This window comes from Phoxinus phoxinus (assembly GCF_949152265.1).
Source record: "Phoxinus phoxinus genome assembly, chromosome: 8".
Lineage (NCBI taxonomy): Eukaryota > Metazoa > Chordata > Actinopteri > Cypriniformes > Leuciscidae > Phoxinus > Phoxinus phoxinus.
The window spans coordinates 26776282-26848370 of record NC_136883.1 but is presented as its reverse complement, the minus strand read 5'-3'; the positions used below and the strand labels follow the sequence as shown (position 1 = coordinate 26848370).

At 36.6% G+C, this 72089-nt stretch overlaps 4 protein-coding genes across 6 annotated transcripts in view; 2 read left to right on the top strand and 2 right to left on the bottom strand.

Moving 5' to 3' along the window:
* The window catches only part of gan (gigaxonin), a 10151-nt gene extending 3230 nt beyond the window's left edge, over positions 1-6921 (top strand). Inside the window, exons 6-12 of the mRNA XM_079621221.1 lie at positions 1-88; positions 921-1033; positions 2667-2819; positions 2905-3041; positions 4570-4704; positions 4841-4950; positions 5990-6921. The exon at positions 1-88 is cut by the window's left edge and continues 34 nt beyond it. Of these exons, the coding sequence (XP_079477347.1) occupies positions 1-88; positions 921-1033; positions 2667-2819; positions 2905-3041; positions 4570-4704; positions 4841-4950; positions 5990-6171 (918 nt within the window). The 3' untranslated portion in view covers positions 6172-6921. The remainder of the gene's footprint in view (positions 89-920; positions 1034-2666; positions 2820-2904; positions 3042-4569; positions 4705-4840; positions 4951-5989) is intronic.
* An 8836-nt stretch (positions 6922-15757) lies between these two features.
* On the top strand, positions 15758-44230 carry cmip (c-Maf inducing protein). Its single transcript, XM_079621108.1, has 21 exons — positions 15758-16613; positions 26639-26764; positions 26851-26901; positions 27776-27937; positions 29320-29361; positions 29656-29718; positions 30568-30648; positions 30742-30845; positions 31605-31709; positions 32566-32940; positions 34781-34846; positions 36618-36644; positions 37330-37378; positions 38106-38213; positions 38315-38431; positions 39844-39984; positions 40255-40302; positions 40425-40571; positions 41641-41746; positions 42428-42498; positions 43144-44230. The coding sequence occupies exons 1-21, from the start codon at positions 16290-16292 to the stop codon at positions 43195-43197; spliced, it is 2367 nt and encodes a 788-aa protein (XP_079477234.1). The 5' UTR covers positions 15758-16289; the 3' UTR covers positions 43198-44230.
* Positions 44231-45004: 774 nt separating this feature from the next.
* On the bottom strand, positions 45005-66018 carry LOC307003039 (1-phosphatidylinositol 4,5-bisphosphate phosphodiesterase gamma-2). Of its 2 annotated transcripts, XM_079621106.1 has the most exons (31): positions 65934-66018; positions 65635-65823; positions 64908-65081; positions 57633-57726; positions 57402-57446; positions 57227-57311; positions 56943-57026; positions 56691-56734; positions 56494-56566; positions 56032-56133; positions 55814-55932; positions 55630-55715; positions 54497-54614; positions 54232-54400; positions 54045-54080; positions 53756-53827; positions 53574-53660; positions 53263-53435; positions 52618-52824; positions 52374-52493; positions 52100-52277; positions 51971-52009; positions 50512-50578; positions 50147-50304; positions 49876-49966; positions 49452-49676; positions 48168-48292; positions 47709-47829; positions 47455-47625; positions 46925-47007; positions 45005-46265 (listed from the first exon to the last, which is right to left on the bottom strand). In XM_079621106.1, the coding sequence occupies exons 2-31, from the start codon at positions 65813-65815 to the stop codon at positions 46260-46262; spliced, it is 3333 nt and encodes a 1110-aa protein (XP_079477232.1). In that variant the 5' UTR covers positions 65816-65823; positions 65934-66018; the 3' UTR covers positions 45005-46259. The 2 variants fall into 2 exon arrangements, with proteins under 2 accessions (XP_079477232.1, XP_079477233.1); XM_079621107.1 differs by lacking the exons at positions 57402-57446; positions 57633-57726; positions 64908-65081; positions 65635-65823; positions 65934-66018 and adding an exon at positions 57500-57590.
* Positions 66019-70510: 4492 nt separating this feature from the next.
* Positions 70511-72089, bottom strand: part of plcg2 (phospholipase C, gamma 2) — a 22987-nt gene continuing 21408 nt past the window's right edge. For both annotated transcript variants that reach the window (XM_079620339.1, XM_079620340.1), the window contains exons 32-33: positions 71708-71871; positions 70511-71616 (exon numbers count right to left, since the gene is read on the bottom strand). In XM_079620339.1, coding sequence (XP_079476465.1) covers positions 71568-71616; positions 71708-71871 — 213 coding nt within the window. In that variant the 3' untranslated portion in view covers positions 70511-71567. The remainder of the gene's footprint in view (positions 71617-71707; positions 71872-72089) is intronic.

Sequence of the window (72089 nt, the reverse complement as noted above, 5' to 3'; positions counted from 1 at the left end):
TGTCCACTTTATGACCGAAACAGGCAGCTCTGGATTGACCTGAAGCCAATGAATGAGAGGCGAATTGGTCACGGGGTTGTGTCAGCAGGTTTGTACTAGCTCAGCGTTGTGTGGGAATAGAGCTTACACTCTCATTATTAAAATGATTTAGTTTTAGTTATTTGAACTCTCATGATTATGAATAATGACACAATTGTAAACAAAATATTCCTGTGATCTATACTACTATTTAAAAGTTTGGGGTCAGTGGTACGTTTTTTATTTATTTGTTTATTTATTTATTTTTAAATAAATGGATACTTTTATTCAGCAGGGGTGCATTAAATTGACCAAAAGTGACAGTAAAGACATTTATATTGATTCAAAATATTTCAATTTTATTGCTGTTTTGTTTTACTTTCTGTTCATCAGAAAAATGCGTCACTGTTTGCACAAAAATATTAAGCAGCACAAACTGGTTCAAAATTTATAATAATAAGAAATGTTTTGAATGACTTTTGAAGGATCGTGTGACACTATAGACTGCTGGAAATTCAGCTTTGAAATCACAGGTTTTTACTGTAAAAATTAAAAGCAGTCTTGGTCAGCATAAGTCTTTTCAGTCATTAATACAGATGAAATAAACCCCATAGCTTAAATGTTCCTGATTCCGTCTGCTGTTTGTTGTAGCATACAGCATACAGTGGAAAAGATGTAGAACGCCCTTGTGTCTTGTGTTTAATGCATCCACAGCAATATAAATCCATCATATGCTCTCCTTAGCATTTTCCAAAAAATAAAACTGTAAATGGTATTAGACTTCATATTACTGACTTGTTGCGCAGAGTTCATCCCGAGGATTATTATGCTTCTATTACTTACATATATAATCACTGTTAGTACTTATATATAATTAACTGATAGTCTGCCTGTCCAAACAGAGGGGTTCCTGTTTGCAGTAGGAGGAATGGATGAGAATAAAACTGTCTTGAGCAGTGGAGAGAAATATGACCCAGAGACCAACAGCTGGACCCAAATCCCACCAATGATGCAGGTATTCCTCTTAGAGATATGCTCCATTATTGACTAGTTGGTGGGTTGTCTGAACGCCTAGTTAAGTAGTCTGTCTTAAAACCCTGTATTAGGCTCATTTAGAGTGTGTTCTTCAAAAAAGGTACGGGGCACAACATAATTAAACAATGTCTTAAGACATGTTTTTACTATTTACATACTTACATTTCTGAATGAATTACTTATCCTATGAAGCATTTTGAATTATGTAAGTGATTAAAAAAACAAAGGGCAATGAAAAAGCAAAGGCATTGCTTGTGATGTTCCTCATTTGCTAATCGCTGTGGATAACAGTGTCTGGTAAATGGGGAAATTTGAATGGCAATGCTACTGTTGGACTAACCAGCATAGTTTATTTCAGATATTTCAAGATAATTATTCAATTTAAATAAAGAAACCTGTTTACTGATTTCAACTGGTTGAAAATGCTCTATATAATATAATCACATCTTGAAACATTCACCAATGCTTAATTTTTCTCTATATTCTAATAATTTGTTATAAACGTATATTCTTTACTTCGATGACCTCATTGTTTCTGCCTTAAATGAATGCATTGTTTAAATTAACACATTGAAAGATAATTGTGTGATTTGTATATACATAATATATAACATGCATTTTTTTTGTAAAGCTGCTTTGAAACGATATGTATTGCGCTATACAAATAAATGTGAATTCAGGGTTCCTACTCCGTTTGGAAAAGTACGGAATGTGATTTGAGTAATTTCCAGGTCTGGGAAAGTATGGGGGAAAAATGTGATAAATATTTGCGTTTCCAGACTATTGACCCTATTCAGCTTTCTAAAATGCCTAAAAATAAATGTTGGCCTATCACACAGGCTTAAAAATATACATTTCTCTATTTGAAGAATTGATTTTAGTCTATGCTGGTTTCAGTTGATGAATAAACAAAACTTTGTAGCGCCATCCAGTAAATCGCAATTATAAAAAACAAAGTCTCAGCTTTCAAACGAAGTAAACAGTTGAGAAAGAAAGAGCATGTGTAACAGTATAATGGATGCGTGCGTCAGGTCTTAAAGTGACAGCAGCCTAATATATCTGCTGCCAAATTATGAAATAATGTTTTAAATATCTATACGGCCGTTTTTCCCCCATGGTATCGATGTCAAAATTGTGGCCAGTAAAAATGTTGAGTGGTTATAACTTTGGAAAACAACTACAACCTGTAATAATATGGTAATGTCCCTGTATAGTATATAGAATTCGTTCGAATTGATTGTCGAACATGACTGACTGTTCGTCGAACATGAAACCACATTTACAGTATGAAAGTCATGCGTCAGAGGTGAATATATGCAGTTCTAAAGCTTTTTAGGTTTCCTCTCATCATGCAAGCTCATGTTATCACTTTGAGAAAACAATGAAAAAACAGAGAAAACACTGTACTATTTATCTTAAAAAATGCTGTGTGAACTATTTATGTTAAATATGGTCTAAAAATAGTTTGGAAGGAGATATGGAAATTTGAGGTATGGAATTTTGAAATGGAAAATGTGTAGGAACCCTGTGAATTGAAAGATCTTTATGATGCCGTTCTTACAAGGAACCACTAGGTGTCAGAATTGTAATATTGTATTTTCTTGTCTGCCCAGGCCAGACAGCACTTTGCCATGGCGGAGCTGGATGGGATGATCTATGTTTTGGGTGGAGAGAACGAGGACACTGAGGTCCTTCTCACGATGGAGGTGTTTGACCCCCATTGTAACACCTGGAAAACACAACCAAACATGACCACAGTGCGCAAGGTGAGGTTTAGCTAATTCTTTTATGGCACAAATCCACACACTGCAATACTCATGTTTCTCATACTTTTGCCTCTCTATTCCGCAGTTTGGTAGCTGTGCCACCATGAAAAAGAGATTGTACGTGATGGGCGGCGGATCGTACGGGAAGATTTATGACTCTGTGGAGTGCTACGACCCCAAAACCCAACAGTGGACAACAGTCTGCCCTCTTAAGGAGAGGAGGTAATGTGTACACAAGGATGTTTACTATTATCTATCAGAAAGTGCTTTCCAAAGCAACTTACAAACACTTGCTTATTAGTCTGTTCATGTAGTATGGCAATAATTGTATTCATGATCAACAGGTTAACACGATAAAGTCACAATGAAATCAAAATGAACCGTTTTTTATGGAATATTGCCACATTTATTATAATATAAATGTATACAATATCAAAATTAGCAGTTTTTGGAACTTGATTAAATCAATTCTTTATAATGAGGGGAACTTTTTGTGTAAGGGTCTGTATTTTGATATAACAGCAAGTGTTTCACTGTGCCCTAGCAATTTGTTACAAAACATTATTTCAACTGTAAAAGAGGGTGATGTCATTTTATTGAAAAGCAGAAACAGCAGAAATATCATTCAGCATAACTTGGCCCCATGCATTCAATATGCACAAATACTGAATGCTCAATGAATGCAGGATGCTTTGTAGATGTGAATTTAGAGAATGTGTTTCCCATCCTGTGAATGACGCAGAGAACTGTCATAAGTTAAACAGATTACATTTTAAAAGGCAAAGGCAGCACATCTTCATAAGGGTCTAACAACTATGAAAACTGAGAGACGCCCTACGATCGGTGATGTCTTACAGATGTGCCTTTAGTACAATAGTAGTCAAGGGACCTATCAGTCTAACCCATATAACTGGGAACACTTGATCACCATCTGGAGAAACATAAATAGTCATTTTTCTTGGTGTTCTTGTCTTGTTTGGAGTATAATTTTGTCCATAGCTCTGTTCTCTGTTACACAACCTAATGGGTGCCTTCTAAGGCAGCATCCGAACCGTCACGAAACCTCATAAGTAACTGATTTGGGACTCTGCATTGGCAGTATCTCTGCATGGAGCACTTGGCAAAGAACACTTGATTTCAATAGAGCTTGATTTTATCTTGTCGCTATTGGGAACCCATTGGGGTCAGTAAGATATTTACATTTTTTAAAGAAACTTTTATTCTGGAGGGATGCATTAAACTGATCAAAAGTAACAGTAAAGACATCTGCAATTTTACAACAACAACAAACATTTTTCATATACCGGTAATACTGTTCTTTTGAGCTTACCATTCATCAAAGAATCCTGAAAAAATCACTGTTTCCTCAATAATATTAAGCAGCACAACTGTTTTCAACAGTGTTAATAACGAGGAATGTTTTTTGAATACCGAATCAGCATATTTGAATGATTTCTGAAGGATCATGTGACACCGAAGACTGGATGAATGACAGCTGAAAATGTAGCTTTCACAAGAATACATTTTATTATGGAATATCTTACAATAGAAAATAGTTATTTTATTTCTGTTTTTACTGTATTTTGGCCAAATAAATGCAGCCTTTGTGAGCATTTTGCACTAAGCTTTATTCTTAGCACAAGGTATCTTTTACGTGTCTTTGCTAATTGACAGTGTGATTTGTACACTATTCTTTGTTGAGAACATGTCTGCTGAAAATTGCAGTAATTATAAACTTGGTTTTCCTCAGATTTGGGGCAGTAGCATGTGGCATTGGACAAGAGCTCTACGTTTTCGGTGGCGTGCGGAACAGAGACGCCGACAATCCTGAGTCCAGTCAGATGACCATCTGCAAGTCTGAGTTCTTCCATGATGAGCTAAAAAGGTGAGCTCTTCAATGCAACACTCATACAGAGCAGGACAAATATGTATTGTAAAAAAAAAAAAAAAAAGCTATATACAAATAAATATGCAAATGAAAGGAAATGTGTATGCTCATGCGTGTCCTCCCTTGCCCTCAGGTGGGTGCTCTTAGATGACCAAAACCTCTGCATACAAGCCACATCATCTTTTGTGTATGGAGCCGTTCCCATTGGTGCCAGTATATATGTGGTTGGAGAACTTGACACTGGTAAGCTGATAAGGACTTATAATCGCACTTTATCCTCGGAACGTCGTTTTTTATTCAGATATCTTCAAATTCAGTCCTTGAGAAGGTCAAAAAATGGTGATGTGATAACTTCTTCATTCAAGCTACAACCACTGCATATTTTAACTTTTTAACATTTCAAAGGCCAAAAATCAGTAAGCACAAGCTACTTTGAAAAGTTACAAGCAACTAATGTATTATACGTTGGTAAATTAAGTCAAGCTAACCAGTAGTTATTCACACAAAACTATTAATGTTATTAAGAAGGCATGATTTTTTAAATCAGGCTTATTAGAGTTAAAACTAAAACCATGAAGAAAAAAACATTGAAATAAACTTTTTTTATTTCAGCGAGTTGCCAAGGAAACATTTTTCCTTTTCATTTAGTTTAACTACATTTTAAATTTTCATTAATTTTCATTTTCATTTAGTTTATTCACTAAAATAACTAAAACTAAAACCAAAATAAAATTAATTAAAAAACATTATGATATAGTCAAAAAACTATATAGGTATGTAAAAAAAAAAACATTAATAAAAATTATTTTAAAATATTAATATAACCTATAATAGTATCTCAATTATACTAAAACAACACTGATTTAAATGACGAATTATGTATCAGAAGAATCAGACCAGTTTTTATTTCTCTCAATGATAATCAAATGATAATGATAATGAGTCAATGATAATCAAAAACACACTTTATTCAACAATTACAACAAATCACAGTATTTAAACTTTTAAAATTAAATAGTTTTATTATAAAACAATAGTATTTAAAAAAAAAACATTATAATAATATAACAATGTATTACAATACAAAGTGCCACTTGTTTGATTTCTGGGAATACTACTGAATGATGAATCAAATTGAATCTTTTTATAACCAGGGTATTGATATCAACTGCTTAAATTGAACAGATTTGCTCAAATGAGCCACATTTTGCTATTGTACTTGCTTGTTCAGTTATTATGCTCCAAATAACTAAAACTAAAACTAGCAATATTTTGTTTGCAGGCACCAATTTTGACTATGTCCGGGAGTTCCGCAGAAGTACGGGTACCTGGCACTCCACCAGACCCCTCATGCCCTCTGATCTGAGTAAGATCAGCTGTGCCGCCCTGCGCATCGCCAACTGTAAGCTGTTCCGCCTGCAGCTCTATCAGGGACAGTTCCAGATCCGGGTTCCAGCCACATAAGCAACCGGCATCCTCCCCACTGACTGTGTGTCACTCCCCCGTGATCTGCTGGTTTGGAGGAAAGACGATGCAGGGGATTGTTGGATTACATTGGCTACTGATGAGGTTTGGTTATAATGTGATAAAGCTTGAATTAATTGTCCTGTTGTTTTTTTTTTGTTTTTTATTCCTTTTCTTAGAGGATAAGTTATACATCCTTTTTGGTCCTTTTTTTACATGACTCCCAATCACTGGAAATGTTGTTACATTAGACGGGACCTGCTCACTATTTTACCTGCTTCATTTGAATAGTTTACGATTATGTGTTTTACCTGGCAGTTGTTGTAGCTTGTTATTTGACGCTAACGTTTTTGAACATTGGTGAAGGAGGTCAAAATTGCCTATTTTATACCGTCTTAAATGTGGGTTCAGTAAGGGAACAAATCAAGAACTAACCAAGGCTAGTGGTATGTTAGTATCAAGCACAATTATGTTGCTACTGTAAGTGTCTGTGCAGCTACTGTACAATCATGTGTTAGATTATTCAAACAATATGAGTCTTAATATTAGACCTTTCAGGGTGATTAATCTCATTCTTTTGCTGTTAGATTAATATCGAATTTTAAATTTGCCTTTGTGCATATATTTATCATTTTTAAACTGTGTATACATATACACTGTACACACACAATAATATTTAAAAAAAACTATAAAAAATAATTGACCATGTATGTATGTATATATATACACTGTACACACACAATAATATTTAAAAAAAAACTATAAAAAATAATTGACTATGTATGTATATATATATATATATATATATATATATACATACATACAGGTGAAACTTGAAAAATTTGAATATCGTGCAAAAACTAATTTATTTCAGTAATTCAACTTTAAAGGTCAAACTAATATATTATATAGACTCATTACATGCAAAGTGAGATATTTCAAGCCTTTATTTGTTATAATTTTGATGATTATTATGGCTTACAGCTATCAAAAAATGTTCACGATATTCTAGTTTTGAATTTGGGGTTTTCATAAACTGTAAGCCATAATCATCAAAATTATAACATTATATATATATATATATATATATATATATATATATATATATATATATATATATATATATATATATATACATATATACAGGTGAAACTCTGACAAAAATTAATACCATGCACAAGTTCATTTATTTAAGTAATTCAACTTAAAAGGTGAAACTAATATATTATATAGACTCACTACATGCAAAGTGAGATATTTCAAGCCTTTCTTTGTTATAATTTTGATGATTATGGCTTACAGCTATGAAAACATTTTCACAATATTCCAATTTTGAATTTTGGGTTTTCATAAACTGTAAGCCATAATTTTAAAATTATAACAAATAAAGGCTTGAAATATCTCACTTTGCATGTAGTGAGTCTATATAATATATTAGTTTCACCTTTTAAGTTGAATTACTTAAATAAATGAACTTTTGCACGATATTCAAATTTTCCGAGTTTCATCTGCATATCCGCCTGCATACGTCTGAGTAAGTATTGCGTTTGCAGAAGTATTGTTACGTATACGTAAGCATTGTTGTTGAACTTCACTGATTAGTGAATTTAATGTTAAATTAGTTCAACGAATGCCGTTAAACATTTAATTAGTCCCAAAAGTTAGCCTTCGTTAATATGCAAATTAAGACGTGTTTTCTGATCGGAGGTTCCTGGACAAGAATATCACAAGTTTACATTTTAGACTAGTTCATATGCGGTTTATTGTCGAAGTAAAACCCGAAGGTGGTGGATCTTTGCCTTTTTATGTGTGATGGTCTTCCTGTCTACTGATCAAATTTTGCCATTGGTCTTGTATCCAGGGACTCGAAACACCACAGCATGTCAGAAATAGATGCAAGTTGCTGGTCTCACCCTTATGTGGCGAGATGTATTTTGTGAATGACCTCTGAACTGGCTTTCCTGTCAGTGTGGATGGTTTTGGCATCTGGTGACCCCATTTGTTCTGTGCATGATTCAGCTGCTCCTGTCTGTTCTAATTGAAGGGACGAACATTGCATATTCACCACCATAGAAATGCACACCAATAGCAGGAATAAATACCAGACTCTCACACACTAGACTCTAACATTTGTCCACATTTATGAGAAAGAGGAATATAGACGAAAGAAGATATTTACAGGAGTTGTGTTGTCTGCACCAATGTGGTCACCGGTCACTAGATTGAAGATGTTCACTGACCAACAATGTTTGTGTACGTTGTTCTTTCTGTATCATCACAAAAAGCGCGGTTGTTATTGACAACTAATATAAAATTGTACTTGCAGAATGCAGAATATACCAACTATGCATGATATGTAATGTGTGTTCCTTGCCAAGATTTCACACACAATACATGCTCATGAAAACGGTCAACCCACTCACTTTACTATAAACATTGTCATGACTCCATTTGCACAAAACACTAAAACACTTGGTGTCTGCCAGAACGTTGTGATTAATAAAATGTTGCATAATGTTTATTCAAAGTGGTGTTCTGGTATAAAAGGGACATTTTCACTGTGGAATTTTCACACCTTTTTTTGTGATGTCAGGCTTAAATTTGTCTCTAAAATACAGTAATGTTGAAATCTGCCTCGTAATAAAATCTCTTGCAGAAGTCTGTGTTGTTTCTTTTATGTGTTTTTTAAAGCGCATGAAATGGAAGAGGGAATTTAATTATATCAAAAAAGTGATAGAAAAAAGTTTAGAAATTTTCATTCTCAAAACTAAAAATGTAAATAACTGAAAATGTAAATAATTAAAATTTTGCTTATAATATAATGCGCTTTTGTTTTAAATTAAATTGTGACATTTCATGATAATTAAACAATGCAAAAATCTTAAATATATTATATATATATAATATATATATAATCTCAGTATGTATACAAATATATACAATTGTAAATATATTTTATAAATAAACAGTATATATATATATATACACACATTTTTGCATTGTTAAATTATCATGAAATGTCACAATTTAATTTAAAACAAAAGCGCATATTATGCAAAAAAAAAATTACATTCAGTTATATAAAGTTCAGTTATTTAAATTGTTTGCATAATATGATGAATATTATGCTAAAATATTTATTTTGCATAATAAATCAAAAAAAAAAAATTTAATTATATTCCGTTATATAAAGCTCAGTTATTTACATTTTTTGTTTTGAAAATGAAAATATCTACAAAAAAATACATAAAATACATAAAAGTAAACCGTCTGGAGGCAGTATTGAGAATTTCTGAAAAATAAAGTTGAGCTAACTTAAAAAAATAAGACAACCTATCACATTCAACTTCTTAAGTTAACTCAACTAATTTGCAACAGTTAAAATCAACTTAAATACTTTTGTTCATCTAATGAGGACCAGGTAATCTTCTGAACTTCAAATTTCTTGTCAAGACAACTAAAAAAACAAGTCGAGCCAACTTTTCAAGTTAGCTTAACTAATTTGGTCCAGTTAAAATCAACTTAAAAACTTTTGTTCATCTAATGAGGTCAATCTAAGGTCTTTTTAACTTCAAACGTCAAAACAACCAAAGAATGTAGCAATTCAAGCAAGGGGAATGTGCTTATTTGGCATGAAAATAATGTCACAATGCCAATAGGCTTTTTTTGCATTAAAAAAAGTACATTTTATCATAATTTGATATTAGAAATGAAATAATAAAAAATACTATTCATAATATTATTTTTCTTTTGATTTTGAGTTAAAATGTTTGTCATTCACTCATAGCATGCTTTATGGCTTAAATGCAATGCACTGCTTTCACATCATCAGTTTGAACAGTAACATTCACATGTTTTTTCTACTTCTTCCTGTATTTAGTATTGATTCCTCTCAGTTATACAGATTAAAAATTAGCAAGAGGCATTCCATCTAGAAGGTGAATGTGACGGTTGGTATTTGAATGAGCATAGCACCCGTTCACTCAGTACACAAGTCATAATAACGTCTCGTAAAACTGAAACACGGCCGGGAATTTAGTCTCTTGTAAGCAAGTCTTGATTGTTGCATAACTCTGGTATGTTATCCAAGTGGATTTTTTTTAGTGGTGTAATGGGTGCCATCATAAGTTGTGTCTATGAGCATGTTTGGTCTCGTGTGTATGAATAAACATTACAGGCAGGCATTGGATTAACAGGATTACTGAAGATAAACAGGATGGGGTAAATTCACTCAAACTGGGCCGCTCACATGACAGGACTTAAATTTAACCAGAGGTCTTGTGACTGTGACACTGATGGGTAGCTAGTGCGGCCCAGACAGGCATGCTGGGTCTTGCTGGACATCCTAAAGTCCTTTGTGATCTCAGACTGCAAAATATATGAAAAAGGACAGGTGTCATAAAATCAACATTGAAGTTATGTGGCTTTTAGTCGGTTCTTGTTGTTAACTAACATCATTACAAAAATAAAAAAAATACTTGAAATAAAATAAATATTAACTGAAATAAAATAAGTTTACATTTTTTATATTTTATTTTATTTAAAGTAATGCATTTTTTAGTGATAAACTTAATAAAATGTACAAAACTCTAAAACGCACAATGAAATTACTATAAATGAAACCAAAATATAATTTAAAATAGTAACAAAAACAATAATAGTGTATCAATAATTGTATTTATTTAATATATTTATTTATTTATTTTATTTTATTTTTAGAAAACATTTTTGTTTACTATTATTTTTACAAGATTTTTTTATTATTATGACAGTTTAACACATCTCGCCCAATTCTTAATACTGTAATATTTCTCAAATGATCTTCTTTTGTGTTCCGCAGTAAGTCACATAATATTGAAACAACATGAGGGAGAGTAAATGATGACCGAATCTTCATTTTTGGGAGAACTATCTCTTTCATACTCGTTTAAAACCCATTTATCTCATGGCATTATTTATGAAATTGTAATTGCCGTATAAATGCATTCATACCACTTCTGAGCTGCAATAAACATCTGTCGATTTTTCAGAGATCTTTAGACAATTCATGCAGCTTTTGAAAAAGATCATGGCTGTTGAAGCCTAAAAGTTTGTGTAATAAATTATATGTTGAATCAAATAAAAATGTACATCTAAAGCTACTTTTTTGTTAAATACTTGTCTATTTAACACAATAATGACTTTATCTTTTGGGGGTAGTTTCTCAGCCAAATTTGATTTAATTTCATTAATTAATCTGCACATTATGTAAATTATTCAGATGAAAATGTTTAATCACTTGACAACCCCATTTCAAAAATAATTATTTTGATGATGTTTTTTTACCGTGCAATACAATATTACACCAACATATTTGAGGCGTGATTGTGGGGGAAATTTGCTTTGAAATGCATGTTACTTAATGGCTATAAAATAGATTTTGCATGAAGTGAAAGACTTTTAAAATCCACTACATATAGACTGAAAAAAAAGTTCCTTGCATACAAGAGGGGTTTCCTGTAAAGGCCACATCATCAAAGACACAAACAACCACAGACAGCTGTTTCACTTTCAGCTTAAGTTTACAGCATGTGACTGAGTGTTGCATATACTGAATGGTCCAAACAAGTGACTTTTTGAAATCCATTGGTCAGATAGAGGAATGCGAATGTGACGGAAATGGGCCAGATTATATTTGGGGTCCGTGCAAAACTCATTTAAAAGCAAGTCTGTAAGATTTATGATTTCCACATTCTGACACCTCTTATATCAACCCACCGTGTTCACTCGCATCATAAGCAAAAGACTTCCTCCTTTACATTTGTTTTGATTTGTGAATGACTTTGTATGATCTGTTCGGCCTGATTCACTTCCTCGTCGAGAGGCTGGTCAGGAGGTATTTGATTGTGGAAGTCAAGTGATGCAGTTTGCCTTTCTTACTCACCATTTTGGTTGCTTACACAGCACAACGTTATACCACATATTCCCAGCAGGGATGTGATGCCTTCATCCCAGTAACCGCGCATGGAACGAGTCAGGGCAGTGTGTGAATGTTTCCATCTTTCTCCTGGGATTAATCAGGCTGGTATCAGTCCTTGAGGTGGTGATCTCACTATTATCTGGTCTGACTCCACAGACCGTACACATTTCATATCAGCAGAACACACCGTGTGAGATATGACAGTCCCACCCTCTCCAAGTATGTCAATGGAGGGTGTTTTGTCCAAACCCGTTTGACTGTCCTAATTTCCATCTAAAAAGAATTTCTTAAGAATGTTCCATCCACGTTTAATAAAAGGGTGAAATTTGACTATGGAAAAGATTGACTAAGAAATTCCTAGGAAAGAATGTCGGTCTTGGACTGGCGTGGGTAAATTATGACGTATTGTGATCTATAATCGAATAATTTTTGTTTTATTGACATTAATGTACTGTATTTTATTTCAATAATGATTTTCTTTAATATTTTGTACTTCAGTCTGCTAAACAATATTCACATCTAAATTATGACTTTATTGGTATATAAAATATACTCATAATTCAAAGCAGCTTTACAGAAAATGCATGAGAGGTTATTATCAACTGTCTAAGTTATGTATCTCAAAATGTACAAATTACAGTTAGCTAAAAACTCATTTATACAATGTAATAATTTAAGGCAGAAACAATGAGCTCATTAAAGTAATGAATACTTGTTTGTATTTCAGACACAAATGGAGTAAAAGTATTTCAAATGCATTGACTCTGGACAGATTCACATAGCAAGTGCCACAAAAGAATGCCAAATTCCATACATTCAAAAAAATTAAATTCAAAATGCAAATTTTCTTTGGTCTAAAATAAAATAAAATAAAAATACTACAGGGTTAATAAGAAATGATTGCGCTAGAGCACTGTAGTGACAGAATGAGAGTGCAGATAAGAATCTCACTTCCCTTTAACTTGCTGATACAAAAGGTCGTTTCGTAATAAGTCAGTTTGCATCTGAGCACTGGTGCATTTTTTTAGTGTAGGATTTTACCACTTAAATTTGGAAGTGTATGAACAAACACTATCTCTGTTGGTTTTGGTCATCTGCTCCGCACTGCCTCGGCTCATTCTGATAAAATATGTTGTCACTAATGCGTTAGGAAAGATTACAAGCACAATAACAATGTTGTCAGAGGCGGGGGAGTGTTCGTTTTTTTTTTTTTTTTTTTTTGTGACTGAGTCTTTGTTTAGAGTACGGGTGGCCCCGCTTGCTTCGGCCTCCCAAGAAATCTTGTGCACTTAATGCGGAATGAGAGTGAGCGGTCAGAAGTAGTATCCCAGTTGAATAAATATCTAACTCAAATGACCAAATGTGGGCCTATTTATTTTCAGACATTGACTTTAAGTCAAACAAAAGTCGGACGGAGGGCTGTGAACTGCAACACAATGAGGGGGATTTTAAACTTTGTAATTTTGCATAGTGTCAAGCTCAATTACTTTCAATATTCTAAATTATGACACATTTTGTGAATTCTCTTCCAATCTTCTCCAGACCATCATATATGTTTTTTGTAATAGGTGTTGAGTATATAAGATAAAGGCAGATTTAAACCAAAAGTTTAAAATGTTTTTTAGTCAGGTCGGGGTATAAGTTGTCACGTATATTTTATGTTTACGTTTTATACAATTAAGTTTAACAAACTACAGTTTATGTTGGCAGAAACAATGCTTTTATTTTTTATTTTTTTTATTTTTTTATTTTATTTTAATAGTTTTATTTGTCCAGTTTAAACAAGACACCTGAAAGGCTATTTAAAAAGCATATAACAAAATTTTGAATACCAATATAGAAGATATTTTTCTAATTTCCAGAAGATGTATGGAATCAGCTTTCCTGTATATATTTGACGTCTTATTCTTTAAAACAATCAGACAAAAAAAAAAAATTAGGTAAAAAAATGTGGATTGCCTATCCCCCCCCAAATCAATTTTTTATTCAGTTGAACTGGTTATATATTACTAAAGCTTGTGAACCACTGGACAGATGGCTCATCTTCATCAACAAAGAAGCCTTACAGAATGAATGTGTACAGAAAATAACAGTATGACATAAACCCTGTGTCCTCTATGGCAAGCTGTTTTAATATTTATTATTTTACATTAAAGCTGCAGTTACTTTTTTGTGTTCAAAATTTACTAAATTTATAATATAAATAATAATAAGCGAGTACATCATAAATCTGTTTTCCAAACCGTATTTTGTCCTATCCTGAATAAATATGGTACACCTAATAAGGGTTTATATTCTGACTATACAGATTGGTACGGGTCGTACCGCTGCGGAATAGCCCAATACCTGTGTGACTCGCATATTTACACTCTAATAAATAATGGGTTATAAACAACCCAATTTGGGTAATTTTTGGAAATCCAGCATTGGATTTAAATGTTAAATGTTTCACCCAACATGAGCTGTCTTATTTAACTCTATTTTTGAACATTACTATATTGCTGGGTTAAAATTAACCTAAAATGTTATGGTTGGACATTAAAAATACATGCAAAATTACTACAGTAAGAACACAGGCAACTGTAATAATCAAAAGGAACATTTACTAATAAGCACGAACACCCAGGGACGGACAAAAAGAGTAAAAACAACGTGTACTGTACATGTATGTGTATGTTTGCCAAAACCATCAGACTGAGTGTACTGTGCAGCCAAGAAACAGGCATTTAGAGCCTGTAATAAACACCAAAAGTTGGGAATCAACTATTGTAGCGGTTTTACTCTCTCCGTTTATAAGCACTCCTCTCAAGTGTCATATTCCACCTTGTTCAGTTCCCTCTCATCAGTCCCCGCTCGAGTGAAAACACTCCAGTTTCAGAAGAACATCTTCCATGCAGTCAGTTTCAAAGGTCTCTCTCCTCTTCGATTAGATTTCTTCTTTTTTTGCCACATATATTTCTGTCATAAGCGCAGCGAGCACTGATATGCTCATTTTAGGAGCCGCTTTTTCAGTTTCAGTTCCCGCTCACCAGTCCAGTTTTAAACGAACACGTTCCTCGCTGCACATTTGTAGTTCTCGATCTCTGCTCTGACTAGTTTTCTTTTATTTTTCACTCATATTCCTGGTCGCAAACACGGATATGCAAAGTGGCATTTGGTCAAACCAATCCAGCTTCCTTACCCAACAGTCTTTGGGTTGAAAAAAATAACAGCGTTTTTAGAGTGTAGGCTACTATTCATATTCATTAGACAATCTGAAGATCCCCATAAAATTGCAAAGATTTGCAATTTGTTTACCAGCAACAAGGGTATAGTTTGTCACTTTTGGGGTAGTGAGCAGTAAGGAAATAAGTACTAACATACAATAAATAAAATAATTGAACAATTAACCAGGAGTTCTAGTAGGCCTATAGGCTATAGTTGAAATAGTAGGCTAGTGACATTGAAAAGGTTACCATTAATAATTGAATTGCAAACCAGTAATTAAAGTATTTGCAACGTAAAATCGATACTAGTTATAGATATAAGAAATCATTGTTAAAACGGTCTGCCATATCCCCCCTTTTCTTTTCTCCATTTTGCGCGAGAGAAGGGAAGTGCGCGCTCCCTATCAAACTGAAACGCGCATCCGTTCGCCTCCCCATTGACGTCACTCCGGTATCACATGAACGAGGCCGGACCAATCCACACACAGCCCTGTCGAAGCACTCGGTTCCTCCACCGAGATAGGGAGGAAAAAAGACAGAAAAGGGAACCATGACTCCGAGCATCTGAAGAACAAATAAAATACGGCGAATTGAACACATTGTGGATCTTGTACCTGGTTATTGTTTCACATTTGGTGCGGGGAGACTGGAATAATATGCAGTGGAGAGAAGCGGAATGGATACGGCAATGGCCCGAACATATTGAATAGCTTGCGTTGCGCAAAGGAAAGACATTATACTTTATCGAACCTTCCTCATCTTGACGGGCTTTAATGGCTTCAATCCTCGCCGTCACCGACCCTTGTCTTTTCCGTACCACTGTTGAGGTCGAATCACGGTGAATCGCGTGAGCCTCTATATGCCAAACACGGGAACGACCATTATTCGGCCTCGAAATCAAAAGACAGCCAGCTGATCTGATCCAACGCCGTCGATTTTCGCTGAGGGGGATCATGGATTTTAACGGGAGCGGTGGGGGAAATGAGCTGCACAACAATCAGTTTTACCCGTTCGAAGAGAGCAAGCCTCTGCTGGGGGAAATGTCCGCGCCGCAGCCGGAGGGGAATAATAATCACAAAGCGGGGCCCTGCAGCAAGAGGAGCCTTTTACACAGCAGCAGCGGTATGAGATACAAATTGCTCCAGGAGGGGGACATCCAGGTGTGCGTGGTCAAACATCCTCGGACCTTCCTCAGTAAGATCCTCACCTCCAAATTTTTACGGAGGTGGGAGCCACACCACCTCACCTTGACGGACAGCAGCCTGCTCTCTGCCACGGTAAGAACCTCTCTGCAGGACTTGCTTTTTAATGGCCATATTTTAAACCGTTTAATATTGTGCTCAAGATTGTATACATGTTCTACTCAAAATAACGTTATAGCTAAAGTGGTGAGTGCATAAAATATTGTACTAGCATAATGGTAATTCTGAGACCAGCAGTAAACAAAAATACAGTTTTATTGTAGGCTATGTAACGTTACAACAATACAAAACATTAATAAAAATAAAAATGTATTCTGTCAAATTAAATAGATGGGTTTGTTAGATTGTGTGCCCCCCTTATTTAAATATTGAAGATGTCTTTAAAAAAATTAAATTATATATATATTTTTGCATAGCCTACATTTTAATTTATGAATGACATGTAACTTACCCGGAACCAATATTACATTAACAAATAATTCCGTTTTAGCATATTATCCAACACCATGCCAAAAACAACATCGTTTCTAGAAAATGTAGTTCATTTAGGGAAACTTTTACTCGAATTAGTCAAACAAATCCTCGAAAAAATGTATTATTCAGCGGATGTATTTCGAAATATATCTGGAAACACCGTGACGTCATAATAACAACAACTTAGCAGCTTCCTCTTCGTTGTTTCTCATTTTCCGGGTTTATAATGTGATTTGTCATTTGATGGGGGTCATTCCATGACATGTGTGCCTATTTACCGGTAATTTGAAAATATGTTTTTGAAGTAAATATCTTTCGGAAAAGTAAGGTAGTTGCATTGCGCCACCTCCAGCTAAATCTAACATTTTTAAATATTAAAGATTAGGTCATACCACTATAAGGTGTTTTTAGAAATATAAGGTGTGTTTAGAATGAGAATTTCATCCACCTGATATTGCTATAGATGTTTTCAAATATCTGTTATGTACTGTTAAAAATCATACAAATAGATCAAAAGACACTTGCCTTTAAAGAGTCATGTCATGGGAAGAATGATGAAATGATGACAGTTTGTTTATTTTAGTAATTCTACATCATTTAATGTAGGGGTGTTTTGATGGTAACATGGTTGACGCACAACTTTTTATTTCCCTTCCAATCTGAATTCCCATGTTTTTTTATATCAAGGAGAAGGTGGCTTGGCTATAAAAACAAAACATTAAAAGTTGGTGGCAGCTATGCATTTTTAAAGTCATGCAAGTAATAATTTAATAAATAAGTTTGTCATTTCCAAATACCATGATCAGAGGCCAGTGTATTGGAGAATTAATCATGAATAAAGATAGTAGGTTTTCATATTTAAAGACCCATGGTAACCCAACCCCCCAACCCTCATGACTCTCTTCAGAATTACTTTCATCATGAAATTAACTTTATTACAATGTTTGTGGACCTTTGATTGAAAACCCTAACTAGAGGAGGGTTTTTTTATCTTCTTGAAGGATTTGGAGCTACTATGTCCTGTATGCAGTCATGAAGTTTTTTTTTTTAGGTCAGCAGAGTTACTAACATATGTGAGCCTTTTTCAGGTGCATGATCCTCATCTGCATCACATGAGCTGTACAGTTTTTTTCAGATAAATTGGTGTAGAGATGCCTAGATAGGCTATACAATTAAATGTTTCAGAATTGAATTATTGTCAGCGGAGATGATGAACTGAATGATGAATTGAGTATTTACAACATTTAGTCACATTTAGACCATGTATCCTGTTATTCTTGTTATTTTTCTTGCTAATGTTTGTTTGGTCTCTGCTGATTTTAAACCTCATGATCTGATGCTTAGATATTTGAAAACATAACTGCATACATCTTAATTGCTGCTCAAGAGGCCTGTCAATGGAAAAGTAGTGTCGCGGTCACAATGGATTTACCCACCTGGGAGATTTCTGGGAATCCACTCGATGGCAGTTACTTTTTTCTTTTCTTTTTTTAAAGCGAAAACATAAGAAATTGCGCAGTGATGTTAGGTTACATGTGGAGAGGACAGTAATTTTTTACCCTCTGCCATGTTTCAGATGAGTAAATCGTATCTCAGATGTGCCAATGAATGAAGTCTCGTAGAGTCTCTTAGTTCAGGACATCCTGACAGCCTGCTCATTGGAGCCATCATCAAATGGCTGATTCAATTACAGGTTTAAATTTTACAGCTATATTTCATCGTTCTGATATGATCAAATTAGCCGTTGACTTCTTCCTGAAATGAATGCTTCAGAATGAATTAGATTGCTTGTTTAACAACGGTCTGACTGTCGGATGAAGCTCAGCCGCTGACACTGAGAGGCCCTTGGGATTTCTGAGGCTAGCTGAGATTAACCCAAGCCAAACACAGACCGTATGTTTATGTTTGCCCATTTTGCAGAGATTCATGTCGTTTGAAAGTGTAAACAAAACAAAAAAAAGAGGAAAAAAAGTTAGGATACTTTTTGTACTTTGACAGTCCTGTCACTCAATATTGGTTTTCTCCTAGTTTCAAGGTCTCTAATAGATGTTTAGCTAGTGACCCGTGTTCAGTTGACCGTAGCTAATGGAGGTAGTTGTCTGTGGCTAATGTTCTCTTTTGGCAAAGACTAGCCTGTTTGTGATTCTAGTGTGCATCGAACCATTGTGCTTCAGAAAGGGGGTCAGTATATCTACAGAAAGGCCTTATTGTTGATGTTAAGCATATAAAATGTTCGATTTTGATGGTTTGGTTTCCTCACCTGGTGTTTATCCTGCACAAACCGTGCCAGGGTGTCATTTAGGGTTGAAATTACATTATCTCGCTCAGATGTTCTTCAAACATTTGACCTCGCTTGCCTCGTAGATGTAGCACATGACGCCCGTTTGATGATAAGTGCATTATTTTCCCTGAAGATGCCGACTTTTTCCCACTTTCTCGAGATCTCCTGTGTTTAGCTAAGACTAAACATTTGGCGTTTTGATAGCTCGTTTTCGATAAGCGTAGTCAGCTCTGTGGAAAATGATCTCACTAGGAGATATGAAAGATGTGACTCACCCCTGTCTCTAAGCTCTCGGAGTCTAAATCATATTTGCGTAGCAGCATGCCATTATAAATACTTCCTGTCACTCATTTGTTAAAAAAGACATCAAAAGCCCTACCTCTAAAGGCACATTTATGGCGATGCCCTCAAGCACACCATTTTGTTTGTGTGTAGCAGGGTATAGTTGCTGTTCAAGTTAGATCCTGTTAATTAGATGAAATACCAGATGAGACAACAGCCCGTATAGACCATAACACATCTTTTGAATAAACATTGCACAGCTAGGTGAGACTGTTTTTTTTAGTGCCATGTTTTGCCATTTTGGGATCGGGTTAGATGCTGAACACCTGGGTACAGTACATGCTATTCTGGTTGTCTTGGTTTAGCTTGAGGACATGTTAACAAACTCGCATCAAACCGCATTTTGAGCAAAGCTGATGACTAAAGCTGAACAAGTCTGGTTGTGATGAGTTCAGCTAAATATGACCAGGTCAGGGGAAATAAACAAGTTACACTTATAACAAACCATTTAAACGGTACTGTTGGGCTTTCTGCTGTAAACAAACAGAGCTATGGTGATGACTGGGCACATAAACTATTGTGGCTCTCTGAGATCCCCTCGGCTACCATCCAAATATGCTCTGTAATTGAGATGTAGCCTAGGAGCTGGCTTTGTTTTTGTAGCACAGAAAAGCCATTAGGAGGACATTTTCAAACACTGGCAGGGTTTATTGTTTTGCATGTACTGAGTTGTTTGTGTCTTGATATTGCAGACATTTTTCATTGTTGTTGCTGTAAGGATGGATGGATGGAACCAGTTGGTTGATGAAATATTTTGAAGATATTTGCATTTGAGAGCGCAAGACACATGCGGCTTTGTCTGTGGCCGTCCACATGATCAGCTTCGGGGCAGTTTGAAGGCATCTTGGAATAGGATTCCCAACATTTTTTTTAACGGTTTTTAGCTAACAGTGTCAAATTGGTGCAGTGAGTAGGCTACTTGAACAACTTTGATAAAGTTTTGCTTAATATACAAGTTTGGGGGTTGTAAAATGTTGGGAAATTTTTTTTTTCAAAGAGGTCTGTTTTGCTCCTCATATCTGCATTTATTTGAACAAAAATGTAGAAAAGAAAACCAGTTATATTGTTAAAAATATTATTACGATTTATTGCATCGTAATATATTTTACAATGTTGTTTATTTATTCCTGTGATGGCAAAGCTGAATTTTCAGTCTTATGATCCTTAAGAATTTATTCTAATATGCTGATTTGGTGCCCAGTATTTTTTTTTAAATGTTTTTATCAATGTTGAAAACAAGTGCTGCTTAATATTTGTGAATATTGATATTTATTTTTAATTTTTTTGGATTCTTTGATGAATAGAAAGTTCAAAAGAGCAACATTCAGTAAAAATAAAGAGCCTGCAAAAGGTTAGTTGTGTTTTTCTAGTTGTGTTTTTCATTAAGAATAATAATGAATGAACCCACCATTCAAGCAATAGCCCCCCCCCCCCCCCCCCCCCCCCCCGAATTGCCTCTAATTCGAAAGGGAAAGAAAAATGCGCACGTCCGCATGTGTCAGCAGAGCGAGTGTTTTAAGTTCATTCAGTTGAGCTTCACAATAAATTATATTTTTTCTTAATTAGAAAATGTAAAAAAAAAAAAAAAATGCAGTAAAGGGATAAACTCCGTCTCCCAGAACACCTCCCCCACCCCCGGTGATACCAGTATTACCGGTGTTGTCACACGTCGATTAACCGGTGGGAGAATTTCCTCACTGTCACATCCCTTGTCTGTTGTACTGCATGAAAACAAAATTTCACTCTGACTGCATTGGGTTTGTAGGTGTAGATCCAGCAGAGACCCTCAGAGTAAACAAAGGGTTTGGCTATTACTCATGTAGCTTGTATTGTAATTAGATGTATCATATGATATCAGTTCTGCCGATTAAGTGTGAGCTTTTTTATCTGCTCAGCTGCTGGTTGTTGAGGTTTTAAAACAGAACTGACGTTGCCACATCCGTAATGTAGACACTCGCCTTCAAGTTTCCTTTAGTCGCATAAACCATCTCAGATCATTAAATTTGTGGTTAGGCTGACGCATGAATGGATGACGGTATCCTAAAAATTCAGCCTATTCAGCCCACCAAAAAAAACTGGTTTGTTGTTCCTAGTACTCCCTAGATTGACGCATGGTGGAATTACAGCCAAAACTGGTTTAGAATAGATATTTCACCTTAACTTTATTTTGGCTATGCATTGCACTTTGCATACCACAGTCATTTGCATCATACTGAGAATTTCTGTGGACTAGATTTCGCAAGACACGTGTTTTTGTTTTTAACCATATGCAAGTCGAAGTGCCACATGTGCAGATCACATATCTGGATGCAAATGTGTGCGCTAGATTTACATTATGGCGTTAATTGAAGCCAGCTGTCTTTGGCATTTTAGTGTTGTAGAGCCCATAGGCATGCAGTCGTACCCGTCTGTACAGTAGCTGAGTTTCTCTTTTGCTTTTGGTGTTTTTAGATGCACAGGAACTAGAATAAGTAAACTTGTACGGTTGGCTTTACTGGTTGGAGACTTTCTTTTCTTTTTTCTTGGCTTGCATTGGCTTCCTTCTCCTGGCTTGCCATGGTTTGCTGTTAATATATCATGGGTGAAGAGTTTAACTGGAAGAAGCCATGTTTACTTTGGGAGAGAGCACATTGTCGCAGTTTTTACATGCCCATGCTGTAAAAAAAATGTCTATTTACACAAAATTTGCATGAGCACGTCGACCTTTTATGAGGGAAGTATTTTTTTTACTTGGACATCCATGTCCAATGTTTTTGTTGCATGCTATCCATGTTTTTGTTTGTTTGTATTGAATATTGATGATCATGAGAAATGCTTCTTGAGCACCCAATATTAGAATTAGGGGTGTAACGATACATTGTTGTATCGAGATATCGTTCGTGATATAAAAATGTGACTGTATCGTTGATGTAAACGATATGATTTGCGATTTAGTTAGGTTTATCCAAGGCTCAGCTTATTGTATTTATAAGGTAAAGCCTAACTCAGCCAAAAATGCTAATATTGTCATCATGTACCGTCATATCGTTTCAAACCTATAAGATTTACATTCAACTTCTGAACACAAATAGGGATATTTTTTATGAAACTTGAGCGATTTCTGTCCCTCCATAATAAAGTCCATTCCTCTAAAATGTAAAAGATCAAAATAATGTTAAGGCATGGTAAAAAAATAAATAAATTAGCAATCGAGTGGTCTAATCCAAAGTCTTCTGAAGAGACACGATGGCTCATATGATGAACAGATTTACAACGACGCACATACTGTAATAAACACAGAAGTTTAAATGCTTGCGTGATGTGTGAAAACAACATGAGAGTGAGTAAATGCAGAATTACAATTTTTAGCTAGATGAACTAGCCTAACCATTTTTTTTTGGTCCTGCCATGCTAAAATCCACAATATGGTGTGCCTAGCAACACATTTGGCCGTGACTGTAGTCACAACATAGCATGGTATATTGTATTACATATATACATTAGTGGTCAAGTCAACTATTATTGGTTTTTAAATGTCTGATGCTGATATCGATTACTAGAGAGCAAGATGGCCAAAATATATGTGATTAGCCTATAGGCTAATGCAATTTCATTAAAGACTTAGAGATGTTTTTTTGTATATATATATATTGAATATTGACTTCATAAATACATCATTAAATCCAATACAAATATTTGAATTTAGAAACTTTGCATCATCCATTGACCACACTCGGTAAATTAGATTTTGATATGAGTGAGCGCTAAGACGAAAGTTGTGCCGATAGACGATGGTATTGTGTATCGACAAAAGTCAGAGATAATCGCTGATGGTTAATACCTTTTGATGATATCAAGAGGATAATTGGCTTGTTTTCTCATTAATGTATTAAATGAATATTATTAAATTAATATTAGGACCTACAATTTATTTGCCTTCTCTAATTTCATAACGACATCACCACATAACCACACTTCTGACACCGATACGCGCATGAGGATTGAGGACTCCTCAAATAAAACGTTCTTAAAACCGCCTACAAAACTACATCCCACATCAAAATTGAATTGCGAGGTGATCTATTCACAAATTGTCAAGCGTGCTTGTTATAAAAGAGACACATCATTCTTATACAGTTGTTGTTTGTTGAAAACGGCATCGTAGTTCGTCAGCATTTTGTTTTTGTTTCCATAGCACATAAACAAAACATTTAATGACGCTAATAACAATTACAGATTATTCTAATAATATCACTAAAATTATATAGGCCTAATAACAGTCTTTAGGTCCGAACAAAGCATAAATCAGTCATATGTGAAAATCCAAAGCAGCTTCAAACACCAACTTGTCGGAAAAACTGTTTTCCTAACGGCTTAAGCATAAACCGATTGACACAGCTAGATTTTTGCCCCTTACCCCGATTCCTCCCGCCATGTAAACACATTAACCTTCTTCTTTTAGGCTTACTGAAGTGCTGCATATGCGCGTGATAGAGCGAGCTTTTCGCGGCAGCTATAGGAAGGAGGACATTTATCTCAAACGCAGACTCTTTCTTGACCCAAGATATTATAAAAATGTGTTCACATCTCGTGCAGAACTACAGTCAAAATGCTGCATCTGTAACTGCATGAGAGGATAGTGTGTTCGTAAGTTTCCCGCTGACATGTTGAAATACTCATCGGTTTTTAATGCTTTATTTAACGACACAACAGCAATAGGCCTAATAAATGGAATACTCTTGAGTCAGATACACAAAGGAAGTAATTAAACGAGTAAATAAAAAGAAACAAGTAAATAAAATAAGCAAATGAATGATCTAATAAGTAAACTATTGTTTCCCCCCCAACGCCCCGGGGACGATAATATTGTGTATCGCCGAACTAACAGGCTGACGATTGGACTATGGAGCATATCGCCCAACACTAGCATTTTAGTCTGCCATTATGAATAGTTATTTGCTGATACAATCATCTCAAATTGTCTGATTTGTCTGTCTATCGCAATATAGATATTACATTGGCCACTCAGCTCTTTATATCAATATCAGAAGCTGAGAAATGGGTGCTTTCGTTGTGCTTCCTCATGGTTTAGTAGGTGCAGCGCTGATGGGAGCTCTCCAAGATCAGTTTGTCAGTTATAGAGACGCCACCTGAACACACTGATGTTTTTCTCCACGTCGTTTTCCACCTGGATCTCCTTGGTAACAAAAAAAAAAAAACATATGTCTCTATTTCATCTCTTTGTTTCCATGGCAACATAGCAATGGTGAGAGGAGAGCTATTGAAGTCCTCCTTAAAGAAGAATTGCACCATGAAAAACTGGCTGAATGAGACGAAGGAAGAAGAATCAGAGGACTTCTTGGAACAGAGATGTGGAAAGGAGGACAGATAGTGAGAGAGAAATAGAGAGAGAGAGGGAGGAAAGGACAGTGACAAAGATAAGCAGATAGAACATCAAGCTCACCGCAAGTTGCCGTCACTTCGTCATACAGGATATTGTAGATATGACAGCCTTTTATGTGTATATATATGTAAAAACCCCTGTGGTGACTTATTTAACCTGATTTAATGAGAAACAAGTAGACTTCAGTAGTTTTCTGGGTTTCTGCCATCTCTGGCCACTTGTTTTGCTTCACGTGTTCCAACCAACACAAGCCTGCTAGCAGATATTTTGATTGATTTCTTGAAAAATGAGATCTCATTCAACAGATACTTATCACACCGACCCTTTAAAAGGAAGAGAAATCAACCCTCTTGAATCTGCAACGGAGGGAGCAGGACCTCCGTTGCAGAACAGCCAGTTGCTCTATCACCTAAGAGTGGGGGATGTAAATAAAAGACAGGCCTGTTTTATTCGGTTATACGGAGACAAACTGCCTGTTTTGTTTTTTTTGAGCGAGCGAGAGACGCAGAGAGAATGAGTCAAAGAAAGGAACAGCCTGTTTTCTCTGCTTGAACTGGGTGGCTGACACAAATACAGGAACTGTGGTTTGGTTTGAGTCTAGAGGGAGAGCAGCGCAAATAAAGCAATAGCCTGTTTGTGCAAAGAAGCCGAGGGAGGGCGGCGCTAATAACGGAAGAGCCTGTTGCCGGGCTGCAAAGAAGGGAGGGCGGCTAATAAAGGAAGAGCAGCAGTGTGCTATTGTAGAGGGAAAGAGATTGGGAACAGCCTGTTGACATTTGAGGTCATGTGATCACCAACACTTCAGTCAGGAGTGGAACTGAGAAATGAGCTGGCTTGTGTGTGACAAAAATTTCAAAAGAAGATCGTTAAGAAGGGGAAACTTAAGTTCTTTGTAAATGTGTAGCCCAAATGGAGAACCACAATGTATAAAGAGTTGTCCATAATCTGTTGTCCACAATATATGTCCACTGGGATAGATAAGAAGATGCAACATCAAATTTCTTCAAAGTTGCATGCTACTTCACAGGAAAAATCCCAATGCATCCAACTTTGAGCAGCCAAACTCCAAGCTCAAATAGTTTCAACTTGTATTTCTAAATGGATATTGTGTAAAATAATCATAACAAGTATGAAATGTGTATTCATTTCTGCCGTTTTGTGTTCTTCTCATTTGTGAGATTCCCAATGTTATTTTATACACAAATAAAACAAGAATGATAACCCTGCCATGCTGAAATCCATAATGCAGGCTGTGCATTGTGACTAGCAACACAAAACTCCAAGTTCAAACAATTTCAACTTCAACCAAGTTTGCTACTGACCTTTGAAACAATTTGAAACAATCATTGTGTGGGGGACGTTGCCTCAAATATTTCTACGTCAAGAGTTGTACAATGCAACTCCGAAGGTGTAGCGTGACATTCAAAGGGCAATCATCATATTATTCACTTTTGAAATTCTATGCAAAGTAATAAATAATACAACCACCCTTCCATGACGATATCTGTAGGGCTTTCTTTAAGGTGGTCAATGCGGTACGTCAAGTTCCCCCTGAGAGCTGTGAAAACCCTGAAGGTTTTCTGCAAATATGAACGTGTTTTCCTCTTCCTGTCTCTGTAGCCCACAGGATACATGGAGGCCCCTCTGTCTTACAGCACTATAGAGGACCTGCAGCTGTTGTCCTGGGACAATGCCCCCAAATACTGTGTCCAGCTAAGCTTCCCTGGAGGGACGGTCCTCCTGCAGGTATCTCCAGCCCCCTCACTGTTTCATCACACTCATGTTGCGATTACGCTCTGACTCATTTTGTGAATGTTTGTGTGCACTCACAGGCTGCTAACAGCTATCTGCGGGACCAGTGGTTTCACTCTATACAGTGGAAGGTAAGGTCACACGTCTAGGAAGGCTAGATTTGCAAAAAGCATTGGTGTAATGACATTTTGCATGGTCTTAGTGAGAGTATAAATTTATCGGAGTACGTATATGTGGGTGTTTCATCCACTACTTAATTACACATTCAGTACCTCAGTTGTGGCTTTAAATCCACTGTGAACAATTTTGCCCCGGTAAAGATTTAAGTTAATATTTGTCAGGTAATAAGAGCATGATTGATATGAAATATGAGGCGTGATATGTAAAGGAAACAACAAATATCACTTAGTCTTAGCAAGACAAAGATATATTTCCACACTTAATTGTTTTTGGAAGGAAAAAAATTAAATGGTAATAAACCATTTGAATATTATCGTGATTTTCCACTAAATGTTCTACTTTTGCTTCAATAATATATATATATATATACTGTGTGTGTGTGTGTGTGTGTGTGTGAGTGAATGTATGTTTACATTTTTCTTCTGCACCGCCACAAACATATTTTAAGATGTGGTGGAAATGTTCAAGACTTTAAAAAATGCATTTATTTCATTTGCTAGAGACATTTGGACATTGCTAGTAAGACAAATACTAGTAGACAAATTTAACTAGTAGTGAGAGTGCGAAAAGTGTGTTTTAAATTGTTGTTGAAAAAAACATCCATACACGAGGCCAATAAAATGGAACAAAATAAGAACTAAAATCTAAATCCCCAAACCTGACTATCACAGCTCATTTCTGAGTAAATTCACTACATACTTCACACTGTAATGTAGTACATAACCACTGTTGCATTATGGCGGTAAAATGTGTCCTGGTTTCATAACTGTTGGTCGCATTGTTAAAAGGCAGGTGTGTAATCTGGGTTATCTGATTTATATGCAGAAAAAGATCTACAAGTACCGCAAGGTTCTGAATAACCCGAGCCGCTGGGACGTGGTTCTGAAGGAGATCAGGGCCCTGGTGGACATGGCCCTCACCTCACCCCTGCAGGACGAATCCATTCATCAGGCACCACTGCACATTATCTCCACCCTGCTTGCTGAGGTACGTCACACACGTTTGCATGCCTGTCTAACTGCTAAGGTAAGAGTCATTATACATTTAGTTAGAATTGAGTGTTTCTCTTAAGCAAAGCTCTTTAATTGTGCTTGCTAAGGCATGCATCACTATTATTGCTTGCATGTCTGCCCAAAATGTTGATGTGTAACACGTCATGGATAATGATACTTCAAATAATCAAATAATGGACAAAACTAAACGGGCATCAAAACAGATTTATATTGACAGAGGTCCTCTTAATTCAAGTGACAAGTTAGCAACCCTGAACTCTAAAAAGAAAAACGTCCGTGCATTTGTTAGTCACTTTTCTTACTGAGGAGATCAGATTTGTCAGATTTGATTTTTGCTGAAATAAAATTGGATTTGTTTTATATTTTTGATGTACTGCGGTTTTTAATCTTTGATTTGTTATGTTTTAAATATTTTGGCTTGTGTATATGAAATTACAATTAAAAGAGAAAATTGCTAAATGAGAAATACCTTTCATGTGTACAATATTTAGTTGTTTTATACATGGTTATTTTCTATATATAATTTTACTAGAGTAGATTTTACTATTAGATTTAAAAAAAAAAACTGATACACTGTACTTTTGATAACAGATACATTATACTATAAATGTATGTGGGATCAGTGAGGTTTCTTTAAATAAATTAAAAATTTATTTCCGCAGGGACGCATTAAATTAATCAAAAGTGACAGTAAAGACATTTTCACAAATAAACATGCAAAAAAAAGAAAGAAAAAGATTTGACCGAGCCAACCACATGTAGGGAACGGAATACCATAAACTTATAAACTATAAGTGATTAGATAGCAACCCTGAAATAACTTTTTTGTGCATTTAAGAGTCCCTTTTCTGTTTGAGGACATCAGATTTGTCAAATGTTTGATCGTTCAGCCAGTTTCTCCTTAAAGTATAGCTGGCATCTTTCTTTTAGAACTCGATCATCTGTGAATTGAGGTGCTAGTTTCCACTCATTTTGAGTCTGCAGTATGTTTAGGTTAAGTTACCTTTGGTTGCCTCTTTTTTTCTTTCTTTTTTTTTTTACATTTGCAACACTACACAACTGCTCTCCTTTTCCTCGGAGTGTTTGCAGAAATTAAAACATTGGCTGCATCTGTACTTTGGTTTGCATATTAATAATTTTAACATCCACTATACCAAGCATTTAAACTGATTAGCATTAAACAAATGTTTTAAAAGTTCTAAAACTGGGTCAAAGGCTGAATCCCTGAATCACACAAGCTTTCCCAAGAAGGCATTAACAAATTAAAAATAGAGTTTGCTGGTTTTTGAGTCACGTAGCTGTAGCATCACTGGCCAGTGAGTTCTCAACAGTGCATTCATGTCATTTCCTTCCCAGAACACTAACCTCAGCGCTCAGGACCATGAGAACATCATTGTGGTGAGTGGGGCTGCTTCTTTACAAAGAAAATATGAAAAGACATTCACATAAGACTGTTAAACTCGATTGCTAACAAAGGCAGGGTTACGTGATGTGTCTTAAGGCTGAGTGAAACCTGCTCTAGAATAAAATTAATTTGAAAATGTAGTGTACTGCTATAGAAACAAGACATGCATGCACAGATGTGCTAGACTAGCCTCTGAAGGTTATGCGGTTTCTGAAAATGTGGATGAAAAGCAACAAGACTCTACATGTCTGTGGGGAAGGTGACTAATGGTTAGAATCTGTCTGTAGGCCATCGCACCCCTGCTGGAGAATAACCACCCTCCCCCCGACCTGTGTGAATTCTTCTGCAAGGTAAATGTGATGATTCTGGCTATTCTTCAGGGGAACAGATGAGTTTAGTATTGTAAACCTGAAATAGTATTTTATTTTTTAATCTTTCATTTTTTTACTGTTTAAAGTCTTTTGGCTTGTGTTTAATACATTTCAAATAAAAGAGAAAATGGTCATAAAGTGCCATTCATTTAGTTAAGTATTTAACCCACTAGGATTTAAAAAAAGGCATTATCAATATTTGTAACAAGATTTTTTTTTTTTTGGAAAGAAATGAATACTTAGCAAGAACACACAAAATGTATCAAAAGTGATGACCATAAATGACCATAAATACATTTGGAATGTTACAAAAATATTTTTCAAATAAATGCTGTTCTTTTGCACTTTTTATTCTGGAAAAAAGTAGCATGGTTTCCACAAAAATATTAAGCAGCACAACTGTTTTCAGCATTGATAGTAATAAGAAATGTTACTTGAGCAGCAAATTAGCATATTAGAATGATTTCTGAAGGATTGTGCGACACTGAAGACTGCTGAAAATTCAGCTTTGCCATCACAGAAATGTATTATTTTGTTAAAATAGTTTTAAAACAGTTACTTTGAAATTGTAATTTCACAATATTACTTTTTAGTGTATGTTTGATAAAGTAACTGCAGCCATCATCATTAAAGCTATAGAGAAATCATTTAATAATTTCAAAACCATATAAAAAACATTGTACGAACCCCAAACTTTAGTGGTATTATCGTCTGATATCAACACTTTACCAAGTTTTTTTTATTTTTATTAGGGGATTAATGATTCTGATGAATAAGAATAATATATGTATTAATCGAGATTGTTTTTTATTGTGTTCCTCTATGCAGCACTGTAGGGAGCGTCCTCGGTCGATGGTGGTGATTGAAGTGTTCACTCCTGTGGTTCAGAGAATCCTCAAACACAACATGGTGGGTGTGCGCACTACGCCAGATGTGCTCTCGAATTCACGCATCACCGCACCATCATTGACTGACTCTCCTGGTCTTTTCTTCTCGATCCAGGACTTTGGAAAATGCCCCAGACTCCGTCTCTTTACTCAGGAGTATATTTTGGCTCTGAATGAACTAAACGCTGGCATGGAAGTGGTCAAGAAGTTCATTCACAGGTGAGTGACATTCTCCCTCAACAACCCCCCCCCCCCCCCCTTTACACACATCACTTTTCCTGCAGGCTAGGGATGTGACGGTGAGGAAATTTTCCCACTGGTTAATCGACATGCTGGGGCGGCTATTGCTTGAATGGTTGGTTCATTATTATTCTTAATAAAAAACACAATTAACCCTTTGCAGGTTCCCTATCATCATTGGGTTTAAATCCACAATATTGCCAAATAGGTGCTTTTACTGCTGCTGATCTGTGCTGCGACTTTTTAATTTGAATTGTAGTGTCTGTTCTCTAACTGAACTAAATTATTTTTATTACTATGAAAAAATCTAATTGAAAGTGGGGGGTCAGTGCCGCTGTGGGAAAGTAATGTAACCAGTGTTGCGGCTGAACACCGGTAACACCGACTATCGCAGCAAGCCTATTGCAGGCAAAACTGTAGTTAAGACAACATGTGACCTTACCCGATGCAATCCGGCAAGCGATAAAAGCTTGGAATCTCGTTGCATCGCGCCTGGTTAGGACACAATGTTACCTCATCCTGACTCCCCCTCACTTACGTACAAAGAACAGGCCTTCATATGTACACAAACTGTAACGTCCTTTTATCTATCAGACTGTGTCATTTTAATGGTCTGTTTAGGACCAAGCCCTGCGCTTACTTCCTGCTACAGCTTTGTTTTCTTTTAGCTGTCATTTTGTGTGCGTTTGAACACAGGAGCTATGCTAACCTGACCTTTTCATACATGTATTATTACAGCATGCACGGTCCCACCGGACAGTGCCCTCATCCTCGGGTTCTCCCCAATCTCGTGGCGGTGTGCCTTGCTGCCATCTACTCTTGCTACGAAGAGTTCATCAACAGGTGCGTCTGATTCACTGGTTTTCCAACCCATGAGATGTGATGTGCCCCTGGGACCTGAGCTCAAAACATTTCTCTGAATCATAATTGCCGTCTCAACGGCACCCTATTGTATGAGCCGGTTCTTAAATCGTCTTAAAATACTCTCCAACTGCTTTTATTGGTCTGTGTCAAACAACAACGACATGGCTATAGTGACACTTTTGGTCTCAACTGTCCTGTTTGTGTCATCACTTTAAACCTCTGTGTCGCGGTGCACCCACCTGAGAGGAATAAGGAACTATTTTCAAAAGTTTCCATGATTCACAATTACTCAAGAGAGTGAGACATGTCAGAGCTCACTCCCCTGGCTTCCTTGCACTGCCCCATCTCTGTTTTATTTTGTTGCTATCGGTTCTCTCTTTCACTCTCCAATGGCCTTTCGACAAATTTCCGTAACTACTGTAAAGTTCATGGATATTTAAGGTGCACATTTACATGTTTTCATCCTGTTTCATTTGACAGAATCAGATGTCCAATAGTTACTTGTTAGTCAAATAAAGTCAAATACAGTGGCTGTATAGCAAATTAAACACCTGGTGTTTTGTGTAGGACTGCATGCAAATATGGCAATTTCCATGGAAAGAGCCCAAAACTCTATAATAATAATATTACATTTAAATGTATCAACTAATGGACAGTGAAAGGTGATTGACCTTTTGAAAATATTTTCTAGGTAGAATTAGAGGCTTCCTTCAGAAAAATGAAGACAATCTTACCAACCCCAAACTTTTTAACAGTAGTGTGTATATAATACAAATAATAGTTTAATTCATGGTAAGTGGCTTATGTCTGATCTTTTTCTTTCTCTTTCTGTTAGTCGGGACAACTCTCCCAGTCTGAAGGAAATCCGAAACGGTTGTCAGCAGCAAAGTGAGAGAAAACCGCCCATGCCTTTGCGGCTGCTGCGGCCCGAGCCGCCCACGCCACCCCTGACCACCACCCTGTCTCCACCCCCGGCCCTGCCCCTTTCACCGCCACCTTCCATCGTCAATTCCAGCGAGATCCTAGTAGAGCTGGAGCGCAACAACAACAACACCGCTAACACACTGCGCAAGGCCCCTGCAGAGGGCGACAGCGAGCCCAACCTGATCGACTGTCTACTGGTCAGCCCTGCGCTCAACGCCCTGTCCATTCAGCTGCCTGCCCACGCCGACAGAGTGCTGGGCTGTTTCGCCCTCATCCTCAAGATGCTGTAAGTATGCCGTCTCTGGATCTTTGTTCTATTATTCCGCTCTAATTATGCATGTTTCCGTCCAGTCTTCAGATGTTCCTCTAGGCAGTAATGGCTGTCAGACCTGCTCACATGGTAGAGGTAAATGCTGGCCTCATCACAGGACCTCAAATAAATAATGCTAAATTAATTTTATGCTAATTGATGAGCTTGCCGAAGTACATTCTAGTGGTAATTTAATGAAGTTAAACTACCATTTACTATCGATACAATAGGGAAAAACTGCCATGTAGATATTTTTACTACTATCTCATATTTGGCAGCTGGTATGTTGGGCTGATGTCACTTTAAAAACTGACGCACAGATTCATTATATTGTTACACATGCATTTCTCAACTCTGTACGTACCTTCATTTAAAACACAACTGATTGTGTTAACAAGGATACTCGCACACAGGCATTATGTCATTATTTTGTGTGTATTTGACTGTTTAAGCGTGAAAAAGTACTCTATTTAGATGTGCGCACTTTGACTGAAAATCTACGGGAATGAGTAAAATTATGCACAATCCCACACCGAAATTCAAGCCCTGTAACACCAACAATATTCATCCTGAACAAATTGAACGAGTGAGTGAGAGGAGGCGGGTTTGTGTGTAACTTACTCTCGGAGAGATGGGAGAGCAAGAAAGCGCAGCTGGTATCGTCTATCTATTCTGCGGAAAATGAGCATTGGAAGCGAACATCCCAGTGCTGCAAAAGCTTCTGAGAGCGCCGTTTAGATGAATCTGTAAATCTGTGCTCTGTGCTTTCCTCTTTAATAACAAAATAAACATGCAACAGAAATGACAGCGGTGAGAAACTATATTCTACTATAAAGCAGCTCTCTAGTATGTTCATGTTTTACTGGCATCTGACCTTGATGGACTGAACTGAAGAAAGGAACTGCAGAACATTTCTAAATTAAAGAGAGCGGAGCCTCAGCGCACAACTACCTATTGTGTAATTGCCACGAACCAATGGAGGTTCGAAAATCTTAACTAGGAGGAGTAAACTTTTCTGAAAAGTTTGGTTTGGAAAGCTTTTTCGAATTCGCGTAACAAATTCAAACCGAACGTCGTTTTGGCCTGATTTTATTAGAAATTGTCACATTGGCTTCACTTGAAGTATATCAGGACCTTAAACGTATGTGTTCCAAACGTGACTACATTTATTTTAACTAAATCTTTATTTAACTACCAAAAAGAAAAAACACATGCAGGGAAATGAATTGCTAAATATATACAGTTTTGATACAGTTGCCTGGTCAAAGTGATTTGCTACAACAAATTGTCCTAACCACCTAATTTTTTAAAATGGATTTGGCATCCCTGCGCTATTTGAGCAACAGAAAGAAATAAGCATTTTAGGAGAAAGAGTAAGTGCAATTCAACGCTTTATATTGTGCAACACTGCGGTTCGTTGGAATAATTAGCTTACAGAAAAACATACGCTATTTTAAAAACAGCTTGCACTGAAAAATGTAGTGTAGCAATGCTACTTTTAGTTAGTTACTCTTGAACACTGCTTATCGTCCCACATGGTGTATAAATGATCATTTCGGTATATGAAAAAGCAGACTCCACTATAATCACAGGGAGGAGTGATCATAAACCTGTCTGCTTATTTATAACAGATTCTTTAAACGGAATCCATTTTTAGCCTTTACCTCCTTTATCTGATCTTATTATGAACCATCCGGTTGCAGATCACAGCAGGGCCAAAGAGGTTTCAGCTTTTACTGGGCAATCTTACATAAGGTTCTTATTTTCTTCCTGCCTCTGAATCTCTAATTTCTCCTGTGGCCTTTTCTCTCTGCAGATCGGACTACGATGACTGGAGACCAGCACTGGCCAGCCTGCTTCAACCCATCCCCTTCCCGAAAGAGTAAGGCCATTTACTCCCTTCCCGTCCTGCTCACAGTTGCTTTCTTTGTAACTGGTTGTATGACGTCTGTTCTAACTCTTTAACTAGGGCCGCACTATTAGAAATTGAAATTGAATAGATAATACTGAAAACTATTATAGCTGCTGCGATTTAGCTCCACTCCCATCGCGTTTGTTTCGATTTAATGTAGAACTTGTTTTTTGCACACCATTGCAGTGGCGAATTGGATCAGAATTTGATTAAATTACTCTATAGACCTTATGCGCAAGAGAAACAAGTGCGCAGCCATCTTTAGAATATTGTCTTTGAACTTCCGTTTTGCGGTCGCTCTGTATATTTGTATGGCATTGCTGTCCAGGAGTAACTAGCTGGTGAAGTGGCTTTACGTAATGTAAAGTTAACGATAGTGATCATGAGGATTGTAATGTTTAAAGCAGATGTCTTAACAAATGTCAGTAGACCGGGAAGATTTTAAGTAGACCGTTCATTCATAAATGCAAGATCACTGTGAAAATACAGACAAAAGACAACGAGCGCAGCGCTGAAAAGGGGCGGGGCTACGTAAGGTCTATAGGTCCGCAGTAACAGCAACTAATGAGCACATTTTAGCCAGTCTGATCAACACAAAACGATGAAGAAAAGTTGAAAATTAAATGAAATTTGCTCGATTAGTGTATAATTGATTAACATTTTTAATAAGAATTTTGTTTTTATGCTCAAGTTTAAAATGCATATTACACTACTGTTCAAAAGTTTGGGGTCAGCATTTAAAAAAAAAAATTATTATTGTTTTATTTAACAAGGATGCATTAAATTGATCAAAAGCGACAGTAAAGACATTTTAAAATGTCATAAAAGATTTATATTTCCAATAAAATGTTTTATTATTTTCAGCTTTATAATCCTCAAAGAATCCTGAAAAGAAATTATCATGATTTCCACAAAAAGATCAAGCAGCACAACTATTTTCAACATTGATAATAATAAGAAATGCTTCTTGAGAATGATTTCTGACGGATCATGTGACACTGAAGACTGGAGTTAATGACTGCAGAATTCAGCTTTGCCATAGAAAACAGAAATAACAGAAATAAATGACAATTTAAAATAGAATTTTTAAATTGTAACAGTATGTCACAATATTGCTATTTTAACTATTTTTGATTAAATGAATGCAGCCTTGACTTCGTTCAAAAAACGTAAAAACGTCTTGACCCCAAAGTTTTGGATGGTAGTGTATATACAATATTAATTCATGTTTTGAATGTGTAGCCTACATAACGATACCAGGGGCTCTCTGTGTACGTGCGGTGGGCTGGTCTCTCGAGGAACGGCGTGCAGGGGAGAGTACTGACGTGGGCGAGCCGCAGCAGGGCTCTGCAGTGGGATTGTGGGTATTGGGTGAGGCGTTTCAGGTCCTTTGTGGCTCCTGTAATTGGCCCTGCAGGACAGAGCACATCATTACAGGTCTTCTGCAGAGCCCTGCAGTTGCCACAGGTGGGGGGCTCACCTGCGCTCGTACGCCACGCCGAGCTTTCAGCCTTCATTAGAAAATAACAGCATCCCAGAGCTCACATGCAAAACATTTGATGAAGTCCTCCCAGACACACATACACAACACTTTAGATGACTTGAAATTGTATCGTTGTGCGTGTTAAGGCAAGCACGCCTACATGTAGACTCAGAAAGCAACTTGTGTAATAATGTGGAATGACGACACCGTCTTTTTTCGTGTACCAATGTTTTTCTCTTTTTGCTCTCTCTTCTCCAGGGCCCTCGCACATGCCAAATTTACAAAGTAAGTGACATTGTGACATTATAAGTGACATTATCCTCCTCCTACTGTGTAACGAACTAGATGCTTAAATAAGGCTTTAAGATATGAAATGTCAGGGACTAGCAATCTGGTTTGTTAAAGGGATAGTTCACTCAAAAATGAAAACTTCCAAACCTGTATGACTTTTTTTCTTCCTTTGAACATATCAAAATATCTTCCGTAATGTTCCGCTGAAAAAAAGTCATACAGGTTTGGAATGACATGACATGAGGGCGAGTAAATGATGATGGAACACTCTTTCTTCCCTTTAGGGGTTTGAGTCATTATAATACTTAATGGGATAGTTTATACAAAAATTAAAATTCAGTCATCATTTTCTCACCCTTATTTCATTTTAAACCAGCATGACTTTCTTTTTTTTAAAGTGTCCTGGCCAGTCATGTTGAGTTTGTCGAAATCGAAACAACACAAGTGCACCATAAAAGAATCCTCAATAGCTCTTTTTAAAATCAACCCATAGTTATTATACATTTATGGTGCTTTTGTATCTTTTTGAAGCTTCCAGTCTTTTTTCATTATAATTGCATGGGAAAGAGCATCTATTGTTCAGAAAAAGTAATACGGGTTTGTTATAATTATTTTCGGGAATTTCTTAAGTCTACGTTTTTGTCATCTAACAGATCTGTTTTTGTTATTTTTGTAACAGAGAGCTGAAATATGTCATTCAGAGGTTTGCTGAAGATCCCAGACAAGAGGTGAGACAGGAAACTGTTGTTTGCAGAAAGGGTGTCGTTTAGTTTATAGTTTCAGTCGTATGCTTACATTGTAAAAAATAAATGTTGCTGCAATTAGTTATAACAACTTAAAATGTGTTGGGATGACTGATGTATCCAGTTTAATTAAACTAAACTAAAGTTAACTGCACTTTAAGTCAAGCACAAACATATTTTTTAAGTTAAAAAAACGGTCCCACTTTATATTAAGTGGCTTTAAATACTATGTACTTACATTGAAATTAATAATTTGAGACAATGGACTTATTGTGTAGATACATGTTTTTACATTGTACTTATATTTTTTAAATACCTGCATGTAATTACAGCTGTAATTAATGTATGTAATTACATTTGTAATTACACTGTTGACCCTTCCCTTACACCATAACCCACCCTTAAACTTAACCATACCAGCACACCTGTCCCTAACCTTACCCGTATCACACCGCAATAGCAGCAAAAGTGTTTTACAATAAAACATGAACACAATAAGTACATTGTACTTATTTTTCGATGTAAGTACATGGTACTTAAAGCCACTTAATATAAAGTGGGACCGAAAAAACACATGATTTCTTATTCTAATATTGAATTTTAAGTGGTGATAAATAATCGTAGTAATATTTTTTTTGCAGTGTACTTAACATTTCCACTATAGGCTTAGTAATGGTTTGTAAATGCATGTGTGTGTTTGTGTCTCTCACAGGTCCACTCCTGTTTGCTCAGCGTGCGCTCTGGTAAAGACGGGTGGTTCCAGCTCTACAGTCCAGGAGGCGTAGCTTGCGACGACGACGGAGAGTTGTTCGCTAGCATGGTATAAAAGTGTTTGTTTGCAATACGAGAGGTCTCATTTAGTTTAGTCTTTGTCCTGCCACTATATCTACTTTAATGGTTTGATGTTGTTCGTCCTCACAGGTCCACATCCTCATGGGCTCCTGCTACAAGACGAAGAAATTTCTACTGTCGCTGGCTGAAAATAAACTGGGACCCTGCATGCTCTTGGCCCTGCGGGGGAACCAGACCATGGTGGAGGTACAAATCACTAACTGTTGCTTTGAGATTAAATGTATTAAGATACACACCTGAATAACATTATTTTGGCATAATGAACGGTTCAACCCAAAGGCTCCTCAAAACAGTAGACTGCTAGCATCTAAGAACTAATTTGTGTTCGAAATCGATTGAATGAGTGCACTCGATAACGTCCACTATGGTTTCGGACTCCACTACAAATGGCTGTGCCCTATTTAAAGGTATAGGGCCTGATTTTGGACACAGTTTTGCTAGTCTCAGCCACAGCCTGTTCACTGACCGGTTTTATCTGATCGGCAAGCATTATGCAACTTCCTGAGAAACAGAGTTGTGTTTGCAAGGTACTAATGAATGCTTCTGAGGAAGAAATGACGACTAGGCTTAGTAAACAAGTGCAGAATTGTATATTCCGCTTTAAATAATCTATATTTTAATGCAGACAGAAATTCTAAGCATGTTTTTGCCCTTTTTTTTTCCTCCCTTTTTGCGTAAACTGTTGCAGGTTTTTTTTTTTTTTTTTTTTTTTTTTTTTACACAGCCATCTTTTGTTGTAGTATGATCAATTTCTGTTAAGCTCGCCCATAAACAACATGAAAAAAATAAAACGTTAGTTGATCACTTAAAGTTTTAAGTTGACAGTTCTAGACCAGAATAAACGGTAAAGTGGACCAGTTAGTCGACACTCTGATTACAATGTGGCCAACGATGTATCCAGGCAGTATTTGCTACAATGTGGCCAACGATGTATCCCTTTGTGTATTTGGCAATCCCAGAATGCATTGCAATGATTAAAAACTAATTTAAACGTCGGCTGATATTTTACCATTTCATCCGATATTTGTATGTTTTTGTGTTTATTAGAGTTTCCACTTGTTAGTTTAACATTGTTCCGATGCCAAATTCCTCTGGAATCAACGGCGAGCGATAGGGTGCGCTTTTGCAAATTTCCGCGAGTGAAATCCAGTTGTTTCAGTAGGAATCCACACAATTGGGAACTTTGCATGAGATTTTTTTGCGAAAGATTTCCCTGCGTGGATTTCGCAACTGGTTCACATAAATTTGTTGTGTGGCCCAACAAAGTGACTTCTGCGATTCATACATTGCTACGGTATTGACCGTAATCAAAATACCTTTTTGCCTGCAAAATTTTTCTGACGTTTTGCTAATGTGACTGCACCTTTAGACAAGTGTCACATTAGGAACAGTTTCTGCAGCACATGGTTTCTGGAAAGTGTCCGTTAAGGGTTGTTGCCCTCGAAAATGATCAAATCAGTTACCCAGGCAGGATTCACACAGAAACAGACCATCATAAGTTGACAGCAAGGCACTACATTATCTGTGAAGAGTTCAAGAAACTCCATAGAAACCTGCATGTAGGATAAAACATTCATCCCTGTGTTTGTGCCGTGCAGATCTTGTGTTTGATGCTGGAGTATAACATCATAGAGAACAAGGACACTCAGCTACAAATCATCTCCACCCTGGAGAGCACCCAGGTCGGTCTGCGCATGTACGAGCAGCTGTGCGACAGGCAGAGGGAGCTTAAAGAACTGGTGAGTGCACAAACCAATTTCACAAATCAACACCGAGATATTTTCACCGCCACGTGCAGATTTCGATAACACAGTGGCCCGGTCATTCTGCAGTCATTGCTGCCGTCACAGGCCGAGCTCTGACTGTTGGTTTAACGCAGTGCTCCCATTAACAGAAAGACAGAAGTGACCCATTTACAAACTTCCTACGTATACAGTGCTGACTCTCAAGTGCCACCTGTTGTTTGAACTGAAATCTGCAGAACTAGTCATATCTTTCTCTCTGTTTAGCAAAGAAAAGGAGGCCCTACTCGACTCACTCTGCCCTCTAAATCTACGGTGAGTGTGTGTAAATTATAATGTGTGTATGTGCTTGCATCCACGCTGTTGTTTTCTTAGTTAAACACGGTACCAAACATCCTTTCTCAAGGCTTTTTTCCCCTTCTTATTTTTTACTCTAGGATGCTGACTTGGCTCGCCTGCTGAGCTCCGGTTCCTTCGGCAATCTGGAGAACCTCAGCTTGGCGTTCACCAACGTCACCAGTGCCTGCGCCGAACAGCTCATCAAACTGCCATCCCTCAAACAGCTCAACCTGTGGTCCACCCAGGTCTCTGTTTACTTCTGCTCATTCCACAGTCCAACAGTTCCAGAGAATCTCCACTATTGTATTAACAGTCTAGCAAATGTGCTCTTGAACAAGGAGCTGTTTAGAATCGGGAAGCACTATCCCAATGCGTTGTAAATACAGTTCAGAAGTCTCTTATGCACACAAAGGCTACATTTATTTGTTCAAAAAAACAGTAAAAACTATTTCTGTGATGAAGCTGAATTTTCTGTAGCCATTAGTCCAGTCTTCTTCAGTCACATGATCCTTCAGAAATCATTCTAATATGTTGATTTGCTGCTGAAGAAACATTTCTTATTATTCTCAATGTTGAAAACAATTATGCTGCCTAATATTAATGTGGAAACTATGATACATTTTGGTCAGGATTCTTTAATGAATTGAAAGTTCAAAAGAACAGCATTACATTATAATTGTAATACTGGTATCAGGGCCAGATTTATGCATAGGGATTTTAGGCATGTCCAGGAGAAATAATAATTTTTTTAATTAATATTATTATCTCACTCTAATGCTAAAACACTGCAAGACAACTATTATCTAAATGAACACAATATAAAATATCGTTGCTGTCAGGCAGAAACCTTGTATCTCCATATTTCGTCCTTTTTTCATAAATCATTACAGTCACCTTTTACATCTGTCTGTGGGTTTTGCAAATATTTAACTAATGAAACAGTGTTGAACAGAGATGAAACCTCGTAACTCCATTGGCTCCTCAAACTGTTGGTAAAACATCATAACTCCTCCCCGCCTCTGTCGTGAATGAATTATCGCATTATCGAATGAATTATATATGTGTGTGTGTATATATATATATATATATATATATATTATATATATTGGGGCTGCCCAAATATTGTCACAATGTGAGGTAAATCCGGCCCTGACTGTTAGAATTATAATGTTACAAATTATTATGATCAGTATTATAATACTGTCACCTTTGTTCAATTTACTGTGTCCTTGTTGAATAAAAGTATATCTTTTTTTTGTTACTGTTCTCAAACATTTGACTTTTAATTGACTTGGTTTGTTTTCTCTTTTTCAGTTTGGAGATGCAGGGCTCCGTCTGCTCTCAGAGCATCTGGCCTGTCTGCAGGTTTTGAACTTGTGTGAGACTCCAGTCACGGACGCTGGCCTGCTCTCCCTCAGCTGTAAGAGCGCATTACACACATATTATATCCAGCTACCCACCAGCTAGTCCAAAAGGTGTCCAAAATCATCCAAAAATGAAAATCCTGTCATGATTTACTCGCCCTCATGTCATTCCAGACCAGTATGACTTATTTTCTTCTGTGGAAAAAATAAGAACACAATGTCCGAGCTTCTGTTTTTCATATATAGTTACAAAAAGTGGATGGTGATTTATACCGTCAAGCTCATAAAATGTGACTCATGCACTTTCTGAAACCACAGTCATTGTTCGCAGATAATTTTCCTCTCTGCCGTAGATCTGAAATGTCATTTCCTGTCGTGTTTTTAATTTTGCCAACGCGCACAAGAACCAGTGGGTTAGTACAAATGATATTTAATAGGAGATGATCATCAGCTTTTAAATTTCAGTCAGGTCCTTTTACTTTACCCAGCTTTTTGTATTTTGTTTTTGCGTAGACATATAAACTATCATCTATTTTTGTTGTATGGGTCCAAGCATCTGAGTAAATTACAGCATTTAATTTTTTTTGCCGAACTATCTATTTAACAAATGCAGTAAACAAAAACAAAAAATGTTTGATTGTAAAGAGCCTTTAGTGTGTGTCTGGACTCCTGACACATGTATGGTTTATATTAGTTAACATGTAGGACAACTAACTTATTTCAACTTTACCTTGCAGCCATGAAAAGCCTGTGCAGCCTGAATATGAACAGTACTAAACTCACTGCAGACACCTATGAGGACCTGAAGGTGAGAGGCTTGATGTCTTCTTTTAAAAACATACAATCTTACTGACCCTAAACTTTAATCAGTAGTGTTCATTTCCCCCAAAATCTAAATACTGTGATTCTGTGGTGCTTTTTTAAAACATCCATTTGTTTGAGCATTACAACCAGCACAAAACAGCAACTTTGACTTAATGTGAGTTCGGGGGTGTTGTTATCTGTTTGGTTGGCCAATAGCACATGGGGGAGTGTTCAGAAAACAAGTCTGAACAGTCTCTACTTTCCCAATTCCATTTGGTGACACTGATGGTGCATAAATTACACATTCACCTTTAAATCTTATCATGCAGCCAATTTTTTATTGCCTATGTGCACAATGTGATTTACACAAGTAAAACTTGTTCCTGGTTCAACAATAGATCAATCAATTGTACCCTTGACACTAAAATCAGAGAATGATGGGCCGATAGGAATTTTTTCCAGGAACGACAAAGCATGTTGAACCAGGAACATCCCAGACAGCAACATAGTGTCGGCCCAGATCAGGCCGTGTGGAATCCACCACTGTGTACCAGATGTGGGCCGGATCTGGGCCAACACTATGTTCCTGTCTGGGATGTCGCTTCAAGAATCTCAATATCTAAACCTCTCTCTCCGATCCTACCCACAGGCGAAACTACCCAATCTAAAGGAAGTGGACGTTCGCTACACAGAGGCGTGGTGAACACAATGCTCGAGGAGATTTATAGACACAGGAAATCGCTGACACATCATCCGGACACAACATAATCAAAAAAAGAGGACTGTATTTATAGGAACATCATTCAAACGACAAGGACCTTCTTATAATATCATAAACGTTTAAGAATCATCCAGTGTCTCATCCGAATCTGAGGACGCTCTTTGTGCGGCATCACAATGCAAGAATATGTCCCGTGACATCATCAGACAGCACAGAAACCTTTCTAGCGACATCGCCTGGGGACTTTTTCTCGTTCTCGCCTTTATCTCAAATCCCCTCAAAGGAACCATGTCCCTCGGTTTAACTTATAACTGGCGTCTCTTTTTTTGTCCCCATAGAAGACAGTTGATTTCTCCCTTTCTCCTTGAACCACCTGGAGCCAATTCCCCTGTGGTACCAGCGTCTGGTGAAGGCCTGAATATTCAGAGCCACATTCCAGTACAGTTTTGATATCACCTCCTTTGTGGAAAGCCAAATTCCACATGTGTTTTTTTTTCTTTTCTTCTTGTTACATGTGTGCTTGGTCCTGTCGGATCAAAATCCTTTTTGCATCCTCACAGAGATTTCTTGTGTATAATGTGTCTGTTAACAATGTTCACTTCTTGACATGTTCATCTCTATATCTCTATCGCTCTGAAAATCATTTTTTATCTTGAATAAGCATATTTTTCCATACACTGCTTTCATATGTGTGTTTGTAAAGAAAATCGACGTATCCCCATTTTTAATGCAAACATTTCAGGGGCTTCTCTCTCTCTCTTTCTCTCTCTCTAAAAAAAAAAGTTTTTGTTTGTCATTCTTTTCCTTTTTTTCTCTCTCCTTTTTTTAGCCACGTTGTACAGTGTAATTTTAATTTCACACCCATATTTAAGAGAACATCATCCAGGAAGTAGTCTGGGACTACTTGTATTTATGAGCCCCCTCCCCCCCTTCTGGTCCTTTTTTCTTTTATTAAGTACTTTTGTCAAACGTACTGAACCAAGATGGTGCCTAAAACATTTTCTGTAAAAGATTGCATCACCTAGCAACACTGAGGAAAGTCAGCTAAGTTGTACATAGAGACATTATGGACTTTTAAACAGATTAATAGGCTTTATTATTCTCTGTAAACTTTGCCTCTAGTGGTCAATAGGAGTCCACAAAGAGTGTCCTGCCACAACGGTTGACAATGTTCCTCATATTTATATCAAATCGAGCCAAGATTTGTGCGATGTTATGCAGTTTAACCTTTTTATATTTCATTTTCTCGCTTTGTTTTGATTAACGTCTCTGCGAACGTATAGTTTATGACCACTGTAATAAGTTACATACAATATCTTGACTTGTAGAGAAATGAGACAGATCTTGTAGTAAAAAAAAAAAATATCTCATGAAGACGGTCAGAAATAAAACAATCAATTTGCCGTCCTAACTCGAGTTTTTCATATGTTTACAAAGGTGTGTCTGTCTCCACTCCCACTTTAAACTATATCTAGATAGAGTCGCTGCCCCGTCCATGTGGCCGGTCTTGAAAGTAGCAGTTTTTGTAGGTCCTGCTTGGTGTGTGTGCGTTCGATTTCACACAGATGTAGATGCCGTCCAGAGGGGGGCGTTCAGTACTGGGCACCTGCCATCTTGCATACTGTATAATGTACATATGAGTGTATATAATTTCCCATTTCTCTTTCTCTCATGTTTTTGGGAGACTCTTTGTTGCCTTCACTTTTTGAGATGCGTGCGTGCATATGGTCACCTAATTTTGTTCCCCTCCCCGCCCCCAGGCCAAGTGTACTGTCATTGCGTTCAGGTCTTTTTTTTTTATTAGACTGTATGATATGTTTAATCCATTTTTGTTGCCTGTTTTGTTTAATTCTCTTTTTGCATGTTGCAATTTGATTTGAATATAAAGGGTAAAAGCACTAGCCCCCTTCAACCACTTACCATATGGATCAATACGTGTTTCTAAAAGTGAAAGATGGACAGAGTTTTCGTGCATGGAGTAAACCGATGGATTATATTGGGAATGTGTGTTAAGGTGCGTTCGTGAGTGGCTAGAAACTGTGCCATTCTGTACACTGCTGAAACTCAAGCCGTGGTAATGTGACTGACACTTTGTAATGGTCTTCAGTCCTAACAGTGGACCATTTCTCTCTGTGCAGGGAAGGATTAGGGGGGCTGGGTTTCCCCCAGCCTTCATTTTGTTAAAAAAGAAGCCATCTCTTTGAACTGATGGCTAATCTATTGGGGTGGAAATCCAGTTTATACTTCAGTCAACTGTTTCCTGATTCATTTGTAATATCCTGTGGAGCTCACTGTGCTATCTGTGTTTCCAATGTCTCCTTATCAACATATAATGTCTATTAATTTCAGCTTTTATTTTTCTTCTTTTCTTTGAAAAGCGCTTTTTGTAATGTTGAATTGAGACTGAGTCTTAATATGATGTGGCTGGGGTCCTCGCGGCTCCTGCAGCACAGGCGTGTACATACAGAATGAACTACATTATCCATGACTCCTGGAGTTTTTTGCAGATAGAACTGCTGCCCTTATTTCTTCTTCTGTGTTTTTCTGCTTCTATCTACAGCTGGGTTGCTGCTGCTGCTCTGTGGCTGTTGTAATGAGAACACACAACCTTCAACAGGAAAATAAGCCTAATATGTGAACCAGTTTCAATCAAAATAAACTGTCTGTGAATATGTTTCAAATAGAAAGCTTTCAAAGCTTTTTTTTATTGATGCATTTTACCTGTACATTCACTAGTTAAGCCATTAATGGGGGTTCACATATGCACCCGTTTTTTTTCCGTGATGTTATTTTGAGATGTAAGGATGCATTAGGGAGAAAAGGAAATTCTGTTAACGGGTATTATGAACCAGAGAACATGAGCATGTGAACAAATGTGCATATATATTTTATATATATATATATATACAGTTTATTTAGATCTTATTGTGTTTATCACAGCAGTTAAATGTATTTCTGCAATGAAGTCCACAGTCCATAGTGAGAGTCAAGTCCATATTTACATTGAGTGGTCGGCTAGGTCCTGGTGGTTAAGACTATTTACCTTACACCTGTTGACAAAAAAGATTTTTCATTACTGACTGGAACGAGGAAGTGGTAAAATTGTATGTTGAACTGGTGTTACTGCTTTTATATCAGCAGTCTCAAGTTTAAAGTGTTAGTTCATCCAAATATTAAAATGGTCATCATTTACTCACCCTCATGTCGTTCTAACCCTGCAAGACTTTCGTTTAGGTTTGGAACGACATGAGGGTGAGTAAATGATGATATTTTTGGATAAACTATACCTTTAATGTTCATTAATCTTAATGCCTTTATTAAATCCCAGGTGCTAGTAATACAGCTTATTCTAATATAATTCTCCTGAATACATTAACAGTACTGCTCACATTTACATGGTCTGCCCAGTCACCCTGCAGTAGTGCATTAAATATATTCCAGGTGTTATATAAATGATAGTAAAAGTAGTCAGAGCAACTTCTGCTTTATTTTCGAAGTCTTCGGATTTTCAAATACCTGCATTACACCGACACTGCCAGAAGGAAAAGTGCGTACGTCTGCTTGGACTCTGAGCACTTTTCCACGTCAAAGACCGTTTATAAATATGAACGTTGGATTTTAGCGTACGCACACCCTAAGATCAAATCTGTGCACGTTTTATAAATGAGGCCCTAAGAGAGAAAGATATCAGTTTGTGTGTGTTTCTCACCTCTAACTGATCTACATGCACCAGAAGAGATGCAAGCTTTAGGTTTTCATTAAACCCGTTCTTCAGTGGGACAGACCGATACCCTAATAAAAAGACAAAAATAGCAGAAGTGAAATGCAACAGCTCAGAAACCTTTGGAGACTGTAAATAAAGAGGCTCGATATTGAATCAATGCTCCTAATTCAGGGTTTCCCAAAACCACTGAAAACTTAATACGCATGCGCTTGACGTCACCATTTTCAAAAATTCACGGTTTACACGGAGACAATAATGATATTGCTATCAAAAACGTTCACTTTGAAACCCGCTTTCAAAAGTTGTGCTTTTTTTTTGCCATTTTCAGGCCCCCAAAATGCTGTTGTCGTGTAAAATGACAACCAAAAAGGCATTAAAAATGTTCAGTATTTAACTGAAAACAGTGTAGTGTAAGATAAATGCTTAAAATGCTTGAATTATATATATATATATATATATATACATATAGTCCGTTCACTAAAATAATAAATGGTGGCTCAAATGGGTGGATTTACCTGAGCGAATACCTCTGATAGGAAAAGTGGCATGTGCAAGAAACTTAGCATCAGAAAACGTGTCCTCCTTAAAAACCACAAAGCGCAGGAAGGCCAGGTCCGGCTCATCTACTTTAAAGCATTTTGGTGGATTCATTGGGCCCAGCCACACTGGATTTAGTCCATTATCCTCTGTGAAGGTACAGTACCAAAATTCAACAACACTAATCTAAAACAAGTCTCTCTCTCAATAACACTCTTTTCCACTTCCTTACTGAACATAGTAGTCTTGAAACTGTAGTCATCTACTTGACTTCCTGTGTGCGGCCACAGCTCAACCTGCACAAAAGGACTGATGACGTGCTCTAGATAGGGCAGATGCCTGGCTGCTATCACCTGAAGGGAACCAAAGAAAATGACATAAAGGTTAGCAAATGATGATGTCATTCCTATTCATTTAAAGAGATCATTCAACCAAAAATGAAAATTCTGTCAATAATTACTCGGCCTAATGTCGTTCCAAACCCATAAGACTTTCGCTCATCATCAAAACACAAATAAAGATATGATTGAAGATGAACGAAAGTCTGGGTTTGGAAGAACACGAGGGTGGTGAGTAACTGATGACAGAATTTTCATTTTTGTTGGAACTAGCCCTTTAACATTGCATGGTATCATCAGCCATCATTCTAGAACTCGATACAACTTCAAACTGAATCAACATGGTTATTTACTCTGATTCGGATGTTTTGTTTAGGAGGCTTCTTCTCGGTTGGATTTCGAATCCACTCTGGTTTAAGCACGTAACCTGTGCCTCCATTCAGACTGAAGAGAGCACTGTTCAGCTGCATGAACTTATCTGAAGAGAGACGCCATTAAGATTGATTAGACACATTTATAGAGACCGGTTCTGAAGTTTAACAATCATACAGCAGACATTAGTGTAGTAGACTCTTCTTCTAAGGTCAAGTACAGTCACGGTGGAGCAATAACTTCACAAGAATCTTACAGGAAATTCAAGATGTTTATAGCTAGCTGAATAATGAGTAATAATAGCACATGTGGTTAAGGGATAGCTCACCCAAAAATGAAAACCTACAGGTTTGGAACAACATGACGGTGAGTAAATGATGACAGTTTTCATTTTTGGGTGAACTATGCCTTTCATTCCTTCCAAACAGAATTGTTAACATAGCCCTCTATCGCCCCCTGGAGTACAGAGGTTTGTTACTCCCACATCAATGTATGAACATTGGAAAACTGTGCACGATTCAGTTGAATTACTTTTGTTACTTTCGTTGTTTTTGCATTTGTGGAGATCGAGGGCTTTTATACCCATTCACTTTCATTGTATCCAGCTTTTTTTTCAATGCGGATGTTCTGTGGGTGTGTGGAGACTTCCGATGCATTTGCAGCTAAATGACTTGGAAGAAACATCAAAATGATGTAGATGTTAAAATAATTTGCGCTACAAAATAATGTGTTTATGATTACGATAATAAATTAAAAATGATATAACAAGTAGCCGTTGGCAATATCAAGCAGCATAAGGGACTGTTTTTGTACAGCTAAAATAACTCGAAGCGGATGCAATGCAAGAACAAAATGTATCAAAAGTGACAGCAAAGACATTTATATTACAAAAATATATATATTTTAAATAAATTATGTGCTTTTGACCTTTCTATTCATCAAAATAATCCTGAAAAAAATATATCATAATAATTATAAAATATTAAGTAGCACATCTGATTTCAATATTGATAATAATAAGAAAGTTTTCTTCACCAACAAATCAGCATATTAGAATGATTTCTGAAGAATCATGTGACATTTAAAATTCAGCTTAGCCATCACATGAATTAATGGCATTTTAAAATATATTAAAATAGAAAACAGTTATTTTAATAATGTTTCACAATATTACTCTTTTTACAGTATTTTTGGTCAAATAAATGCAGCCTCTGCAAGCATAAGAGACTATTTTTCTTTCTCTCCCTCTGTCTTCTTTCACGTACCAGCAGTTTGGAAGTTGAGAGCCACCATTTGGCAGCCTAATTTCCATGAAGGACAAGGGTCAAAGTTGGAAGAATCAACTCGCACTCCAGAGGGATACACACGGGTGAGAGCTGTGCGGTTATACTCCAGAAGTATGCTGTCTGATTTCTCCACGCCAGTTTCATTCCCCTCTTTTGGAATCGTGTTATCCTTGACGGAGCAAACCTCTTTGTAGTTGTATTTTTCTAAGAGGCCATAAAAGTGCAGAATGGAATAATAAAATGAAATGAAATGTCCGGTTCATTTCTGGAATGTTTTAAATGTGGCCTTGAAATAGTTTTGCTGAATGTTGATGTGTTTGATACAGTTACAGGTGCTTTTCATTGTAGTTTGTTTCAGATTTTTTTCATGTTTCGTTCATGCAATGTTCTGGAAATCACATACCAAATGTACTCTTTTTGGTAGATTGACAGTACACCACCATGTCTGACATCTCAATAGCTATTTTGGTTTTGGACTCCATTTCTTCTATTCTCTATTTTGAGAAGGGAGATTTTGTCAGTGCACAGATATTCTATTATTCACAGGACTTATATGTAGAATATATGCAGAAAAATACAGTACCGGTACACTATATTTCAGAATCAAGCACAATAACAGAAATTGAATGCGAGTTTGTGTGGCATGATCTCTTGTGAAAGACAGATATACGAACCTTTTTCTCCAAACTCTGCTCTCTTTGGATGATGTTGAGAATCACCTGGTACCATTCGTCCACCTGCTCCGAGATCTCACACGTGAACTCGGTTTGCCTCAGATTTTCCTTGTTCATTAGGGTCACCACGAGGTGTCCCGCATGTTTGGCTTTGCGAACTGAGGAGAACCCATTAAAATCAAAAAGAAAGAGGCTTCATTTATATTTTGTTAACCATAAGGGGCTTTTTTCATAGGACATTGATTAATAAAAAATAATCTTTCTTAGAGTATCTGCTGAGAATTGGTGAGTTTTTTTATGCAGGTCACAACTAAGCAAAGTGTGTGTGTACAATCAATTTACACAGGTGACAAAGAAACTCTTACCAACATTACACTTCGAGATGTCCACCACACCTTTACATTGGACACCTAAGGGATTGTCTTCAGTGACCTGAAACAATCACTGAGCTCAATTCAAATATACAAATATTCATATACCGTACATACATTTGTATTTGAATACTTTTTTTTATAGATACTGTATATTTATAATATTTTATACAAGTATATAATATTAATTATATAAATTAATATTCATTACATAATAACTTTATTAAATAGATGAAATTAATTTTAATTAATTAATTATTTTTACTAAATGCATGTCAGATGCCTAATAATATTACAAATAATTGATTTAAATAATTGATTATGTATGTAAAGTTTCTTAAATAATATTATTTTACTCAAAATATTAATGTTAATAATAATAATAGAATATTTTTACATTTAACTGAGAAAAGTTTAAAAACATGAAAAAAAAGTTGTTTGCTCCCCAATTCTGCATTTATTTCCTCAACAATACAGTAAAAAGAGTAATAATGCGAAATATTATTACAAATTAAAACAGCTGTTTTCTATTTGAATATATATTTTAAATGTTATTTATTCCTGTGATGCAAAGCTGAATTCAGTGTCACATGAGCCTTCAGAAATCATTCTAATATGCTGATTTGGTGCTCAAAAAACATTTCTTATTTTTATTATTATCAATATTGAAAACAGTTGTGCTGCTTAATTCTTGTGGAAATGTTGATACTTTTTCAGGCGTTTTTAAATAATAGAAAGTTCAATGAACAGCATTCATTTGCATTTATTAAATGTATTTATTACATTTATTAAAGCATTACTAAATAGAAATCTTCTGTAATATTAAACATCTTCACTGTCACTTTTGATCAATGTAATGCATCCTTGATGACTAAAGTATTCATTTCTCTCTCTTTTTTTATCTTACCACAAAGTTTGAATGGTATCATTGTTTCCACAAAAATGTTATACAGATAATAATAACAATATAACAACAATAATAATGGTAATAAAAATAAATGTTTCTTGAGTAGGAAATCAGCATTTTGGAATGATTTCTGAATGATCATGTGACACTGAGCACTGGTGGTGGTCATGATGATAAAAATTCAGCATGGTCACAGAAATTATTTAAAACAAAAATGTAAAATAGAAAATGATTTTAAATTGTAATCTTATTTCACAATATTGATGATTTTACTGTATTTTTGATGCAATAAATGTAGCCTTGGTTAGCATAAAAGTCCTCTTTCAAAAACATTTTAAAAAAGTAATGTTTCCAAAGTTTTTACAGGTACTATATAGTAGGCTATATATAGTATATTGCATATTACAGTATAATATAAAATATATTCAGTATACCGGTAATCAATTATTTTAATTAATTATTTTTAATATTATATAATTTTTTTAGAAATTATAAGTATAAGGTTATACTATCAAGTTTCCAAATACTGTTTAGCCCCAAACATACCTCACTGTACAGCTCACTATCATATGTTGAGAGATCCTCCTGCAAAGGAAAAAGTGATCAAGTACAGTTTGTATATGGTCACAATTGTTGTATCTCCTATAGGAATAATTGAAGTGGCTCTTCTCTCACCGTGTAGGAGCGCTCCAATAATTGTGGTGTTACAGGGTAGCGTAGCTTTATCTTGTCTTTTAAAATATGCTCACGGAAAAACCTGACCATCTCTTCGAGGCTAAAAAACGAGGTGTCTGATAGCACATACTTGCTGTTGTCTCTGAATATCAGAAAGTGCTTGATAGCCCCTTCAGCTCTGAGTAACAAATAAACAAATTAAGATACAAACAGATTTAAAAAAAGTAAGTGTCTGAGGATAGTAAGGAAATACAAAGGAAAAAAAATAAGGAACCTGACTGAAAGTGCAAAGGTGCCAGGCTCTTCTCTCTGTCTGATGAGGAAGGCTCCATCTCGAGGGATCCTCAGAAGATAGTCTTCTGCTTCGGCTCGACTCAGGTTACTGTAAAACCACCTAAAGACGACAACAAAAACATCTCCAGATAGGTTCCCTGACAAACAAAAGGTTATGTCATTGAAATTTGAGTGTATGAATGAGTGTTTTAAGATTTTATTTGAAATTCACGTTTTCTTCTTACCCAATTTGGTGGTGAGACACAAAATTGAGCCGAGGCAGGAATCTCGTAAGACGCCAGTTGAATCCATCATACTCGATATGATTTTGTCTATAATACTCGATCAAGGCACACATACTTGGAAAACACTGCTTGTTTGTCAAGAAGAAGGATGTGTGACCATTTTCTGAGGAACAGAAGATTCTGTAGTGCTGAATTCTCCCATTCGTCCTATCGAGAGCATACAGTATATTATTATTTCAACATTTTCTATATGCATTATTTTACTTTGTAAAAATGATCAGTCCAAGGAACATTTTAACAGTATACAGTGGGGGAAAAAATTTTTGATCCCCTGCTGATTTTGTACGTTTGCCCACTTACAAAGAAATGAAGGGATTTTTAGGTGGATATTCTGTCTCTATCCGTTAAAATAAACCTACCATAAAAATGATAGACCCTTCATTTCTTTGTAGGCAACTTACAAAATCAGCAGGTTTTTCAACTTAAAAATGCCTTTGTTGGACCACATAATGTAAGATTCTGTATTATCTGTAGTAAATTTTATGGCACAGGTGTGGCAGGAATTTCAATTAGGACCCAGCTTCAAACCTTTTAAAAAGAAATAAATAAAAAAGCATAAGAGTAATGAAAGGATGTGCAGAGTACCAGAGGGAGATACTGTAGTTTCTGATGGACGTGTCACTCTCTCGCACCAGAAACGTTCCATCTATTCCATCTCTCCCTTTACAGAAATCACACAGGAGTTTTTCAGCGGTTCTTCTGCCCCCGGCCAGCCGTCCATGAAACCAGGTCTCTGACAGGTACAGGTCTGAATCATCCTGAATGTTTCCAACAACAACAACAACAACAACAACAAGAGTTCATGAGTGAACAATTTCTCAAAGTGGCTTTTTTTTTAACAGGAGTTGAACTGACTGGTTTTTACAAAGACAACGATTGTAATCTTCTTCCCTTACCTTAGTACTGTCTGTGTCTTCCTCCCATTTCTCTTCTGAATAATACAGCTTATTATCCAAGATCACACAGTCATGCTTGTAAAACCTCTACGTTAGAAAAATATATATATATATTATGAATTATTTGACTATGAATAAGGGACAGCAAATAAGCACATTACATTTCAATTCATTTAAAGCACCTTATCTATTGAATCCCAGATGCAAAGCTCGCCTTCCTTCTCCACTACACTGTTTTCTTTGGCATTTCTTATCTGCGTTGAAATATGAAAATATGAAAAACTGCCCTGTAAAACTTAATTCAGTTATTTTGAAACTTTTAGCAAACATATTTAAAAATAAAAATAAAAAAAATAAACAGAGCTGGATGTAAGTTCAAACATTAGGTTAGGGTGGTTTTTACATGAACGAGATAAGCAGCTGCTTTCATTTTGAGCTCTATTTGAGGAGGGTGTCGTGTTTTGTGGATACCTTATCAGTGCGGTCGCTCTCTTTTATTTTTTGGTGCTGTTGGAGAGAAAAAAATAATGCACTGTAACAATGATGAAACTTCTGATGAAATCTTCGTGAATTATGTTACATTGAAAACTGAAGCAGTTTTTTCCATTTAAAGTTGGTTCAACCACATGAGCGGACAAATCTGAAGGTTTTTTTCTACCTTGATGATGATCTTGCCCTTCAGCTGGTTTGGTGAGGGTAGATGTTCTGCTTCTGGATCCAGTGGCTTGGTGAGGAGCTTGTCCTGGAAAACATCTCTTAACATCTGAGCCATCATTTTCTGCTGCTTAATATCACAGTGTTCTTCTATGGACAGCACCACAGGATACCTGCCAAAATGAATTAAAATAAGAGTGTTGAATGTTACATTTACAATGCACAGTGATAATGTCATTGAATGCGTTTTGTTGTTGTTGATGACTAACTCAGATGTTATGAAAGCATGATCATTGATGGCCTTCACCGCATCCTTAAATTTGATCTTGGAGGTCATGGTCCGACCATGGTAGATGACAGGTTCATCTGGACCATTCCAGCAGTCCACTGCATTAAACACAAAAAAACATAACAGGGCCTGATATAAAACAATATTAATTATATCCAGTTTTGGGGGTATCGCATTACAAGTAACATGCATTATGTAATCAAACAGTTGACAGTAGCCATTGACTTCCATAGTATTTTTTCCTACTATGGAAGTCAATGGCTGTTTGATTACCAACATTCTTTTGAATATCATCTTTTGTGTTCAACAGAAGAAAGAAACTCATACAGGTTTGGAACAACATAAGGGTGAGATTTTGGGTGAAATATCCCTTTAATGTTAAGAGATTATTAGTATGGTACTGTACACATAGCTCTAGGGGTCAGGAAGTATTCCAAGTGGTCAGAAAGTGGCAGGGTTTTACTTTAGCGCTCGTCCTCTCCATCTCTCGCTCATAGCAGACTAACGGTTTGAGGGGAGTGGTTAAGCGTTTTCAACCCAACCCGTCAAACTGACGTCATCAGAAAAGGAACGCCATTCCAGACCGCCATTCCAACTTTTCAGACTTTGATTAAAGATTACCACTGCAAACTATTTTTTTCTGTGTATTAACTTGCACGGATTAATTGTTCACCACAAGACTAGTAATATGTGCTAAAAAAGTAAATAGGGTCAATTTTGATTTCATGTCGACTTTAAAAGAAAATGTAAATTTTAACACTTGCAAAAAAAGATTTCTCAGTAAAAAACACCTGCAAGGGCTTATAGAGAACGAGCCCCAGCCAGGTGAATTAAAGTAACGCAAAAGTAACGTAACGCATTACTTTCTATAAAAAGTAAATAAGTAACGTAATTACTTTATTTTTGGAGAGTAATGCAATATTGTAAAACATTACTTTTAAAAGTAACTTTCCTCAACACTGATTATAACCATACAATATTAAAGTTTCCAAAAAACTAAAAATCTTGGTACCACTAAAATATAATTATTCAACATTAATCCTTACATGCATATGAAGCAAATTCGAATAACAATATAAAGTTTAGTAGAAAATGTCTGAGAAACACACTGACACTCAATACAGCGGCAGCCGAGCCTCAGGCAGCGCACATAAGCTTCTGTTGAGGACTCGCTGCGCAGTTGATCTCCAATCAAATATCTGTGAAAAAAGCAAAACACATGAAGTAACACAGGAAGTGCATCATGACGAGCAGGAGCTGCATGTGTGTCATGAGCATGAAGAACAGCAGCACTGACGTGTTGTGAGAAGAGTTGATCCAGTAGTGAGACAGAGGATTGTTCATGTCCAGTGGGCAAATCTCTGAGAACTTCTCATCCCAAATTGAGTTTTCTTTGGAGAAGAGAAAACTGAGGAACTAGAAAGAAAGAAAGTAATTACATTGATTTGTTTAGGTGCAGAAAAAGATTTATTTGGTGTGAGGAAGTCAAACTAAACAGATCTCTATAGCCTGTACCTCTCCAACAGTAAACTTTGGGTTATTGGACTTCCTCATGGTGTCATCGATGAAGATGGTCATCAACTCTTGTACCTTATTCAAATCTTTGGCCCAGTCCTCCTACAGACAGAAACAATTTTTAGAGCTCATTTTTAATGAAATATTAATTTCGAACATTGATAATAAAGGGAAATGTTTCTTGAGCACCAAATCAATAGGATTTCTGAAGGACACTGTGACACTTAAGACAATTCAGCTTTTTCATCATAGGAATAAAATAAATTTTAAAATATATAAAATAGAAAACCGTTATTTTAAATTATAATATTTAATATTTTACAGTATTCACAATATCAAATAAATACAGCCTTGGTGAGCATAAGTGACTTAATTCAAATACATTAAACAAATCTTACTGACCCCCGCATTTTGCACAGTAGGCTAGCTAGCTAGATCAAAGATAATATACATTAGTCTTACCTTCTGTCTATTTAAAAGAAAGTTTTGAAAATCATCGAGGGGAAGTACAGAAGAGTCAGGCCTATCAGTATTACTGCAGAGAAATACATAGAAAAAGTAAATATGGTTCTTATGGTACTTGTTTATTTAAAGTAGAACAAGTAAAATACAATTCCCCATGATATGGCCCATTTAAAGCACCAAACTGAACCACTTACCTCATTGTGAAAGCGGCAGACCCCTTTTCAAACTCTTCTAGCAACTAATAAATTATTAAAATAATAATAATATAAATTAGCCTTGATGTTTTACAATTCACTTCTCTTAAATATTTATATCATGTTTAAAACAAGTAAATGTTCCATTCAATAATACAAATAACATTCATATACAATGGAACTGATAATTAAATAAGAATTTAGGCTAATAAATATCACAACAACAACAACAAAAATGTAATTGCCACTCACCATCTTCTGGTTTTCAAATACTAAAAGATTGTAGAATTTGTTAAACTGCTGAAAATCCAGGACATAATCTTTTGCTCCCACCTCCTGAAAATGCAACAATTAGACTTAAAATAAATGTTAAATGTGTTTTTAAGCAAAAAAATAATACAAAAATTTAATCTAGGCTACTCCATGGAGTAGATAAAATGTACATCTTGAGTTTCTTTAAATAAAATTATCTGCCGAATGGATTAACGTAGCCTAAATGTAGAATTCAGGGATATGCTTTCAAGTACTATTTGTACCACAAATCTTTCCTCCAGAAAACGTCCACTTGGCACAATGAAGTTAATTTGTGGCAAGAGAGACTTGAGCTCTTTCAGGGTGATGCTGTGAGAAAAATAAACAGATGACTACAGTGAGACTGAGTGATAAGCTACAATTAAACTGGATAAGCAGGTGTAAGAGAAAGAGGAGGACCTTTTCTTTGTCTGATCAACCGAGTACATCTGCTTCCTCAGCCAACTACAGTAAGAGGGGAAACAGAGAATGAAACAAACATATAGGCCTACTACTACCGGTAATTTGGGTAACGGTTCATCATATGTAGTAGGCTACGTTACACAAGGTCGACCGTCGATCCACTCTCTGTAAGTGTGTGTGTGTGTGTGTGTGTGTGTGTGTGTGTGTGTGTGACGTGTGTGTATGTACCTCTCTATAATCTCTGGCGTGTGAGCCACCAGTGTCTCCTGTCTGAGTAATTCCAGTCCTGTCAGCCATTTGTCTGCATCCTCCACTGAATCAGCTATGGAAGACAAATACCCAACTAAATATTTTCTATTAACATTTTTGCTAACGTTCCTATTAAGGTAAAAAAAAACAAAAAAAAAACATTTATGAATGTTCAAAACGTAGAGTTTTGACTTTTACAAATCGTTTTGGTTATGCGAACATTCCATTTTATAATTTTGCCATTTGCAACATAATGGAAAATAAAGCAATAGCCTAATGCTGCGTTCACACCAAGCGCGAATATGCGTCAGGCGCGAGTGATTTCAATGTTAAGTCAATGGTAAGGCGCGTTTACGAGCGTCTGAAGTTCTTGCGGCGCGAATGAGGCGTTTGGCGCGGTGCGGTAGACGCGAATTCGCCTCATTCGCGCGTCTAGTTCGCGCGAATGACGCGAATTGAGCGTTTGGCGCGTTTGGCGCGATACGCGCGTTAAGCGCGAATTGTGCTTTTTGTGCATTCACGCGTTTGACGCGAATTCGCGTCTGCCGCCCGAGTTGAAAAATCTGAACTTCTGCGTCAAATTCGCGCCGCGTTAACCAATCAGGAGCCTGCTTTTATACAGAGACACGACAGTATCACGTCTGCCAATAGAATTTTAATTTCTAGGTTGATGTCTAGGTTATAGCTAACTCAGTATCACTAGAAAGATCACTGTATTACAGAGACACGACAGTATCACGTCTGCCAATATAATATTTTAATTTCTAGGTTGATGTCTAACTTAACGTTAGGTTATAGCAGTTAACGGAGTAACTTACGTTATCACTAGAAAGAGCGCCAACAGTGGTATCCGTACCACAGTTTAAAAAAAATATTGATAGCATAGCAAATACTGTATTTAAAATAGCATATACATTTACTAACCGAAGACAGATGGACAGGCGCTCCGCAGCTGGTATAGAGCGCCTGTAGTTGGTGTCCTGGAGGGTGATCCTCGCTCCGATGCGGGACAGCAGGTCATCAAACTGGGCGCGGGACAGGCGGAAGTACCGCTGAAACCGGCCGTCATCCAGCCGCAGCTCCTGGAGCAAATGGTGAAATTCGCCAAACTGGGTTCGCCTCCGAAGGGTCTGGTGGACCCAAATACGGCGACGATGATCCCTACGCCGCTGTTCTGCTCTCCAGAGTAAATACAGTGCGGTGACTCTATCTCGGTAAATGATCGCTCATCAGACATCTTGTAAAAAGATGGCCGCCAGCGGGTCTCGAAACTGACTTTCGCCTCTTGACGCGCGTGACGCGCGTAAATTTCGCTTCAAACTTTTTTTTTTTACGCGCGTTAATTCCGCTCTTGACGCGCGAATGAACACAAAGTGGTCACGCGAATAACCAGACGCGGCAGGCGCGAATTTTGACGCATATTCGCGTTTGGTGTGAACGCAGCATAAGCCCCGCGAAGCCGTGTTTTATTTTTTTACAGTCTATGGTTTTACAGTGGATTTAGAACTGTAAAACAGTGGATTTAGGTCTTCCGCGTCGTGCCTAAAACCCAGCTGTTCTAATTCACTGTAAAATCCACTGTAAAACACGGCTTCGAGGGGCTTAATTGCTTTTATAAAACATTTACTCCCTAATTAATTTTATTGTATTAGTATTAGTATTATTATTATTTACTCCATTTTAATATTTATTTTATAAATAAAATAGTAAACACCAGCAACAAAAATATAACGTTATTAACACATGTATTCCTCCGCCAAGCAATGTAGTTCCAAAGAGGTTGCTAAGACACAGATGCAGCAACAAAGAATCAGAAACGGTAGTTGCGCAGTAATATTAATGTAATGCGGTTCAAGTCCTCCTGGGAAGTTCGTGACGTGTTCGTGTTCGTACCGTAGGCTACTCACGATGTAGGAACTGGGAAGTCGTGTTTACGACGTTCAAGTCACTTTCGACGTCGAGTGCGTTCAACTCGTAAATACGATCTATAACGAGATGACTTGAACGCAGTTTGTTGAGTAATTTAAAACGACTTCGAACGCGGCTCAACCAATCAGAATCAAGGAATGGAACTACCGGTATGGTCAGGGGATCTCTGGATAATCCGTAATTCGTTTGTAATTATAAAACGAAAATACCGTTTTTCTGTTTTTTGTTTCAAAACGAAAAACCAAATAACCGTTTTTGGTGTCAGAATCAAAAAACAAAAAAACAATTAAAAACGGGCCGTTTTTCGTTTTTGGCGATCATTTTATCGTTATTCCTTTTTGAACAAAGAATGAAGAGAGTCTTTGAACTTCAGTCAATTTGTTTTTCGTTTATAAACCAAAAACGGAGGTCACGTGGTGGATAATCCGTAATTCGTTTTTCTGTTTCAAAACGAAAAACCAAATAACGGTTTTTGGTGTCAGAATCAAAAAACGAAAAACCAATTAGAAACGGTCCGTTTTTTCGTTTTTGGCGTTCATTTGATCGTTATTCCTTTTTGAACAAAGAATGAACGAAAAACGGAAGTCACGTGGTCTAGTCCTTTTTTGGAAGCGAAAGTGGGCTAACCCTTTCAAAATAAAAGTAACTAGATATAGTTAGCGAGGTGATTGTTGACTAAAACTGAACTAATATAACGTTTTTTAGGACAACTAAAGTAGCACTGGGTGTGAAAAAAAAACACTTTAGTTAACTGAAATAAAAATTAAAACTAATAAAATAATAACTGGCTGTTAGGGAGAATTAAACATTTGTAAGACCATTGGTGACCTGTAACTTCAGATTAAGACAAGTGAACTCATTTTATATGTAGCTTAGGATAGCAGGTAGCCTATTTATTTATAAGTTTCTATTATTTAATTCACATTTTAGTTTTGTAACATATTTATAGCCCTTCTTGCTATGTGGAAGCTCAACCAGCAGATCCCCCTTCTGTGCACCGACTCTTTCTGTGGCGACAACAGGCAACAAGGGTTTGACCTTTTGACTTGTGTTTTTATCAAAGAGAAGGCAAGGACTACCAACAGAAGCTAATCATTGAGTTTGAAGGGTGTGCAGAACTTCAGCTCCTCTTTCTATGGCACTAAAGCTGCTAAAAACTCTCAGCATCCATACTGTTACCCCTTTCTGTGTCAAAAAACAAAACTCTTCCAAAACAAATCTATAAAGTTGTATACTTTTTATTTTCCTTTGCATTTTTCTCCAGTGTAATATACTTATTATGTTAGTAAAGTAGATTAAATATTTTTTTATGCAGCTTGTAGTTCTCATTAGTTATGTAGACCTACTTGTGTGTAAAACCTAGCCTTATGATCTCTAGCTCACTTTCAGATCTTTTAGTGCTTTTTTGAGGTTAATTCTGTTTGATGAACCATCAGGGAAAGGCAGTGCTCTGTACTCTTGGTACTTGTGTAAAGTAAAATAAAAGTGAAGTTAAATCATTTAGTTTTTCTCCCTGGTACTCGTGTCAGGGCCTCCCAGCCAGAGTTTCCCCAATACCTGGAGGAACAATACCTGTGCACTGTGTGCAGGGTTTAAGGACTGATGATAGTAGCAAGATAACTATCCATGCAGTCACCTACCATCACTCTCTCTTCAAATAAATGCTGGACTGGCAGGACAAAGCAGCACACCACTCCTTCCTCCGCCACCATAAAAGGGCCTTGTTGTCACTTTCAAATATTTACATCATGGTTTATGGTAAGCCACATCTTTGAATTGTGGCACTACTTTTGTGGAATTGGATGATGTCAACTTATGTCTTTAAATACAAATGTACATCATAATGTACAACGGTACAGTGAAGCAGGGCTCTGCATTGCAACTCTTTCACTTGCATATATGCCCTTAAATGATTTACAAGCATAGTGGGTGAGTGAAGACTAAAAATACTGTAAATGTTATAATGTTAATGTTATATTATAGTTTTATACATTTATAGTTCCTCCTCCAGGTTGTGGTTATAGGCTCTGCAGTGGACAGATGTAGATTTAGCCAGAGCCAGGTGCCAATACAGCCTCCTCCTGAGAGCAACACATTCCCCTTGTAGTGTTTTACATAGATAATAAATAATGTTCACCAATCTTTTTTATATAAAGTGTGGTGTTGGTTGTGCATGTGGCAAAATGGTCTTACAAATGTTTAATTCTCCCTAACAGCCAGAGTTATTATTTTATTAGTTTTAATTTTTATTTCAGTTAACTAAAGTGTTTTTTTTTTCACACCCAGTGCTACTTTAGTTGTCCTAAAAAACGTTATAATAGTTAAATTTTAGTCTACAATCACCTCGCTAACTATAGTTACTTTTATTTTGAATAGCCTACTTTCGCTTCCAAAAAAGGACTAGACCACGTGACTTCCGTTTTTCGTTCATTCTTTGTTCAAAAAGGAATAACGATAAAATGAACGCCAAAAACGAAACGGACCGTTTCTAATTGGTTTTTCGTTTTTTGATTCTGACACCAAAAACCGTTATTTGGTTTTTCGTTTTGAAACAGAAAAACGAATTACGGATTATCCACCACGTGACCTCCGTTTTTGGTTTATAAACGAAAAACAAATTGACAGAAGTTCAAAGACTCTCTTCATTCTTTGTTCAAAAAGGAATAACGATAAAATGATCGCCAAAAACGAAAAACGGCCCGTTTTTAATTGGATTTTCGTTTTTTGATTCTGACACCAAAAACGGTTATTTGGTTTTTCGTTTTGAAACAAAAAACAGAAAAACGGTATTTTCGTTTTATAATTACAAACGAATTACGGATTATCCAGAGATCCCCTGACCCGGTATCCGTTTTATAAGTTACTTTTGAATGTTCTCTGAGCATTCTAAAAACCAGTAATAACACTTAAAAAATGTTTGGCGGTTAACTAACGTAAAAACGTTACATGAACGCTGTATACATTATGCATAAATGAAAACATCATTAAAAACCAAATAACTTAAATATTTTATTAATTACAGGACGTTTGTTCATACATTTGAGAGAACCTTAACCACCACAATACTAGCGAAAGTTCTGAGAATATTCCCTGTTACAGTAGCAGCGTACCATCACAGAATAAGGCACAACAACACTATCATAAGGACATAATGAAGTGGTAAGACGGTTGCAAAAAGCAAATCATGATTGTTCCCCACGGTACACTTGAAGACATCAGCCTACTGTAACCTCAGGGTAGTGATGGGCAGATCGAGGCTTCGTGAAGCAATGAAACAGTTGAACCAAATGGTTCATATTGTTTCGAGGCTTCGAATCAATCCGACACCCGTCTCCACGGTGACACCTAGTGGTCACTTGCAGGTGTTGATCTGAAACAACCTTGACGAGCCATTAAAAAAATGTGTTGTTTTTTTATTATTGTACTTTTCTAATATGTGAATCTTGTAACCTATAGGCTCCTCACTGTGCATAATGTTATTTTGGTCCTGCAAAATGAATATGAATAAAATAAATCAAGCCACAATGTCTCACTTTTTTAGAGATTTTTATTCAAAAATATTAATTTCTCTGCTGTGGAAGGACTAGCCTACTTCTTTTTTTACAGATAATTTCTCCAGCCTTTGAAAAAATCCTCTCACAAGGGACACTTGTTGCTGGCATGCAAAGATATTTTTTAGCCAGGACATACAAATGAGGAAAGATTACTGCTCTCTCTTTCCAGTAAGTTAGTGGATCATAAGTTCTGGGCAAATACTTGATGTTTTTTTTGTTGATGTATTTTTTCACTTCCACTGTGGCATCAGCTGTAGCATTGTGTATCATCTGGGTTTGATGGATACGAGTATCAAAAAGTTCCCATAAACTGTCCTGTGTTTCTACTGGTGTTGATGGTGATGGTGATGGTGATGGTGATGATGCAGATGTGAGCCTATGAGCCAAAACAGGAGGGAAAAAAAATATAATAATGACAATAATATGACAGTTATGGCCAATTACATGTGTAGTATGGTCATTGTGGCCTACCTAATTGTACAGTTGATTCCTGCGTTGCATTTCTTTTTTTCTGTGCAAGCTTGTGCTGCAACATCCTGTACAGTGGTATAGCTTTGAAGCAGACACTCTCTTTTCCTCTGACATCTCTGTTGTTGCGAGTTTGAATGGTTGCAGTAGTGACAATGATTGTTGAATAATGTCATACTCAATCTATCTATGTATTTAGATATGTATCTTATCTATGTATCTATAATCTATCTATGTATGTAGCCTATCTTTAATCTATCTATATGTATCTATCTATCTATTAATCTAGCTGTCTATATATATTTATATCTATGTATCTATTAATGTGTCACTATATGTATACTCTGTGTCTCTAGCCTATCAGTCAATGTGTTGTGTAAATTTAAATGTAAGCCTAAATATAACTAAACAAATCGCACTATAAATGTCACTATATCACCAAAAATCCGACTCATCAAACTCCTCTCACAAAAACCCACGAGGTCAATATGCGTTGATTTCACTTTTATACAGATGTGCGATCGTGTGGTCTGTTCCCGACCGTGTCAATCAAACGCTGATTCGGCGGATCACACCTGATGAAACACTCGTGAAACACTCTGAGGCTTCATTTGGCCATAGTCACGTGACATGGGTGTTTTGAATCACGCTTCGGATCAGTGTTTCGAATCATCTGCGCTTCGGGATCTCGCAAAGCTTCGGAACGAGTGTTTCGCGTCAGCCATCCCTACCTCAGGGTGCTCCATGGGGACCATTCCGGTAAGACTTGCCAGCAAAGCTGTTTAACAGCATATACTGTTATATATATATATATATATATGTTGGTGATGATTGTGATTGTCATTAGAAATTTTGATGGTGAAAAATATGGTAAGGATGTTGCACCAGCAAGCCAACTAAAAACAGTAGTATTGTAAAAATATTATTACAATTTAAAATAGATTTTTATCTTTTAATATATTTTGAAATTGAACTCATTTCTGTGATACAAAACTGAATTTTCAGCATCATTATTCCAGTCAGAAATCATTCTAATATGCTGATTTGCTGCCCAAGAAATATTTATTATTATTATCAATGTTGAAGACCCTTGTGTTGCTTAATATTTTTGAGAAAACAATATTTTTTAGGATTATTTAAATAATACAACGTTCAAAAGAACAGCATTTATTTATTTAGCATTAATTATAAACGTATACATGTCACTTTTGATCAAGTTAATGCATCCTTGCTAAATAGAAGTAGCCTATTAATTTTTTTAAAGAGTCCTATATGCACTTACAATGTGTGAGAAACTGCATACCGTTTAGACGCAGTGACTCTAAAATAAACTCAGATCCATAGAAGATGGTGAAACACGTTTTGCTGTCCTGCTGAATCTCTTTTTCAGACGGCCGAAAAATTCGAAATACATTCCACCTGCTCTCCTTAAATCGCTTAAAATCCGGGCGAACCTCTTTGAGCTCAAAAATGTCCACTGCAAATATACAAACACATATAAAATGCAATTATTCAGTTAATTTTATCTTCAGTATAATTATTCTTTTGAATAACTAAATACCAGTGCTTGCATAAGCTTGAAGATCACGTGTTTTCACAGACAGGGTTTAGATCAAGCCATAATTAGGCCTAAATTATTAAAATTCAATTAAGACATTTAAAAAGTTCAATTTGAACATTTAATAGCTTTTATAAACATGCCTTAGGAAAAAAAAAAAAACATTAACGGTGTGCATCTTGAGACAAAACAATGGCACTGACATATTTTAAGATATATCAGTGCAAGTTGCTTTCAGCTCAAACATGCATTTTAGTCTGGGACTAGGTTTAAGCCTTGTCTGTGAATCCAGGAGATAAGGTTTCTGAAAAATTAGGTCATAATTAGAGCTTAAGTAGGAAATTAGACCACACACATTCTACAATAATAAAACTGCTGTTTTAAAAAGCATTACTGTGTTTGATTCAATCATTTTAAAAATAATTTAGCTTAAACACTGCATTGTGTCAATACGTTCAAGTAAGAAACTTACACATTTTGACTATCTTGTCGCCGGAGCGTAAGGCCACCTGCATGGTCTCCATCAGGACCTGGACAGTGAGTCTCTCAGCCTTCTTCTGATATACCATCATTTCAGTACCTGTCTGCAGATACTCAATAATCCGACTCCTCTCGTCCTCTATCAGCTCATCTCGCTCATTGCCACCCATCATCACTGCATCTGACACACACAATGTTCTAAAAAAATATATACTTTATACTTATGAAAGCAATAATTGTGTTAAATGTTAGATTATTCATGTAATGTAGCCTATATCCGGACGCACTTACCTTCCCGTTTCTGTGCACAAATCAAACTGAGAAATGACAAGATGACGTCAAGTGGTTATTGACCAACCAGGTCTTGAGAAAAAAATACATCCTGTGGCATAAACAGCTTTATATTTTCCCATGAAAGAAGCAGTGCTTTTGTATCATTCTCTACACAGGTTTTCCAGCAACTACACTCTTAAACATATATATTTTTTAAAGAATGTATTTTATATTTATAAAAACAGCGTTAAAAGTTAGATTATTCATGTAATGTAGCCTATATTCAGACTTACCTTCCAGTTCAAGTGCACAAATCAAACTGAGGAATGACAAGAAGACTGGTTATATTCTCCAGACCAGGTCTTGAGAAAAATCGCATCCTGTGGCATAAACACCTTTCTAATTTCATATGATGAAAAGCAAAAATTTACGGAGGACAAGAGAGAAAAGAAATACCCAGATAATCTTCATCGAGTTACCTGCTGTGAATTGATTTAAACGTAATATAAGTAAATATCTATATTTATGAGACCACAGGCCTCCAAACCAATATTTAGAAACCTCTCATTTAAGCAGAAATTTAAAATCATGTAAGATTTGTAAGTGGCACAAACATTGCTTTAAAACCAGGGGGTGGGAAAAAAAAAAAGAATTGGTGAAAATAAGTGGATTTTACTGGAAGTGAGATTGTGTGAGAGATGTCTGATGTGCAATTTTCTCAAATAACAGTTGTCAAGTGTGGTTCAGTTTGTGCAAAACCGCATCCACCCACACCCTCTGTTACTAGCAAAGCAAGTTTAGATAGAATCATCAAAATCATGGGGTCGGTTCATCTTAGGCCTTGTCCACACACTACGTTTTCGTTTGAAAACGTATCTTTTTCTCTCCGTTTTTTGCCTTCAATCGTTTAAAAACGAAAACTCAGTTTTAAAATCTATCCGAATTAATGCCTTCATTGTTGATTACTCAATATCAACCTTGTCACACAAGGTTGAAGGATCAATGATCAAGTTTCAAAAGTCTTTAATAATCCACAACTTTGAACGCAATCCAAAAAAGGCCGGCAAACAAAACACAACCTCTAACATAGATGTTACCAGACCATGACCAGAGCACAAGCAGGAACTTAATACACAGAGATGATTAACTAAAAGACAAACAGCTGTGATAGTGTTAGTGTCCATGTAACTAATCAGTGGCGGGAAACAAAGACAAAAAAACACATGCGAAGAATGCAAACTTAAAGTCCATGAAAACTAAACTGAACATACTGGTGACAATATCATGGGACTGTTAAATTTAGAATAACTGTAGGATATCTTCAGAGTTTGTTAAATGTTAGGCCTGTATGAGGAATCAAAGGTTTAATATTTTGGCCTAGAAAAATAAATGTTTAGTTCTTGATTCGTTTTTAAAATTCCCACTAAACACCCGAAATACCCTTTATAGGGCTTAAGGTTTCGAGGTCTTAAAATCACCACATTTGAACATTTGTTTTCACTGCACCAGTAAATAAAACATTTGAAGTTACAACAACTTAGTTATAATAATCTTTATTTGTTCATATTAAAAGCTCCATTTAAAAAAAAATTTTGTAAACGTGTTAAAGAATCTTCCATCTATGTTAAAGTTCTGCTCCTAATCTTAATATATTACAAATAAATTTACACTGAAGCAAATTTGCCCAGCAAGCAATAGCCGTCATTTTACAGTCTAAGCAAACTAGACCGATATAGCCCAGAGTAGCTCACTTCTAGCCAAAATAACCTTGAAATTTGTTACAAAATAACTTGCGAGATGATAATATTAGGCTACATCATGTAAGTGATGGTTTCATTTCTTTGACATGCTCTATGGGCTTCTATTCTTTGGCTATGGTTAGACAGTATCTACAGGTGAAACTCGAAAAACTAGAATATCGTGCAAAAGTTCATTTATTTCAGTAATTAAACTTAAAAGGTGAAACTAATATATTATATAGACTAATTACATGCAAAGTGAGATATTTCAAGCCTTTCTTTGTTATAATTTTGATGATTATGGCTTACAGCTATGAAAACATTTTCACAATATTCTAATTTTGAATTTGGGGTTTTCATAAGCCATAATCATCAAAATTATAACAAATAATAAAGGCTTAAAAATATCTCACTTTGCATGTAATGAGTAATATAAAAGTTTCACCTTTTAAGTTAAATTACTGGAATAAATTAACTTTTGCACAATATTAAAATTTTTCGAGTTTCACCGCATTACATTTTCACTGCCCAAGTTTTGCCTTGTTTTAGCCTAGACATCAGGGCTGTGTTTGGACAGCTAAAAGTCTTTTAAACTGAAAATTGTTTGCTGGGTTGTTGTTTTTTATCTTGATCAATCTCATTCCTCCACAGACAAACACTATTTTCAATACTGTAATGTTCTTCAGCCTCAATGGGAGTTTACAGCAAAGCTGTATAGGAAATTGCTTAATGTAAATGTTGGTCAAACTGTTTGTCCAGTTGCAAAAATAAATGCTTCCATTAAAGATTATGAAATTAAGTTAGATACAGTGGGGAGAACAAGCAGGTGCTGATTTTGCAGGTTAATCCACTTACAAAGCATGTAGAAGTCTGTAATTTTTATCATAGGTACTCTTCAACTGTGAGTGATGGTAAAACAAAAATCCAGAAAATCACATTTTATGATTTTTAAGTAATTGCAAACAGAGGTTTCTGTACCAAATATTAAGTTCTGCTTTTCTGATGTATCAAATACTTATGTCATGCAATAAAATGCTAATATTTTATTGCATGACATAAGTATTTGATCAATCAGAAAAGCAGAACTTAATATTTGGTACAGAAACCTCTGTTTGCAATTACAGAGATCATATGTTTCCTGTAGTTCTTGACCAGGTTTGCACACACTGCAGCAGGGATTTTGGCCCACTCCTCCATACAGACCTTCTCCAGATCCTTCAGGTTCCGGGGCTGTCTCTGGGCAATACGGACTTTCAGCTCCCTCCAAAGATTTTCTATTGGGTTCAGGTCTGGAGACTGGCTAGGCCACTCCAGGACCTTGAGATGCTTCTTACGGAGCCACTCCTTAGTTGCCCTGGCTGTGTGTTTCGGGTCGTTGTCATGCTGGGAGACCCAGCCACGACCCATCTTTAATGCTCTTACTGAGGGAATGAGGTTGTTTGCCAAGATCTCACGATACATGGCCCCATCCATCCTCCCCTCAATACGGTGCAGTCGTCCTGTCCCCTTTGCAGAAAAGCATCTCCAAAGAATGATGTTTCCACCTCCATGCTTCACGGTTGGGATGGTGTTCTTGGGGTTGTACTCATCCTTCTTCCTCCAAACACGGCGAGTGGAGTTTAGACCAAAAAGCTCTATTTTTGTCTCATCGGGCCACATGACCTTCTCCCATTCCTCCTCTGGATCATCCAGATGGTCATTGGCAAACTTCAGACGGGCCTGGACATGTGCTGGCTTGAGCAGGGGGACCTTGTGTGCGCTGCAGGATTTTAATCCATGATGGCATAGAGTGTTCACTAATGGTTTTCTTTGAGACTGTGGTCCCAGCTCTCTTCAGGTCATTGACCAGGTCCTGCCGTGTAGTTCTGGGCTGATCCCTCACCTTCCTCATGATCATTGATGCCCCACGAGGTGAGATTTTGCATGGTGCCCCAGACCGAGGGAGATTGACCGTCATCCTGAACTTCTTCCATTTTCTAATAATTGCACCAACAGTTGTTGCCTTCTCACCAAGCTGCTTGCCTATTGTCCTGTAGCCCATCCCAGCCTTGTGCAGGTCTACAATTTTATCCCTGATGTCCTTACACAGCTCTCTGGTCTTGGCCATTGTGGAGAGGTTGGAGTCTGTTTGATTGAGTGTGTGGACAGGTGTCTTTTATACAGGTAACGAGTTCAAACAGGTGCAGTTAATACAGGTAATGAGTGGAGAACAGGAGGGCTTCTTAAAGAAAAACTAACAGGTCTGTGAGAGCCAGGAGTTATTACTGGTTGGTAGGTGATCAAATACTTGAAATAAAATGCTAATTAATTATTTAAAAATCATACGTGATTTTCTGGATTTTTGTTTTAGATTCCGTCTCTCACAGTTGAAGAGTACCTATGATAAAAATTACTTACCACTACATGCTTTGTAAGTAGGAAAACCTGCAAAATCGGCAGTGTATCAAATACATGTTCTCCCCACTGTGAAGAACTGTGTTTTGAGTTAAGTCACAATCTGAAGTAGCAGACAGCAGCATCTTGTAAGTAACAGCATAAAATACCTAACATCTTTGTAACATTCTCCTCATAAACCAGTAATGAACTTTTACACCAAGATTTCAATTGGACATTTTTAACTGAAGTCTGTGTGGGGTAGCACTTTTACTACCAGTTTTATTAGGGTTTAATACATGGCTCTATGGATAACTGATGCTTGATACTTAAGTTTTTATTTACTATACTGATGCCGTTCATGTAGAGAAATTACCAGAGGGGACTTTAAACATTATTGTAATATTATTATGGTGTCGGTCTTGTTGATAGGCCGAATATTTTGTACATTTAATACAGTTGAAAAAAATCAAAACAATATGTCATGTGCACATATTTATTTATTTGGTGAGTAGCCATGTAATAACTGGGATAATATACTGTCATTATAGCTACAAAAAATATTTATAGACCCAGAGAAACAAGCTTGCAGCGATCTTTAGAATTTTGTGTCTTAACTTCTTATTGTAGAGTTACCGAAAGTTATCATGAGCATTGTAATGTTTGAAGCTGATGACGTAACAAATGTTATTTTTAAAACGAGCGGGTCATTCATAAGCCCGTAAGATCTTACCTTCATCCTGTGGAAATATAAACCGGACGACAGAACACAATGAGCGCAGCGCTGAAAAGGGGTGGGGCTACATAAGGTCTATATTTCAATAACGAATATCGCACTGTACATTATATCTCTTAAGGCCAATTCACACTGTGCCGGCAGACAGCGACCAACAGCAACTGACACTTCAGATCAGCGTTTCCCCTGTCGGCAGCTTTTTCCAATGGTCTGTGCTTGTTTTCACAGATTGAACGTTCAATCCCAGTTTGTCAGGTTGTGGAATGTCTGAGAAGTGGCATACTGTAATCTGGTCAGGTGATTGTCCGCAGTGTCAGTCAGTGCAGTGTGAATTGACCTTTACATATCCAACCAAATGATAAAACTTCCTCTACCAATATTCATAGTAAAAACAAGAAAGAAACCAAATAAATAACATGTCTTGTTATTTAAATTTTTAAGACAATAAGTAAGAGTTTAATACAGCTACAAATGAAATGTTACAAACCGATAGGTAGTAGATTAACAGTTTCACATTTACCACACACACACACAAAAAAATCCTTCATGCAGTTTTTATGCACACAATTTTAAGAGTTTTACAGCTTCTAAGTCTCGGTCAAACATCTTCTCATTTACAGATGAGTATTGCTCAAATTCACTTTTTGATTTATTCCAGTGTGACCTTAAAAGTGAGATGGCTACAACTTCCTGTCTTTGCAGCCTGTTTAGGGAACCAGTAGTAAGAGAGCAGCAGAATGGAGAGGAAGAGACCCTTAAGAAAATTAGAACCAGGCCGGGAGGGAACTAGGCTTCTTGTTTTCCTCATGAGTAAAACTTGCTGTTGTTTATTTTTTGCTGTGGTTTATTTAACCTGTATGGACAAAGATAGACAGATATGAATATCCTCCTCACAGAGGGTGTGATGTGTCTTTAAATTCACTCAAGCAATTTCGTACACTCACTTTTTCTCTGAGTAAGTGAACTCCTGCGAGAAGTCCTCGCGACGATTAGGAGTGGCGGCGCGCTGCAGGTTGGAGTGAGTGTCATAGAGGCAGAACTCATTGCTCAACTCCGACTGCTTCTTTTGCAACTGTTTCGAGGAGGAGTAGAGTTCTTCCTGTACTTTCTGAAGAAACAAGTCAGACAGGGGATTTCCATTAAACTAACAGTGTATTCACATTAAAGCAAAATTAGATATTCTATAATTGTGACCCTGGACCACAAAACCAGTCACAAGTTGCACAAGTATATTTGTGGCAAAATTATTTTATGTCAAAAATCATTAGGATATTAAGTAAAGATCATGCTCCATGAAGGTATTTATTTAGTAAATTTCCTACCGTA

Excerpts from the sequence above, each read along its gene's own strand:
- cmip (XM_079621108.1), top strand. The coding sequence starts at position 16,290 with ATGGATTTTAACGGGAGCGGTGGGGGAAATGAGCTGCACAACAATCAG. Across the intron at positions 26,765-26,850 it reads GAGGGACGGTCCTCCTGCAG|GCTGCTAACAGCTATCTGCG; the intron begins GTATCTCCAGCC and ends GTGCACTCACAG. Across the intron at positions 41,747-42,427 it reads TGGCCTGCTCTCCCTCAGCT|CCATGAAAAGCCTGTGCAGC; the intron begins GTAAGAGCGCAT and ends TTTACCTTGCAG.
- LOC307003039 (XM_079621106.1), bottom strand. The coding sequence starts at position 65,815 with ATGATGGGTGGCAATGAGCGAGATGAGCTGATAGAGGACGAGAGGAGT. Across the intron at positions 54,081-54,231 it reads AGGGCAAGATCATCATCAAG|CACCAAAAAATAAAAGAGAG; the intron begins GTAGAAAAAAAC and ends TCTCTCCAACAG. Across the intron at positions 52,825-53,262 it reads AACTACAGTATCTCCCTCTG|GACGAATGGGAGAATTCAGC; the intron begins GTACTCTGCACA and ends TGCTCTCGATAG.